This window comes from Myotis nattereri (assembly GCF_964212035.1).
Source record: "Myotis nattereri genome assembly, chromosome: 17".
In the NCBI taxonomy this organism is placed as follows: Eukaryota; Metazoa; Chordata; class Mammalia; order Chiroptera; family Vespertilionidae; genus Myotis; species Myotis nattereri.
The window spans coordinates 775176-841474 of record NC_138092.1 but is presented as its reverse complement, the minus strand read 5'-3'; the positions used below and the strand labels follow the sequence as shown (position 1 = coordinate 841474).

Below are 66299 nucleotides of genomic sequence, written 5' to 3'. Positions count from 1 at the left end.
ATTTTATTGATTTTTTACAGAGAGGAAGGGAGAGAGATAGAGAATTAGAAACATCGATGAGAGAGAAATATCGATCAGCTGCCTCCTGCACATCTCCTACTGGGGATGTGCCCGCAACCCAGGTACATGCCCTTGACCGGAATCGAACCTGGGACCTTTCAGTCCGCAGGCCGACGCTCTATCCACTGAGCCAAACCGGTTTCGGCTATCATTTGGTTTTTTATCCAATCCCAGAGGCCCCTCCCCCAGCCCCAGCCCCCACCCCCACCCCCGCCTTGCTTTCTCTCACCCCCTAATTTACTGCCAATGGGTTTTGGGTGACCCGCTTACGTCTTTTCCTTCGACTGTCACGTATAAAACAAGGTGAAATGCTGCCATTCTCCAGAGCATTACTCCAACCTGTTGAGACTCTGCTTCCCAGCAACTGTCGACAGTTTGGTTCAAATAAACTCACAAAAATCCTTCACAGGTTTGACGGTTCCGACTGAACACTAGCACCTGGGAATGGCAGCCTGCTGACCTTCCACACCGTCCCAGGCCTCTCCGCTGCCTGCGGCATCCCGCCCTGAACTCCTGGCTCCGCACTCCTCGGGGAAAGGGGCGCAGGGTCGCTCCGGTAGCGGCTTCCTGCTGAAGAGGGCCGGCGTTTCCCTGCAGAGTCAAGAGACCCGGGCTCTCTGTAGAGGCCTGGGCACAGAAGGAGCTGGGGATGGTGCCAGCACTGGCAAAGGGCCGTATTCCCTGAGTATGAGCAGGGCTTGTCACCTGGTGGCGACAAACGGTGTTGTTGGTGGGAGGAAGAATAGTTTTAGTTCTCAGTAATTTTCAAGTCAAAGGATGGGAGAAGATGAAACATTAGTGTGAAGAGTAGTAACCAAATACTGAAGGAAAACAGAAAAATTCAGGATCCAGGTCAGTTCATGGATGAAAAACAAAGCTTGGTAGACAAGTAACTGGACTAGGGTCTAATCTTCACAACTGTGTGTTCTAGATTCTGTTGGAACACAATCTCCCCTAAAATCACTCTCATTTTCATCAAAAAGCCACATTAAGAGCAATTTATTTACTGCCTTAAGTCCAGTTTCCATTTGGCCTGCTTATTTGCATAAATATAACAAGAATCATAATTGCTCATGTAGGCTTTCTTCGGTCTGCTTCTCTGGAATCCCTTCAAGAATGTCCAGGGGGGCCCAGCCGGCGGGGCTCAGGGGGTGAGCATCCACCTATGACCCAGGAGGTGACGCTTGGATTCCCAGTCAGGGCACGTGCCCCGGTTGTGGGCTCCTCAATCCCCAGTAGGGGGCGTGCAGGAGGCAGCCGATCCATGATTCTCTGTCATCGTGTTTCTAGCTCTCCCTCTCCTTTCTCTCTGAAATCAATAAAAATATATTTTAAAAACATCAGAGCCTGTTCCTTTCCAACTAGGCAATGTTATGATATATATATATATATATATATATATATATATATATATATATATAATTTTATTTTTTAATCCTCAGAAAGAGAGAGAGAGAGAGAAACATCGATCCATTGCCACCCGTGCTCACCTGACTGGAGATCGCACCCAGGACCGTTTTGGTGGACAGTACGACACTCAATCAACTGATCCACCCGCCAGGGCGACAACGTATATTTTTGCTCATCAAATCTGCCCCGATTCACCTAATAGGACGAGATTTTCTTGAAATCAGTGATGCCCACAATCTCTCTCTCCTCTCCCTTCCTCTCAGAAATCAATCAAAAGAAATTTGGTTTTGAGCGAAAGCAAAGTTTTCTTACAGAAAAGCTGTAAAACGGGGACTCACTGCAGTAGACCGTCACGCTGTGGGCCACGCAGACCTGGTCAGGGAGGAGCACATCCTGGTGACTGGGAAGCAGGGGCGGGGGGGGGAGCTCCACCCTCTGCAGGGCCCAGGGACCTTCCAACATCGAGGCGGCCAGCTGTGTGCCCTGCGGGGCTGGGGGCCTCGGGGCGCCTTCCGGGGCCTGGTGACAGTGCTCACCCAGGCTCTGCTCTCCTCCTGCCCGAGGGCCTCCCACCAGCCCTCCTGTGGGAAAATGGCCCCAAGCCCTCAGAAAGGAGGAAACGCTTCAAGACTCAGTGCCCCCATCGCCTCCTCCCCCTCCCTCCCTCCTCCTTCCTCTTTCTCCCTGCCCCCCTCCCGCTCCTGCCCTGGAGCGTGGCCCTCGCTGGGTTCCTGCTCTGGGTCAGGCTCACCAGTCTCTGCCACTGGACTCCCTGAGTGTCACCTCTGATGGTCCAACCGCCAGCTGTTCTCTGGCTCCGATGAGCCTCCTCCTCCTTGAAGCCCTCCACCTTCCTACCACCTGCACCTCCAGACCACTTCCCGCCACACCTGAGGAGGAAACCCGTCTCAGACACCCGTGGGCTCCTGTCCCCTGTCCCCACGGTGAGAACCAGGCTTCCCCCCCACCCCCCACCCCTGGTCTGTTACAGGAGGAGAAGGCGGCAGAGCTGATGCAAGGGCTGAGCGGGTCCAGGGGCGCTCTGGGGGAGACGCAGCCCCGGCCACACCTCTGCAGGTGCTGAGGGTGGAGGCTGTGGTCCCAGGGACCCGGGGACCCCCTGGTGCGGGAGCTGGGGAGCAGGGGCTGACGGGGGTGGGCTGGGAGGAGGGACAGCCAGCGATCGGCTCCAAGGAGGGGAGACCTAGGGGGTTGGGGCCTCGGGGTGAAGCCTCCTTCTCTGCTCCCCGCAGGCTGAGCCCTGTGCCGGAGCCATGGGGGCGCTGGTGCTGGCGCTGTGGGCCCTGCTGGCGGGCCCGGCCGTGGTCTCTGTCCTGCGTGGCCGCGGGGCTGCCCCGCTGGACTTCGCTGACCGCAGAGCACAGACAGGTGCGGGGGGCTGGGCGGGCGGGACGCACCGGGGGTGCTCAACGGGGCGCAGTCCTGCTCCAGCCGCTGCCCCGCAGGTAGGAACCTGACCTGCTTTGGCTGCTTCAAAGTCACGGAGATGGAGCTGTGCCAGCCCACGGCCTGCGCCCCGACCGACCGCGTCTGCGTGGGCCACACGGTGATGGTCCAGTACAGTGAGTCCCGGGCGCCGGAGACCGACAGGCACCGCCTCTCCTCCACCCGGGTCTGAACTGGGGCTACCTTACCTCCGCCCTTTTGATTTTCATTAATTAATTTATTTTATTTTTTAAAATCCTCACCCGAGGGTATTTTTCCATTGAGTTTTAGAGAGCGTGGAAGGGGAATGAGACAGAGAGAGAGACATGATGAGAGAGACACAGCCATTGGTTGCCTCCTGCCCGAGCCCTGACCAGGGACCCGGGGGAGGAGCCTGCAATCCCAGTCGTGTCCTCGATCAGGAATCGAACCCGGCACCCTTTGGGCTGCAGGACAACGCTCTATCCGCGAAGCAAAATCGTCTCGGGCTCCTCCTCCTTTTAATTTTTTATTTAATTTCTTATTTTTTTGTACGGCGAAGGTGGAAGTTTATTGAAGAACAAGAACAGACTCCCACATGGGGAGGGGGAAAGAGTCTCCCTCCTCCTTAAAAAAAAAAAAAAAAGTGTTTTATTGATGTCAGAGAGGGAGGGAGAGGGAGGGACACATCCATGATGAAAGCGAGCCATGGGTCGGCTGCCTCCTGCACGCCCCCCACTGGGGACCGAGCCCACAGCCCGGGCCTGTGCCCTGACGCAGCATGGAACCCCGACCTCCTGGGTCATAGGTCGAGGCTCAACCCCTGAGCCCCCGCTTGGCTCCTCCTCCTTCGGAGGTACCAGTTACTAAGCCCGCAGGACAGGGCGCTGGGGTACCTGACCTTTGGGAGAGCTGGGGCGGGGGCGGGGGGTGCTGGAGGCCTGGCTGTGGGAACAGGGGAGCCAGGGGGCTGCACCCAGCACCTGCGGGCCCACCAGCTGCCCACCTGGCTACTCCCCCATGGGCAGTGGGCTCACCTGGTGGGAGGCCCCTTCGCAAACAAGCCTGACAGGAGTTGCACACTCAGATGTGAACGCGTCCATGTGAGTGTCACTAGCGAGCAAATGGCCGGAGACAGCGGGAGGGGCGGGGGGGCGGCCATCTGTCCTCCGAGAAGCCCAGAGCTTGTGGGCGTGGTTTGCTGCGCTGGTTCTTGGGGACCTGCCAGCCGCTCCGGCTTCAAGTCCTAGGGGCCGGGCTGGGCGTGGTTATCTTTTTAAATATATTTTATTGATGTCAGAGAGGAAGAGAGAGGGAGAGAGAAACATCCATGATGGGTTCCTGGACCGGCTGCCTCCTGCACGCCCCACACTGGGGATGGAGCCCGCAACCCGGGCCTGTGCCCTGACCGGGCATCGAACCATGACCTCCTGGGTCATCGGTTGATGCTCCACCACTGAGCCACACCAGCCGGGCTCCACCACGTCCTTAAAGGGGCGGCGGGGAGGCCCGAGCCAGGGCTGAGCACACAGCTGGGCCTCCACCCTTCCTCTGCTCCGCTGCTCCCTCGAAGCTGGAGGGCCTCAGGGCAGAGCCACAGCAGGCCCGCAGTGAAGGTGATGGCCGTGGGCAGCCATGTCCCCGAGCTCTGCAGGGCGTGGCCCGTGGGAGCCCCAAGGGGAGCATCTGGGAGCGCGTGGGGCCACTGCCTGGCTCCCAGGGCCTGGCCGGACGGACAGCACCCCTGCCGGCCAGGGTCCTCCCTCTTGGGGGCAGCCGCCCGCTTTCCGCTTTCTCCCGCAGAATCCAAGGTGGGGGTTCTGCTCAGCAAGCGCTGCGCCCCCCGGTGCCCCAACACCAACATGGCGTACGCGTGGCTGTCGGAGCCCTGGTTCTTCAGGAGGATCGCCAGGCAGTGCTGCAACGTGAGCTTCTGCAACGCGGCGCCCCCCGCCCCCGGGCGGCCCTGGGCCCGGCCAGGCGGGCTGCTGCTCCCGCTGGGCCTCAGCCTCCTCGTGGCCTCGCAGTGAGCCCTTCCCGGCCGCCCGCAGGCCCGGTCCCCCACCCCAGCCGGCCCGGCCTCCTCTCCGGTCCGCCCACCCCCAGCCTCCTCTCCCAGAGCCTGGAGCAGGGGGCCCTGCCTCCTAGGGGGAGTGAAACACTGGGTGTGGGCAGCGGCTCCCTGGATGAGGTTCCTGGCCCGGAACAGACTGTCCAGGGCCGGGAGGGGCCAGGAGGGGCAGGGAGGGGCCGGCGATCTGGCTCCAACTTGCTCTGTCTCCTTGGCCAGCCCCACCCCCACTCCTCTGTCCAGGGGGCCCAGGCCGATCCGCACTGTGGGTGCCACCCGGGCTTTGGGGCCAGGACCTTCACTCCTTCCAAAGACAATAAACTTATTCTTCAACCACACCCTCCAGCTCCTTCCGCCTTTTCTCTTTCTGTGTTTTTAATAATTGATTTCAGAGAGGAAGGGAGAGGGAGGGAGAGATAGAAACTTCAATGATGGGAGAGAATCCTGGATCGGCTGCCTCCTGCACACCCCACACTGGGGATCGGATCGAGCCTGCAACCCGGGCATGTGCCCTGACCGGGCATCCAACCGTGACCCCCTGGTCCACATGGCGATGCTCAACCACTGAGCCACCGGGCTGGGCTCCTTCTGCCATTTCCGCCCGCCATGGTGGGGCACATCTCTGGCCCAGCTCTCAGCAGACCTCTGTGGTCACGTGTCGTCCATGCCTGGGTCTTGGTCACGTCTGGATGAGACATCCAGCTGGGCTGTGGGCCAGCCCCTGCGTTCTGGCCGCAGGCTGAGGGCCAGGTCCTCCGAGGGCCAGCTGGCCTCTGCGTGGGGAGGCGGGGAGGGGACTGGAGGGCCTGGGGCACATGCGGGGCTTAGTGGGGTGCATCTGGGGCAGTGGGGTGCAGAGGTGCTGGGAGGGGCCGGGGGGCCCACGGAACCCGTGTCTGGTGGGCATCAGGGTTGGATACAGCGAGGGCTGATGGAAGGGCTGAAGGTGCCCGGGATGGCCCCGTGCCAGGCCTGGGGGGACCACCCTGGTGAGGGACACAGGGGAGGACTCGGTTGGGACAGGTGACACCAAGGACCAGCTCAGGGCTGTCCAGGCTGAGCTGGGTCGCCCTTGGGACCCCCTGGTGGGCAGGGAGATGGAGGACAGGGGAGAGCAGGGCCTGGGCCTGGGGACCAGCGGAGGAGGCGGGGCGTCTGCGTCCCTGGAGGCACAGGGCACCCCTGTACACACCGCAAAGCTGCTCCAGGCCAAACACAGGCCCCGGGGTGGATTCCAACAGGATTTGCTGTCGGGTGGTAACTTCCGGGGGACGGAGCTGGAGCAGAAGGGACCCCGCCCTCTGCACAGGTGACCCCGGTACACAGCAGTGGATACACAAAGGCCTGGCAGGACCTGACCTGCCGGTGACGGGCAAGCAGAGGGCAGGGCGGGCCAGGAACGCACTGCGGATGAGGGTGTAGAACTGGCGCCAACACGGTCTGACCTTTGTCTCCATTGTTCTGCCTTTTGCGCCCTTCCCGACAGGAAGCTGCACGGCCTGCGGCTGGGCTCGCAGACCACAGCGAATCCCTAACTCCAGGCCTGGGTCTGCCGCCCAGGACCCTGAGCTCAGTCAGAGCTGAAGCTCGAGATGAGAGAGGGTGGGGGTGCCCAAAGTCTGTTCACATCAATATCTGGGTGAGGCCCGGCTGGCACAGCTCAGTGGTTGAGCATCAAACTATGAACCAGGAGGTCACGGTTCAGTTCCTGTCAAGGGCACAGGCCAGGGCTGCGGGCTCCATCCCCAGTGGGGGTTGGGGGATCCTGGAGGCAGCTGATCAATGAGTCTCTCTCATCATTGATGTTTCTCTCTCTCTCCCTCTCTCTCCCTCTCCTTTCTTCTCTGAAATCAATAAAAACATTTCTTTAAAAGAAGCCAAATGAATACCGGACAGGAAAATCCAAACAAACACACGCTCAGACATGTCATAATCCAACTGCTTCAATACAGTGATGTCACATGCCAGGGTTCTCCCTGGGGGAGAAAGGAGATGAGATGTGCGGAGGGGGAGGGGTTGTGGAATGTGTTAGCGATTGCAAAGCGGTATGAGTATGAATATGTATTCTCTGAAGGAAGCACCCGCCAGGAATAAGCACGCATTGGCCCAGATCGCGGTTTTTAAATACCATAAAATAACATTTCCTTCTCAAAGGAACCTGAACTTTAAAGGAAGCGAATCCCAGGGGATAGAGAGGAGAAATAGAGTGAAATGCATCAGAATGCCAACTCTTCGACGTAGAGACAAGGGTGGAAATACATAACCACCATTTGGCAAAAACCCACAGTCATAAGTCATTTCAGGAACGAACCATCATTGACGCTAACTCCGTGGGCAAGCGAATTATGTGTAATAGGACATTTACGTAATTTCAAAGTGCCTCTCACAAGACCCGAATTCAATGCAAGGGGTCAAATGGTAACTTTCTGGAGGAAAAATCTGGCAGGTGCCCCCTTAACCAGGGGCCGGAGTCACCACGGCCAGTGAGGACACAGGTAGTGTCACGTGTCCTGGTGTGACTAGTGCCGAGAACACCAGTCACCAATGCAGTTAGGTGATTTTTAAAAAACACATGTTTTTATTGATTTTTAGAGAGAGAGGAAAGGAGAGTCATAGAGAGATAGAAACATCCACAGGAGAGAAACATCATCCGTTGTCTGTCTCCTGCACCCTCCCCTCCCCCCTGCCCGGGGGATCCAGCCCACAACCTGGGCATGTGCTCTGACCAGGAATTGAACTGGTGACCGTTAGGTTTCTGGGTCGACGCTCAACCACTGAGCCACACCGGCCGGACTAGGTGATATTTTTTGCCAAAATGCTTAAGCTGAAGGGGCTCCTGAGTGAGCAGCAAGCCCAAACAATGAGACTTTCTACAAATAGCTGGCCATTTCTCTTCAACAGTGTCCAGGTCGTGAAAGAAATCAAGACGGACAGCCTGTTCCAGATGGAGGGGGCTGAGAGCGCGAGACACCCACGCGGTCTTGGACGGGAGGGCGGACGTGGACGGAGAAAGGCGCTGGGGCAGCTGGGGAAACGGGCATGGTCCGTAGACAACAGGGTGGGTCCATGTTAATTTGGTGACTTTGATGTTGTCCTGCAGTCATGGATGGGGCTCAGATTTGGGGAATCTGTGTAAACAAGTTACCTAGGGCGGTTCTTACACTTGTCGGCAACCTTTTTAGAGATTTGACGTGATTTCAAAGTGAGGTTTAGATTATGGACCTCCGAACAGGATGGTGTCTTTATTCTTCTTCTGCAAATGTTCAGAGGGAAGTATATTTTGTCCAAACGACTACCTGCCCTTCATCGATCCCAAACATGTCGAGAAGTGATGTTTTTATCCGTTCTAGGTATTTTTTAAAAAATATATTTTATTGACTTTTTACAGAGAGGAAGGGAGAGGGATAGTCAGAAACATCGATGATTCAGCTGCCTCCTGCAGGCTCCCCACTGGGGATGTGCCCGCAACCAAGGTACATGCCCTTGACCGGAACCGAACCCGAGACCCTTGAGTCCACAGGCCGATGCTCTATCCACTGAGCCAAACTGGTTAGGGCCGTTCTACGTATTTAAAAATATATATATATAAAGTCTAAAGACTGTGTGAATTCACAACGTGCTGCCTTTTCATTTTTACACGGGAAAACAACGTGTTCATCTGTCCTTTCATTGATTTCTGACTTAATTGTACTTAAGCCGGGGGAGGTGGCCCTGAGAGGTGAGATCCAGGCCTCTGGGAAGCGATACGATCTGAACGCGCTGAACACAGTCAGAGACCAGAAGGTCTTGTTCAGACTCGGTTGACGGTCGGAGCCCAGGGGCCTGGTGTTCAATCACTTCCAGCTGGAGCCCCGGGGCGCCTGGCTTCAGGGAACACGAACTGAACATGAAAGTCCTCCCATCGCTGCCCTTGGCCCCCACCGGGAGCTCAGGGGGTCGGGGCCTGTCCCTCAGCCATCGGTGGCCCCCACGAACCTGCCCCCCATGCTCCACGGTGTGGACGCCAGTGTCCTGCTCCTGGGCCTGTCACAGGCCGAAGGGGTGCATCGGAGCTGGGGGCTGGCCCGAAGTGGGGAGCCCAGGGCCCTGCCCCCGTCCTCCAACCCCACCCTCCTCCCTTAGGCCGGAAGCAACCCCTCCCCCACCCCACCCTCACCCCACGCCCGCTGCCCCGGCTGCTGACTTAAGGAGCCCAGGAAGCCAGGGCGGGCAGGGTTGACTGTCCTCCATGCCGAGCTCCGGCCGAGGGCAGGTGGAGACTGGGTGAGGGTGAGGGGCCCTGAGGTGCGGGACAAAGGCCCTGAGGGGCCAGGAGGGCCTATGCAAATGCCAACAGAGGGTGCAGGAGGGAGGGAGGCGGGGAGGGCGGGAGGTGGGTGCAGCGCCAGGGGTCCTGGGTAAGGAAGGCTCTTCCTCTGGGGTCCCCCTTCAGGCCCGACTGCCCCGCCATGAAAGGGTTCCTCCTGCTGCTGTGGGCGGCTCTGGTGGGCGCCACCAAAGGTGAGGCCCGCAGCCGAGGGGAGCTCCGCGGGGCCCTGGGCGCGAGGCGTGGCGGGGGCTTCCCCCGGGTGGGGAGACGGCGGCTTCAGGGGTGAATGCAGGCGCCTGGGAGTCGCTGGGCGGCGGGAGCTGGGTGCGCCCTGAGCCTGCCCCGGCCCCTCTCCCGCAGAGGGCCACCTGCAATGCTCCCACTGCCTGGCCACCAACAGCACCTCCGCCTGCAAGCCCGTCACGTGCACCCCGCCCAACATCCTGTGCTTCTCCCATGAGGTCATCTTCAAGTGGGGTGAGTCCCTGCGGGCGGCGGAGACGCTGGGGTGCGCCGGGGTGCATGTCCAGCTGGTGGCCGCCCCCCCCCCCCCCCCGTGAAGCTCAGAGGAGGAAGAGGGAGGGCCCTGCGTTTGCAGAGCCCCAGGCCCTCTCCTGTTTGCTGGGCTCAAATGGAGAGAATGTGCAAAGGTGCAGGGCTCTGAGGGGCCTCCCTCTCCTTAGCTCTCCTCCATCTCTGCTCCTTCCATCTGGGCTTGGATTTGGGGGGGGGGGGCAGGGCGCTGTCCTGGCTGAGGGCGGGCTCTCTCTGGAGCTTTGATCTCAGGTTGGACCCCTCCTCCCCAAGGACCTTCCTCCCGTCCTCCCTCACGGAGGATGTTTTTCCATTGAGTTTTAGAGAGTGGAAGGGATGGGGGCACCGATGTGAGGCACATTGATTGGTTGCCTCCCACACACCCCCAACCCAGGTACGTGGCCTTGACCTGAATGGAACCCCAGGACCCCTCATTCCAAAGGCTGACGCTCTGTCCACGGAGCCCCCCCACGGGGCCCCTTCTTGGACTTGGAGACTCCTGGCTCCTTCCCGTGTGGGTTGGGGGGTGGGGGCGGGTCCTGCAGACACATAGCACAGAGACCTCTGACCGCCTCCATCACGCCCCTGAGTGAGGAAGGGCCGAGCCTGGCCGGGCGCCTGCAGGTGCTGGGACTCGCCTGCTCCCCTACATCCTGCGCCCCCACTCGCACAGCACCCCTGGGAACCCGGGCTGAGGGCCCCCCACCCCCATAGGCTCACACCTGGTGACACCAGGAAAGCCCACCCTCCTGGCTGCCGGCCCCTCCTAAGCACCGCTGTCTCCCCCACCCCGCCCCAGGCTCTGAGCAACGCACCTGGGTCACCCGGGGCTGCACCAGCACCTGCGCCTTCAAGAGCCCCCCCGAGTGGGACCTGCTGACCCCCAACATGGTGGTGCTGGCCAAGGCCCTCTGCTGCTCTAAGAGCCTGTGCAACACGGGGGCCCCCGGGGGCCTCAGCGCCAGCACCTGGCACCGGGGGCTCCTGCTGGGCATGGGGCTCGGCCTGCACCATCTGCTGTGACGACCCCTCCCCTTCCTGCCCCCTAGCCCCCTGGGTGTGCACTGGGGGGCCGGCCTGTCCTCTCTGAGTGAGGTTCCCGGTGGGGGAGGCGCAGACTCACAGCCTCCTCTGGTGTGACGGCCCTGAGCCTGGCGGTCCCAGAAGTGGTCCTGCCCTGGCCTGTGTGGTTCAGTGGATAGAGCACCAGCCTTCAGACTGAAGGGTCCTGGGTTCGATTCCAGTCAAGGGCACATGCCTGGGTGTGGGCTCCATCCCCAGTAGGGGGCGTGCAGGAGGCAGCCCATCAATGACTCTCATCATTGAAGTTTCTATCTCTCCCTTCCTATCTGAAATCAATAAAAATATATTTTAAAAAAAGAGAAGTGGTCCCGTCCCACCTTCCTCCGTCCCCGTGCGTTCCTGTCGCCCGGCTCAGAGGGGGCTCGCCTGGCGCCAGCGGGCGGCTCGGTGTGTGAGCGTCGCCCTGGCCCCGGGGGCACCGGTCATGCTCGCCAGGGTTCAGGCCCGGGCTGCACGGCGGCTGGTCCCCAGCAGGGGGCGCGCAGGAGGCAGCGGATTGATGATGTTTCTCGTCGATGTTTCTATCTCTCCCTTCTCTCTCTCTAAAAAAATAAATCAAAAACGTATTTTTTAAAAATAAGAGGGGCCTCGCCCTGCCAAAGCGTCATCCCCGCCCCTTCTGCGCCAGCGAGGCGGGTGGTGGCATTGTTGCCGGCGGACCCTCTGTCCCCGTCTCCCGGGAGGCTCCGCACACGCAGGAAGAGAGGCGCGCGGGGGGCAGGCTGGAAGCGGGGGGCAGGCAGGGCTGGGGGGCGCGGACCAGGGAGGAAGGAGCCCCTGGGAGGTGGACGAGGCCTGAGTGACCAACGGAAGTGAGTGCCCCTCCCCGAAGAGGCGATGGGCGGCGGCGGGGTTCCCCTGCGCCAAGCCCCCCCTCCCCCCTCCCCACGCCCACGCTCTCTCCATCCCACCCTCCCCGGCCCCGTCTCCCTGGCACTCCGGGTGTCTCGCCAGCACCTCGGGGAGGGGACCCCGCAGCCTCGGGAGCGCCGGCCCCGAGCGCCTCCTGGCGACCCGGGCGCGTAAGTGAGCCGCGCCCTGGGCGCCCCGCTCGCCGCCAGCGGGCACGCCCGGCCCGGCCTCTGCCGTCATCAGGGCTGCAGGGCCGTGCGGGTGAAGCCGGGGCTGCCGTGGCGGCGGGGCTCGGCTCGGCTCCCGGTGGCGGGAACCTGCCCGGGGCGGCGGGGCCGGGCGGGCGGCCGCCGCCTCCAGGCGGGAGCTCGGCTGCTCCCCCGAGGACACAGGTGCGGCCGCGGGTGGGCCCCGCCTGCAGGTGCGCCCGGAGTTCAGGGCGTCTGACCCGCCGGGCGGGCCCCGCTCACGGACACGCGGCTGGGAGTGTCACCTCCCAGAGGGATGGGCCTGCGCGTGTCCGGCACAGCGTGTGCGCTTCCGGAGAGGATGCCACCCCTTCCCCCGAGTCCGAGGGGGTTTTGGGGTTGGTCTGGGGCCGAAGCGGGCGGAACAACGTCCCTAGGAGCCCGCTATCCCACGGACGGACGCCAGAGGGCGCCACCCCTCCGCCCGCCTCCCTCCGGGGAAATTCGCCGGGAGGCCCATCAAGGTGAACGGATCCAAAGGGGACCGCCCCGCCGCCAGGAGAGGGCACCCTCCCCCCGCCCGCCCCCCCCCCCCCCCCCCGCGACACCTGAGCCTACGGAGTGGTTCTCAACCTGTGGGTCGCGACCCCTTTGGCGGTGGAAGGACCCTTTCACAGGGGTCGCCTAAGATCATCCTGCATGTCAGATATTTACATGACGATTCATCACAGTAGCAACATTACAGTGATGAAGTAGCAACGAAAAGAATGTTATGGTTGGGTCACAACATGAGGAACTGTATTTAAAGGGCCAGAAGGTTGAGAACCACTGCAAGGTCAGTGGCCAGCCTGGGGGCGGGGCGGGACGATTGACTGGACACTTCGGGGAGACTGAGTCACAGAAGGAATCGCTGGGAAGTGTGGCCTCTGCCGTGGCTCGCTAATGACCAGAGAACCGCAGCATAAAAGGACATTGAGCGTCGGCCGGTGTTGCTCAGTGGCTAGAGCATCAGCCTGCGGACTGACGGGTCCTGGGTTGAATTCCAGTCAAGGGCACATGCCCAGGTTGTGGGCTCCATCCCCAGCAGGGGGCGTGCAGCAGGCAGCTGAGCAATGATTCTCTCAGCATTGATGATTATGTCTCTCCCTCTCCCTTCCTCTCTGAAGTTAATAAAAATATATATTTTTAAATCTGAGGAATGAGGGGGTGCAGAGGGGACAGGAGAGTGTGTCCAGGAGGTGGCAGTGAGGTGGGAGGGGCCTGGGAAGGGGGGCAGGAGGGTGCCCGTCGGGTAACTTAGCCAGGCCCTCATTCCGAGGGCTGTGTTCTGACCCTGAGGCCCCAGGCGCAGCCGCACACACAAGGGCTGTGGTGCGCGGGGCCCTCCGCCTGTGCCAGGTGGCGCTCGCCCTGTGCTGGGGGCGGTGAGACTCTGCTCCCTCAGGCACATGTCCCCTCACTCTCCAGACGGCTGGGAGCAGAGCCGCGCAGGCGGGGCTGGGTCCTGCGGGGGATGATGGACGGGGCGAGGGCCAGGGCTGGCTCTGGGAAGGGGGGGCAGGAGCTGATTGGAGAGCTGATGGGTCCCAGGTGCTGCCACGGACATGTAGGGTCATAGTGCAGAGGGCACTGGGGGCACACCCCCTCTGCACGGCCCTGAGCCCGCCTGCCCCCACTATCTCACACACACACACACACACACACACACACGCACACGCACACACACACGCACATGTGGCATTGGCCAGCCCAGAGGGGCGCCCACACCCTCCTTCCAGAGCCCTGTCCGCTGCCTCAGCTGCCTTCCTCCCACTCGCTCCTGGAGGGTCTGGCCCTTCCCCATCCCCTGCCGCCCCAGTTCTGTAGGCTCTGTAGGTTCTGTAGGTTCTGTAGGCTCTGTAGGTTCTGTAGGCTCTGTAGGCTGTGTAGGCTCTGTAGGTTCTGTAGGTTCTGTAGGCTCTGTAGGCTCTGTAGGCTCTGTAGGCTGTGTAGGCTCTGTAGGTTCTGTAGGCTCTAGGTTCTGTAGGCTCTGTAGGCTCTATAGGTTCTGTAGGTTCTGTAGGCTCTGTAGGCTCTGTAGGTTCTGTAACCTCTGTAGGTTCTGTAGGTTCTGTAGGTTCTGTAGGCTCTGTAGGCTCTGTAGGTTCTGTAGGCTCTAGGTTCTGTAGGCTCTGTAGGTTCTGTAGGTTCTGTAGGCTCTGTAGGCTCTGTAGGTTCTGTAACCTCTGTAGGTTCTGTAGGTTCTGTAGGCTCTGTAGGTTCTGTAGGCTCTGTAGGTTCTGTAGGCTCTGTAGGTTCTGTAGGCTCTAGGTTCTGTAGGCTCTGTAGGCTCTGTAGGTTCTGTAGGCTCTGTAGGCTCTGTAGGCTCTGTAGGCTCTGTAGGTTCTGTAGGCTCTGTAGGTTCTGTAGGTTCTGTAGGCTCTGTAGGTTCTGTAGCCTCTGTAGGTTCTGTAGGCTCTGTAGGCTCTGTAGGCTCTGTAGGTTCTGTAGGTTCTGTAGGCTCTGTAGGCTCTGTAGGCTCTGTAGGCTGTGTAAGCTCTGTAGGTTCTGTAGGCTCTAGGTTCTGTAGGCTCTGTAGGCTCTATAGGTTCTGTAGGTTCTGTAGGCTCTGTAGGCTCTGTAGGTTCTGTAACCTCTGTAGGTTCTGTAGGTTCTGTAGGTTCTGTAGGCTCTGTAGGCTCTGTAGGTTCTGTAGGCTCTAGGTTCTGTAGGCTCTGTAGGTTCTGTAGGTTCTGTAGGCTCTGTAGGCTCTGTAGGTTCTGTAACCTCTGTAGGTTCTGTAGGTTCTGTAGGCTCTGTAGGTTCTGTAACCTCTGTAGGTTCTGTAGGCTCTGTAGGTTCTGTAGGCTCTAGGTTCTGTAGGCTCTGTAGGCTCTGTAGGTTCTGTAGGCTCTGTAGGCTCTGTAGGCTCTGTAGGCTCTGTAGGCTCTGTAGGTTCTGTAGGCTCTGTAGGTTCTGTAGGTTCTGTAGGCTCTGTAGGTTCTGTAGCCTCTGTAGGTTCTGTAGGCTCTGTAGGCTCTGTAGGCTCTGTAGGCTCTGTAGGTTCTGTAACCTCTGTAGGCTCTGTAGGCTCTGTAGGCTCTGTAGGCTCTGTAGGCTCTGTAGGTTCTGTAGTGCCGGGAGCCGGTCCATCCTTGCTGTTTCAAGGGACCTGGCATATATGGCATACTGTTCTTAATATGCTTGCTCACCTTCTTGGCACTATGTGTTTTAACCAAGGTCACCTCTCTGAGAAAGGTTATTTCCCCAGGTTGGGATTTTCCCCTGAAGTTAGGGAGGGAATAAAACCCCTTAACTAAGTGCCAGGGGGGTAATTAATCACTTTAACTACGAACAATCATGCTTAAGCTACATAATCTTTACTCCCTGGAATGGAGATAAGAAACGCCCTAACCTTTGGAATAGAGATTGATAGGATTGGAATCAACTGGTATAAATACAGATGTAACAAGACAACAGGAGACAGAACCTACACAGAACCTAGACACAGAACCTACACAGAACCTAGAGACAGAAGAACTTCGCTGGAGAGAACATGGCAAAAGATCCTGGACAGAAACTGGAGACAGAACCTAGAGACAGAACCTAGTGAGAGAACCTGGCTGAAGAACCTAGAGACAGAACCTGGCTACAGAACCTGGATAGAACATGGCAAGAGAACCTGACTAGAACCTGGTGACTGAACCTGGCTGGAGAACCTGGACAGAATCAGTCTGGAGAACCTAGCGACAGAACCTGACAACAGAACCTGACTAGAGATCCTAGATAGAACCAGGAGAGAGAACCCAACCATGCTGGTCAACTGAACGCTGCCTCCGTGTCATTCCTTCTTCGCCAACTCTGTCCACACCTTTGGGGACCCCTGGACCTGCTGGGGTTGGACCCCAGCACTGTAGGTTCTGTAGGCTCTGTAGGCTCTGTAGGCTCTGTAGGCTCTGTAGGTTCTGTAGGCTCTGTAGGCTCTGTAGGCTCTGTAGGTTCTGTAGGCTCTAGGTTCTGTAGGCTCCGTAGGCTCTGTAGGCTGTGTAGGCTGTGTAGGCTCTGTAGGCTCTGTAGGTTCTGTAGGCCCTGTAGGCTCTGTAGGTTCTGTAGGCTCTGTAGGTTCTGTAGGCTCTGTAGGCTCTGTAGGCTCTGTAGGTTCTGTAGGCTGTGTAGGCTCTGTAGGTTCTGTAGGCTCTGTAGGCTGTGTAGGCTCTGTAGGCTCTGTAGGTTCTGTAGGCTCTGTAGGCTGTGTAGGCTCTGTAGGCTCTGTAGGTTCTGTAGGCTCTGTAGGCTCTGCAGGCTCTAGGTTCTGTAGGCTCTGCAGGTTCTGTAGGTTCTGTAGGCTCTGTAGGCTCTGTAGGTTCTGTAGGCTCTGTAGGTTCTGTAGGCTCTGTAGGCTCTGCAGGCTCTAGGTTCTGTAGGCTCTGCAGGCTCTGTAGGTTCTGTAGGCTCTGTAGGCTCTGTAGGTTCTGCAGGCTCTGTAGGTTCTGTAGGCTCTGTAGGCTCTGTAGGTTCTGTAGGCTCTGTAGGTTCTGTAGGTTCTGTAGGCTCTGTAGGTTCTGTAGGCTCTGTAGGCTCTGTAGGCTCTGTAGGCTCTGTAGGCTCTGTAGGTTCTGTAGGCTCTGTAGGCTCTGTAGGCTCTGTAGGTTCCGTAGGTTCTGTAGGTTCCGTAGGCTCTGTAGGTTCTGTAGGCTCTGTAGGTTCTGTAGGTTCTGTAGGTTCTGTAGGCTCTGTAGGTCACCTCTCAGAGGAACTGTCCGCAGATGAAAGCTGTGGGAGGTTCTGTGTCAGTGACGCTGTGAGCAGGCAGGGTTTTCTCAAAGCAGAGTTTCTGGGACGGTGGAGGTGGCCAGGATGAGGAGCAGATTTGGGGGAGCAGGGGGAGTTAGGGGGACATCCGCCCGCTCCCCCTCACAGCCTGCTGCAGGAACATGAGGAATACGCTCAGAGCACAAGGGAGAACGTGTGGCTCGAGGGTTTATATCCAGAGAAACTGACAAGCTGGCTTCAGCCCAGTGACCCGGGGATTTAGTTCTACGAGTGGTTCCCTCGGAATCGGAGGGAGGAAAGGCTGCGAGAACGGGGTGGGCGACAGGGCGCTGCGGGGGGACTGCTGTGGGTGTAGGTGTGGCTGTGGCTGTGGCTGTGGATGTGGCTGTGGCTGTGGGTGCGGCTGTGGGTGTGGCTGTGGGTGTGGCTGTGGGTGTGGGTGTGGGTGTGGGTGTGGGGGGCTGACACAATACACAGTGACTCTGCTTGGACAACATGGACCGGCACAGCCACAACAACGCAAAGAGAGGGCACAATGGACTGGAATGCGCTCAGGAGCTCGGGGTGGGCGATGGGCGGTGGCTTCGGGATTGCTATCCTGAGACTAGTGTGTCTATGGGCGGGGATGAAATAAGTGAGCAATCACGAGATCCCTAAATTCTAAAAATCCCTGACTTTTCTTCCTCCTGTGCCCCAGGATTCTCGGTGCGGGAGATGAAATACAGAAGCGCATGTGACCTCATTGAAATGGGGTCTTTGTGGGAGCAATTAAGGGGAGGGTTGAGGTTGAGACCATCTGGGATTAGATTCTAAATCCAATGAGAGTCCTTATAAGAGAGAGAAAAGGGCCGGGCCGAAACCGGTTTGGCTCAGTGGATAGAGCATCGGCCTGCAGACTGAAGGGTCCCAGGTTCGATTCCGGTCAAGGGCATGTACCTGGGTTGCGGGCACATCCCCAGTGGGGGATGTGCAGGAGGCGGCTGATCGATGTTTCTCTCTCATCGATGTTTCTGACTCTCTGTCTCTCTCCCTTCCTCTCTGTAAAAAAATCAATAAAATATATTTTAAAAAAACAAAGAGAGAGAGAGAGAAAAGGACCCACAGGCCTCGGGCACAGGCCTCGGGGGAAGATGAAGGCAGGGGTTGGAGGGATGGGGCTACAAGCCAAGCAATGCAGGAGCCCCCCCCAAAACTTGAGGGGAGGAGGAAGGATGCGCCCCTAGAGCCCACGGAGGGGTCTCAGCCCTGCCGGCACCTTGATTGCAGCTCCTGGCCTCCAGGACTGTGGGACATTCACTTCTGTTGTTCCCAGCCAGGCGTTTGGGGTCATTTGTCACCGAAGCTGGGGAAGCTGTACCACCAGCATCACTCTGACTGGACCTCACTGTCTCATGCCCATCACAGGGTGACTTGTCCTCAAACCTGTGGTCCCTGCTCCTCCCCAGGGCCATTCTCCACCACAAAATCCTGCTCTCCTCCTCCCTGGGATGATAGATAAATGGATGGAAGGATAGATAGATGGATAGATAGGTAGATAGATAGATAAAAGTAGATAGATAGACGATAGATAGATGGATAATAGATAGATAGATAGATAGATAGATAGATAGATAGATAGATGATGGGTAGATAATAGATGATAGGTAGATGGATAGATAGATAATAGATGAATAGATAGATGGATAAATAGGTAGATAGGTGGTAGATGATAGATAGATAGGTAGACAGGTAGATGACAGATAGATAGATGGATAGATAGATAGATAGTAAATAGATAGACAGGCAGATGATAGCTGGGTAGATGATAGATAGGTAGATAGGTAGATAGATAGATGATAGATAGGTAGATAGATGATGGATCGATAGATGGATGGACAGACAGACAGGGCAGGCAGATGACAGGCGCTCTGGAGCTCTAGTGTCTGTGCAGCTGTGTGTCTACGAGTCCCACGCAGCCTCAGAAGAAAGCCTGCCCGCACGGGACCAGCTGTCGGCGTCTGCTGGGCCTTGTCCTCCGTCTGCTGGGCCGTGTCCTCCCCGTCTGCTGGGCCTTGTCCTCCGTCTGCTGGGCCGTGTCCGCTCCGTCCGTGCTGCTGGCGCCTTCCCCACTCCTTTGTGTCTCTGGCTCGTGTGTTGCCGCTGCTCTCAGAAATGGAGGGCTGAGGCACGGTAACCATGGTGACTCTTGCGGGCCGGGGACAGTCGGAGAACGACTTGATTTGATCAGCCAGTCGCCAGTCTCCTTCCCAGCCCTGTCTCCTCGCACACACCAGCCGCCCCGCCCCTCGGAGGCGACTGCTGGTCTGTCTGTCCATCCTGGAGTCTGTCCACCTCATGATCCGGCTGGGGCAGACGTGTTCCTCGGGTCCCCACGTGTGGGGACAGGGCCCTGCGTTTCCCCTCAGGCCAGGGAGCTATGGGCGGCGGCAGCGGGAGGAAGGGGTGGACAGGAAGTGCTGACCTGGGGCTCCCGCCCCTCCCCCGGCGCCGCCACCTCTTTCCGGTCAGCACCCATCAGACAACCCTCCTCTCACTGACTCCGGGCTCACGACTTACCCAACTCCTTCTCTCCATTTCTATTCTGCACCTTCATTCAAAATACCCACTGCCTGCAGGGCTGGCCCGGGACCTGATCCTGGGTCTCGGTCCATGGCCGGGGCTGGTCTGCTCCCAAAAGGCAGTTCCCCCTGCAGCCCTCCTGGGGGAGTGGCAGAGGGGAGGGTCGGGGGGGGGGGGGGTGGCTGAAAGGTTGATGGTTCGGTTCCTCCTTGGGCTGCAGGCTCGATCCCTGGTAGGGGGTGTGCAGGAGACAGCCGACCAATGTTCCTCTCATTGATGTTCCTCTCTCTGTATCCTTCCTTTCTCTCTCTATAAATCAATTAAAAAATTTAAAAATTATGCCGAAACCGGTTTGGCTCATTGGATAGAGCGTCGGCCTGCGGACTGAAGGGTCCCAGGTTCGATTCCGGTCAAGGGCATGTACCTGGGTTGTGGGCACATCCCCAGTGGGAGATGTGCAGGAGGCAGCTGATCGATGTTTCTCTCTCATCGATGTTTCTAACTCTCTATCTCTCTCCCTTCCTCTCTGTAAAAAATCAATAAAATATATATTAAAAAAAAAATTTAAAAATTAGCCCGGCTGACATGGCTCAGTGGTTCAGCGTTGACCTATGAACCAGGAGGTCACAGTTCAATTCCTGATCAGAGCACATGCCTGGGTTGCGGGTTCGATCTCCAGTGCGGGGGGCACGGGAAGCAGCTGATCGATGATTCTCTCTCATCATGGATGTTTCTCTCTCTCTCTCCCCCTCTCCCTTCCTCTCTGAAATTAAAAAAAAAAAATGTATTTTTAAAAAATTAAACAAGCAACACAAATACTGAGCAAGGAGGGTCAGGATGCTTCCTTTGTGGTTATCAGGCCTCGTGCCTTGGAATCTAAGAGACCCGCTGATAGTGGCAGGAGGAGGAGATGGGCTGGACAGCACGGACCCCCGCTCTGGCTGCTGTGTGGTCTGCGGCTGCCCCCCCCCCCCGCCCCCTCTGCAGATCGGTGCTAGTCCCTGCGCTGTGCCCCTGCGATTCGGAAACTCCCTTCTGCAGCCTCCCACCCGCTCGGTACCTGGTTTCAGTTCTGCCAGGGAGACAGGTCCAGACGTCACCAATGAGAAGAGCTATGGGAGCACAGGCAGCGCCCAGCCCGCCAGCCCAGGCGCAGCCCCTCCCCGCATGAGCGCCCCTCTCAGGCGAACAGGTGACTCCATCCCTCTACGAGTGTTCTCTCCGGCCCCTCTGCCAGGCTGGTCGATGCGGAATCCATCTTCTCTCCCAGCGTCGTGTCCAATCGAGGGGCCACCCACAGCGTGCCGGCCCGAGCCCGTGTGTGGGCACCTGCCAGGGCCCCCTCGCCCATGACCGTGCTGAGGCCTTGCTCCTCAGGACCCACCCCCTCCCCTCTGCCCAGGGGGTCCCTCCCTCCCTCTTCTCCCTCCCCCTCCCTCCCTTTCTAAAAGTGTGTTGTTGGCTGTTTGTTTTTATTCATTTCAGAGAGAAAGGGAGAGGGAGAGAGAAACATCAATGATGAGAGAGAATCACTGATCAGCTGCCTCCTCGCCCCACACTGGGATGGAGCCCGCAACCCGGGCCTGTGCCCTGACCGGGAATCCAACTGTGACCTCCTGGCTCCTAGGTCGACGCTCAAGCCCAACCACGGAGCCCGCCGGCCGGGCTAGAGAGCAGGGCTTCTCCAGAGACTCGCTCCGTCTGTCTTGGCGTTTGTGTCCGAGATGCCCTGGCACAGTGGGCAGAGGCTCCAGCGAGCAAGGGCCCAGCCCACCCGTTGTCTGCCCTGCGAACCCCTCACCCCCTCCCTCGTCATCCTGCTTAAATGGTCCTCCTGTGTGTGTTGGGGGGCAGGGGGTAGGTACTGAGGGAAGGGGGCCATGAAGAAAATGAAAACACCGCTCACCACACCAGAAATCACAGCTCCCACGGAAAGGAAGGGGAGGGATCCCACTAATGACACCACACAGCGATGAGCTGCCAGCGACACACATGCCGTGAAGACACAGGACGTGTACCCGGCCCTGAGACCGTGCAGAGGGACTCTGAGGAGCCGGAGTGAGAGACACGCTGCGTCAAGGTCCTTCGGGGAGACGTCACACTTCCTTCCCCAACCCGTCCCCACAGGCGTGAAACCCCAGGAGAAGCTCAGAGCGCGTCCTTCTGGGGCTGGACAGAGGGGCTCCCCACTTCACCTGCAGGCCCGGCCCCGGCTCCGTGGTTGAAACAAGAGGTTCATGTTCGATTCTCTGTCGGGGCGCATGCCTGGGCTGCGGGCTGGGTCCCCAGTAGGGGGTGTGCAGGAGGCAGCTGACCCATGGCTCTCTCCCTCTCCCTCTCCCTTCCCCTCTGAAATCAATGAAGACATATCCTTTAAGAAAGAAAACTAGAGTCTTTCCATAGGTAAGGGCAGAGGTGTTAAGATCCGAAACCCAGAATCCGTAAAAGGACAATTAGATCCAACCACATGGGACCTGACAACATGCCTATAGACACAGTGATGACAAGTCAAAGACACGTGGAAATAGTTGCAAAACGCCTGATACACAACGCGGCCTGCGAACCAATCAGAAAAGACAGACACCACCGGAGGGGTGACCCCGGGCACAACCCCGGGCACGTCGGGCTGTTACGGAAGCAGCACCACGGCCGACACACACACAACACGGCCTCTCGCACTAATAACTTTTCAAACAGCAATTCGATGAGAGCCTGGTTTTTGTCCCCCAGCCGGTCAGACACTCCTCGAGTTGGATCACGTCCGTTGTTGGGGGGTGGGGGAGGGGCGGGGGGCGGGGAGGCAGAGGGGATGGGGGACTGGAACCTGACACAGCCTCTTTCGAGGCGTCTATTTATTTATTTTTAATCCTCAGCTGAGGATATTTTTCCATTGGTTTTTAGAGAGCGGAAGAGCCCAACCTGCGGGGCTCAGTGGTTGAGCGCTGCCGGTTCGATTCCCGGTCAGGGCACAGGCCCGGGTTGCGAGCTCCACCCCAGTGGGGGGCGTGCAGGAGGCAGCGATCGATGATGCTCATCCTTGATGTTCCTAACTCTTTATCCCTCTCCCTTCCTCTCTGACATCAAGAAAAATGTATTTTTAAAAGCTGGGAGCTTTTCCCTTTTCCTGTTGTAAATCCTTCCCTGAAATAGTAAGTGCAGCACAGAGACGGGCATCCCAGTTGGACTGCACGGTCCCAGGGTCAGGCCCGTGTCGGTTTTCCCGGGACCTCCTGGCGCCCCGCGCTCCTCACAGCTGCCAGCGTCTCTCCACACGCCCCTGGGCGAGCGGCCCTGGGCCCCGCCCGCCACACGCGGTGGGCAGCGCACTTGACTGAGGTTGGGGCGGGCGGGATGGGGTGCCTCGCAGAGCCGACTTGGAGCAGAGCGCAGGTGACCCGGCCATTGCCACTGGCCGGAGATCAACGCCAGTCTCCAGGGGCCGCGCTGTCCTCTACGCTCACTGCCCCTGGGCCCCTGCCCCTCTCCAGGGCTCATCAGCGGAGTGGGGGTGGGAGGCCAGGGCCGGCTCTTGGTGGAACCATTGTCCTTTCCACGGAGCCCAGGACCCCAAGGGACCAGGGCCTGGGGCAGCCACACAGGAAGGAGGAAGAACTGGACAAAGTCCTGACCCCAGAGGGAGCCTGGAGTGGCCGCCGAGCGTCCCCCAGCTAACAAGGTGAGCCACACGACCAGTGGGCGCGAGAGGCTGGGCTGGCCTCGATGCAGGGACGGGGCCCGGACCACGGCTGGAGCAGGAAGGGCCAGGCTACGCCGCACCTGACTGACCTCCAGGGTCCTCCCCACCCCCTCCCACCCAAATGCCCCAGTCCCTCCGTGCCACCCACAGGATCCCGTCCACAGCAGCGGCCCCTAGGGGGGCGGGCTGGGAATCTCTGGTTCAGAGGCGGAGTCGGGTGTGCGGGTGCGTGTGCAGGCCTCAGACATGCTGACGGGACCCCGGGGCGTGAGCGTGTGAATACGTGAGTATGGGTGTGGATCGGTGTCCACGCTGCAGGCGTGGCAGGCTGTGTGCGCCACTGTATCTGTGTGTGGGGCGTGAGTCTGCACACCTGTACGCAGCTGCTGCCCACGGTGTGCACACCTGTGACCTGGTTCATCTGGCTTTACCCTCCCCCACCCCTTGCTCCCAGCCTCACCAGGCCCAGCAGCACAGCACCATGGCCCCCAGAGCCCGCCCGCCCGGTGCCCGCCTGCCTGGCACCACCTGCTCTCCCTCAGCACCTCCCTCCCAACCCTGCCGGGAGCCCCACGGCCCAGGCTCAGACCCAGGTCTCCAGACTCAGAAGTGACTTTATTTCTGTAGAAGAGGCTCACAGCTGGGCTGCTGAGCGGGGCCTGGCTTGGCTCAGCTTCCCCTCAGAGACCTGGGAGCCCCAGCCCCCTGCCCTCACTCCCAGGCCCTTTGTCCACCCAACGGACGATGGACACGTGTCCTGGAGGTGACCAGCTGGCTGGGACTCAGAACTGGTGGAGACACAGAGAGGGGCAAGGGCCACGGACGTGGAGCCAGGCCCAGGCCAGGCGGCCCCAGCCCCAGCCGAGCCAGGCCGAGGCAGGGCAGCCAGGCCCAGGACAAGCTCAGAAGCCCTTGGGGAGGGGGGACCTCAGGGCCCAGCCCCGAGGAGGGTGGGCCCCAGGCTGAGCAGGAGCCCCCCGGCCAGGGCCCAGGCGCTGCCCCCCGGCCCGGGCCCCCCATTGCACAAATCCTTCTCGCAGCAGTCCACGTCTACTTTCAGGATCCCAGAGTTAATGAAGCCCATCAGGTAGTCTGAGAAAAAGTGCCGCTTGACGAAGTCGCAGGAGGCAGCACACATCCTGTTCACCGAGTGGTCCTTCCTGCCTGGGGAGGGGGGGGGGTGAAATGGCAGCCCTGCCTGGTCCTCTCAGCCCAGCAGACTGAGGCTCTCACCCACCCGTGCTGCCCATGGCATGGGAAGGGCCCGGAGGGGCCAGGGCCGGACAGGTGCCTCCTGCTGTCCCACCGCGGCCCTGTGGCACCTCCCGCGCTCCCCCGCCCACCCGCCGCCCCGGCTTACTGCTGCTGGGGTCGGTGATGCGGACGCTGGCGCACACTGTGTCTGAGGGCTGGCACTGCTTCGGGGTGCAATGGCTGGAGTTGGTGGTCAGTGTGCAGTCCTGGCACCACAGGCCGTGAGCTGGGCAGGCCCGAGGAGGAGGATGACCAGAGGGATTGGGGCTGGGCTGCCAGCCCCCTGCACCCCCACCTGCCTGCCGACATGTGGCTGTGGCAGCCGGGCACCCTCCGGCCAACAGGGCCAGGGCCAGACCAGCGCCTGGAGGGCAGGCCCTGGAGAAGCCGCCTGGCTTCCCGCTAGCTCCCCGGAGCCGCCTCCCTGCCCCCAGAGGTGCACCCACACCTGAGCTGCCCTCCTGCACCCCACACCCCGCCCCCTCCCAGAGCTCGGTGGGTTCTAAGCTTCCAAGGACCAAGCAGGACTTGCTGGGCGTGTGGATGGGCTCAGAGGGTGAGCGGGTACAGGACCTGCCCTGCACCAGGGGCATCCCTGCTGACCAGCCAGAGCGAGGCCCAGAGGAGGAGCGGCCCAAGGAGGGCGCGGGGCGAGGGTCTTGGGGTGAGGGGCGCGGGGCGAGGGCCGGGCTGGGGGCGAGGGGCCCAAGAGGGGGTTGGGTTTGATGGGGGGTCCACCCTGGCTCTCCCGGCGACCTGGCCCAGCGGGTGGGCTGCCCCCGGACTCACTGGGCGCAGAGCACAGCAGGGCGGCCAGCAGCACGAGGCCGAGGCCCTTCATGGCCGGGGGCAGCATGCTCCGGGCGGGCCTCGCGAAGGCGTGGGGACGGCGGGCGGGGTCCTCTGGGGCGCGGGCCTGGCGGGGAGAAGCCCGGTCAGCGGACGCAGCCCCTGGCCGGCAGACCCAAAGGACCCTCGCCGTTTCTGCCTCCAAACGCGACCTCCAGCCACGGATCCACCGGGGTCGCGGGGAGCGCGCACAGCCCCACCCCCGCCCATCCCCCAGGCGTCACCGCCACGGCGTCCCCTCGGCGAGCCCAGGGCTGCCGGCCGGGCACGGGGACAGCCGAGGTGCCCCCCAGCACCTGTGGGAGGGAGGCGGTGTCCGGCGCGTCCTCTCCTGGGGGGCGGGGGCGGTCGACGCGTCCCGGAGGGAAGGGCCGGGCCAGGTGCGAGCCGCGGCACCTGCCGGCGGGGGGAGGGGCGCACGCCACGTCCCCACCCCCACCCCTGGGCTGGGGGGCCGGGAACCCCGCGCAGAGACCCTCCCGCCCCCGCCCCCGCGCGCGCTTGGGCGCTCACCGCGGGTCGGAGCGTGGAGCGCAGGCCGCGGGTCGGGCGCACTCACATCCCCGGGGCGTCGGCGCTCCGAGGCTCCGGGCGGGCGGGCGCGCGGGCGCGGGGACCGTGTCCTTCGGTCTCCCTGCGGACCGGAGCCGGGCGCAGCCTCGTCTTTCGGGGGACGCAGCCGCAGACGCGGACCCCGGCGAGGGGCGGGGCGGGGCGGAGCTGGGCGGGGGCGCGCGGGACGCGAGCGGGGGCGGCGGGCGACGCGCGGCCGGGAGCTGGGGGCTCCGGGGTCCGAGCCTGGCCGCTGTTCGGGGCGTCCTGGGCCTGAGCCAGCGGCGCTGCCCGCCCTCCCGCCCGCTCCCTCCGCCGCCTCCGCGCCCCCCGCCCCGGAGCGGGAGCCCTCCCCACGCCGCTCCGCGCAGGTCCCCTCGGAATTTCTCGGAGGCACGTTTACTGCGAAAGGAAGCGAAACGCACAAAGACGCAGGGAGGAGGGAGGAGGGAGGGAGGGCGCGCAGGTGCGGGTGCAGGTCCCATTCGGGGCGCGCAGCCCTGGGCCCCACCCCTCCCCTCCCGCCCCCACCGGTTCCGGTAGTTCCGGGCCGGTTCCCTCTGAGCGCCCCTGACGACCCCCCCCCCCCCAAGCAGCCCAGGACTGCCCTCTCCAGCACACCCGCCCCCCAGGGGCCAGTCCGCCACCCCAGCGGGACATCGAGGCCCCCTGCCGCCCGCTGCGGGCTCAGCTTCGCCTCTCGCCCGCCGCCTCCGCACCTGGACCCTGGGCCTTAACCGCAGCCGCAGCAAACGTGGGTGGCCCCTTGCGTCCTGCCCCCATTTGTGCTCAGTTGTCCCCGCTGCTGGCCTAGCGCGTCCTGGGGCCCCGACAACACGATGGTACGTTAGACAGACGATTGTCGCCCATGTGTCTCCTGAGATGCGTTCATGGAGCACTTACTGTGTGCTCCAGAGTGGCCGGCAGGCTGGCCGGTGTGGCTCAGTGGCTGAGCATCCTATGAACCAGGAGGTCACGGTTTGATTCCCCGTCAGGGCACATGCCCGAGATGTGGGCTCGACCCCATCAATGATTCTCTTTCATCGTTGATGTTTCTCTCTCTCTCCCTCTCCCTTCCTCTCTGAAATCAATAAAAATGTTTTAAAAAAAACGAACCCTTGATACACATCTCATCACAGCCTCACAGCTTCCCTGCTCACCGGCTTGTCATCACTCCCGCCTTACAGAGGAGGAAACCCCGCAGCGAGAGGTCGGGCTCCGGCCCACGGTCACGGGGGACACAGTGACCAGTGGTGCCACGGGTGTTGGCCTCCGCGCTCCTGCTCCGGAGGAGTGGACAGCAACCCCGATCGGGGGCCGGGGCTCCTACAGACTGGACAGAACTCAAACGGGAGCTCAAGGTCAGAGACCCACAAATATAAGCCTCCGGATGCGATGCAGCCGAAACAGTGGCGAGTGACGTGGAAATCCCACCGACGTTCTAAGGGGAAGGCATCCGATCTGGGGAGAAAACCGGCCTGCTGGACGGGTTTGCCATCCATGATCGGGAGGAACACTATCAAGCTGACCCTGCTCCCCTGGGAAAAACGGAACCTCTAGCCGTGAAAAAACATCGCACTGAAATGCAAAGGTCAGCAGCAACCTTGGAAGAATTGTGCGAAATGGACACAGGAGGGTTGAGGTATTGTATGGGTTCCTTTACAGGAAATGTCCAGGGTAGAAAAACCCGGCAGAGACACGGAGGAGAGCAGTGCCTGCCTGGGAGAGAGAAAGCCGGGGTCGTGCCTGCGAATGATCAAGGGGGTTCTTTTCCAGAGATGAAAATGTCCTAAAAATACGGAGTGATGATGGCCGCACACGTCTGTGACTGTACTGACAACCACGGAATTGTATACTTTAAAAGGGTGAATTTTATAGGATGTGGGTGACATGTCAATAAACGGCTGTTGAACTCAGCAAATGAGATAGGCAGCAAATTAGACGCAGGTGAAGAGGGAATTTGTGAACTGGAATATAAATCGAAAGACATGACCAAGAATATAGCACAAGGGATAAGGAGGTGGAGAATAGAAGAGCAACGTTGGCCCTAGCTGGTTTGGCTCAGGGGATAGCGGTCCCCCTGCGGACTGAAGGGTCCCGGGTTCCATTCCGGTCAAGGGCATATGCTGGGGTTGCGGGCTCGATCCCCAGTAGGGGGCATGCAAGAGACAGCCGATCAATGAATCTTTCTCATCATTGATGTTTCTATCTCCCTCTCCCTTCCTCTCTGAAATCAATAAAAAAAAATATTTTTTAAAAAAGAAAGAAAGAAATGTTAATACACAAGAAATAGTGTGCCAAGAGCTAGTAATATCAGTCCCAAAGGACAGAGAGTCAATATTTGAAGACATTATGCCTGAGAATATTCCAGAACTGGTGACGGATCAGTATTTCCAGAGAAGCATAACAGATACTAAGCAGAATAAACAAATAAACAAACAATCCACACCCAGGTACGACATTGTGAAATTGCAAACCACCGAAGGCGAAAGGCCTTTAAACCAGCCCAAAGGGAGGGACCCTGGTCAACGTTAAAGGACTGGCAGCTGGACTGGCAGCAGCATTTCAACAGCAACCACAGCCCAAAGCCGGTGACATCGTGCCTTTAACGTGCTCGGGTGGAAGCAGCTGAGATTAGCATTGAGGGGAGCAGATGGCCTTCTGTGGTGTTGGTGGGCCTCACCCAATCAGGTGAAGGGCTGAAGGAACCGGAGACTGACGGCCCCTGGGCAAGAGGGAATGCTGCCAGCAGGCGGCCTTTGAACCTGAGCTGAAACTTTGGCTCTTCCTGACTCCCCTGGCTGCTGGCCACACGCCGACCTGCAGATGTGGGACGCGCCAGCCTGCATCGCGGCACCAGCCAGTTCCTGATCGCTGATCGCTGACCTTGAAGCCATTCCCAAGTTCTCTCTACTTTGTCCAAGACACTGCGGGCCATAAATGGTGCTGTTTTAAGCCCCTACCTTTTGGGGTTATCTGTTATTCGGCAAAAGAGGGGCGGGGCATGACAGGGGGCCTGGCTGGGCATGACAGGTGGAGGGGGGGGGCCCTATGGGGGCAGTAGGAGCAGAAGCCTGGTGTCCAAAGAGATGTAATGTCTCAGGAGGTGGGGCCGGCCCCTGGGGAATGCAGCTCTGGGCCCCAGAGAGTGGAGACCTGGGCTCTCCCACGCTGGGCTTGGTTGCCAAGGAAACAGAGATTCCTATCCCGTTTCCAAGCTACTCTGCCTCCCTCCCTCACACGTGGGTCAGCCTCAGCCTATCAGGGCTGTGCAAACAGGAATGACAATCTGTCACGATTAGCAACCGAAAGGGCTTTCTTTCAGGGGCGCAGAGCCCCTAAGTCCCTGTGTGGGCCTGGCCCCTGCAGGCGCACAGCTCCTCCGGCCTGACCTCCCTCTTCCCAGCCTGACCTGCCCAGGTGCCCAGATCCTGGCCAGGGCACCGGGATCTTGCCCTGACAGGTGCCGCTCTGGCAAGTTGCCGGAAGCCTGCGGCGCCTCTGGGGCCGTGGCCCACGTCTGATGCTGTGCTCAGGGTCCAGGACCAAGGGCGCGCGCGGCCCACAGCACAGCCTCTCCCAGGCGTCAGGACCAGGGACAGTGTCAGAGGCCACGGCTCTCCAGCCATTGGCCAGGCATCTGGGGCTCAGGAGCCCAGAGAACAGGCTTCTGGGCTGGGCCCTGGCAGGGAAAGGGCCGAGGCTGGCGTCCCGGGAGAGGTGCAGCTGAGCTCCCCACCCGGTATTTGTGGGGATGCCACCAGATTCCCCCCACTCCTCGGAGACTGGGGGTGTGGCTGGCGGCCGTGTGACGAAGGACTGCTTCCCAAAAGACCGACAGCGTGGCCTCACAGAGGGGCCAGCCAAGGGCCAGCAGGGACATCTGTCACCCGCACAGCACGTTTCCTGCCGGGCTGCCGGGCTCCCAGACGGAGACCATCCCTGGCCCCGGGGGGCCCTGGAATAGTGGGGGGTGGGGTGTGTGCTGGGCTGAATGCTGGCCCCAAAAGAGACCCAAATCCTCACCCCAGGCCTGGGATTGCGACCTTATTGAAAGGAGGGTTGCCGGCTGGCGGGGCTCAGTGGTTGAGCGTTGACCTATGAACCAGGAAGTCACAGGTTCGACTCCAGGCAGGGCACGTACCCAAGTTGCGGGCTCCATCCCCAGTGGGCGGAGTGCAGGAGGCAGCCGATCCATGGTTCTCTCTCATTGATGTTTTTGTCTCTCTCCCCCTGCCTCTCTGAAATCAATAAAAATATATTTTAAAAAGAAAGAAAAAAGGGTCTTTGCAGATGGGATTACATTACGGACCCGGAGATGAAGCCCTGGGGTCCCTCCCCATAAGGGAAAGGGGAGGGCGCCGCCTGCAGACGGAGGCGAGGACCTCCCCTCCCCATCCCTTCTCTGAATCATGCCCTCCCCCCGGCCCCCGGAGAGCACAGAAGCACCTTGCAAACCTGACGGTGGAGGGTGGAGCAGAGCTGTGGGGCCCACCAGTGCCGTGCTGATGTGGCCGCGGGAGGGGCTGGCGAGGTGAAGCAGAGGGAAGGGCATTGGCGGGGAGGAGGTCGCCGAGGGGCGCGGCCAGGACAGGTGGGGGTGACCTGCCACCGAGAGGACATAGAGGTGGGGCGTGGGGGGGGGGGTAGGGGCTGGGCAGGAATCACCCGGAGGGCACCTCGGAGCAAAGACGGGCCCTTCCAGCCGAAAGCACAGAACTCAGAGATTTTCACCACCTTCGTCACAATGTGCGACATGCGGAGGGGACAGGCTCCACCGGCAGGACACAGCGCCCCGGGGAGAACGCCGTGTCCGCTGGGGGCGGAGGAACGACTCGGATAAAGACGGCCCGCGGCCACGGCGACTCCATATGACTCCATTCTGTGCAGATGCTGCCCCCACGCACCCGCAGATCCCAGAAGACGCTGGAAATGCACGGCTACTGCACCTCACGTTCGCGAGAGCGATGGATGGAAAGAGGAGGCGCAGGAATCAGTGAAACAGAGCAGCCCAGCAGGGAGCGGTGGACGCCAGGCCCCGGGGAGGGAGCTGGAGGTCCGGGAGGCAGCACTCGGGGCATCTGTTTGGGCAGCTCTGCTTCCCTGGGGCGGGGGGATTCCTAAACCTCCTGGAAGCCTCCACCAGAGGGCTCTGGGCTCCCCGGTGCCCCGCTGCCCCCCGTGGTGTCTGGAGCCCTTGAACCTGTGGCTGAGGCGGAGCCCCCTCCCCAGAGCCGACACCCCCTGGGGCCGGGGCACCCAGAGGAGGCAGATGGGTGTTTGGGGGACAATCTGTGTTGACAGTTGCCCAAAGGAGATGAAAACCTTTGTCCACACAGAACCCGCACACAGACTTATGGCAGCTTTGCCCCTAAGCGTCACCACATGGAGCAGCCGCGATGGGTAAATAAACTGGGTCCATTGGGCAGTGGCCGGTGGTTCGGTGATTCCGGCTCAAAGGGCCTGAGCTGTCAATTCCCGCGACTTGGAGAGACGTACCGCCGGCTCCTGAGTGAAGACGCGGGTCTGAGAAGGGAACACAGGACATGGGTCCAACCGGGTGAGGCAGACCCAACACCAGCGCTGGGGGCACCGTGACAGGACCAGCAGCCGCCAGAGGAAGGGGGTGCAGCCGGCGAGGGTGGGGAGGAGGAGGAGGGGAGCACAGCGGGTTGGGGGGCTGGGAGAGCCCTCTGCATGGTGCTGTAATGGTGGATTCACGTCCTTAGACATTTGTCCAAACCCACCGAGCTGGGGCCAAGCGGAGGGACTGGATGTGAAGCAGGGACTCTGGTTACAATGTGTGGGAATGTCCTCCTTTTTTTAAAGTTTAAGAACTGGGTGAGGGCGGGATCACTGCTGGCCTGGGCACCTGGGGCTCGGCCGAGGGCTGCTCTGAGCTGGGCACTGGGTCTCCCTCCAGGAAAGGAGGGGCTGGGACCATGTTACCCGTGAGGCCCACCAGCCCTGCCTTCCTAGAACTTCAGACACACTTCCTGCCGCCCCCTCCAGCACCAGCACCAGCACCAGCACCAGCACCAGCACCAGCACCAGCACCAGCACCAGCACCAGCACCGCTGTTTCTATCTTGCTGACCCGCGGGCCTGGGTGCGGCCCCTGAGGCTGCGTTCCCTCCCGCACTTGCACGTTCCTCTGGAGTCAGACCCAGCGGCCAGTGGGGACACAGACACCCACAGGTCAGGCTGCCCTCCCCTCCGGGCGCTCCACCTGCCTGGAGAGAGGGCTCAGCAGTCCTCCCCAACTCTGTGGGGCCCCCCACGCTGAGGGTCGGGCACGAGGCACCGGAGGACCAGGCACCTGGGCTGCGCTGAAGAAAGAGGCAACCGTGGGCTCCCTGTCAGCAGGCGTGTGTGTCCAGCTCAGGGGACAGGACCTGCGGGACCGGAGGTGGAGGCTGCAGCCCTGGACCCAGGCCAAGACCCCAGCCCCTGGGTTGGGATTTGCATGGTGCTGCCCAGCGGCCGGCTCTCAGGCGGCCACCAGTGCTGCCTGCCCCACAGCTGAGGACAGGCCAGTGTGGCCCGGAGCACCCTATGCGGACAGGAGCAGGAGCCTGGGGGTAGCGGGGAAGCGGGGTCTGGTGGGCAGCCGGGATGCGGGGCCTGGCAGCCAGGAGGCGGGGCCTGGCAGTCAGGAGGCGGGGCCTGGGCAGCCAGGAGGCGGGGCCTGGGCAGTCAGGAGGCGGGGTCTGGGGCAGCCAGGAGGCGGGGCCTGGGCAGCCAGGAGGCGGGGTCTGGGCAGCCAGGAGGCGGGGCCTGGGCAGCCAGGAGGCGGGGCCTGGGTAGTCAGGACGAGGGGTCTGGAGCAGTCAGGAGGCGGGGCCTGGCAGCCAGGAGGCGGGGCCTGGGCAGTCAGGAGGCGGGGTCTGGAGCAGTCAGGAGGCGGGGCCTGGCAGCCAGGAGGCGGGGCCTGGCAGTCAGAAGGCGGGGCCTGGGGCAGTCAGTTGGCGGGGCCTGGGCAGCCAGGAGGCGGGGCCTGGGGCAGCAGACGGACCAAGCTCTGCACAGACCAAAGCCCGGGAGGCAGAGCTTCCCTTCCACACACAGGCAGTGCGTGCTCGCTCCCGCTTCATCCACGTCCTGTTCTCCTGGCTCAGGACCCGAGCTGCTTCCTTCCTCTCCGTGCGCAGGCCCCTGCAGCTGTTCTGAAGTTTGTGTTTTTCTTGTTAATCCTCACCCCAGATACTTTCCCCCTTGATTTTTAGAGAGAGCGGAAGGGATTGGGGGGCGGAGAGAGAAACATCGATGTGAGAGGGCCACACTGACGTGCTGCTGCCCACAGGCACCCTAACCAGGGCCAGGGATCGAACCTGCAACCCAGGTAGTGCTCTTGACCTGGAAGCTATGACCCTTTCATGCACAGGCTGACGCTCCAACCACTGAACCACACCAGCCAGAGCTCTTCTGGGGTTTTTTAAGGTCAGTTGAGGGAGATGGAGCTCCACTTCGATAAAGTAAAGGATGTGCGTGGCCGGCTGGCAGGCGGCGCTGCAGGCTGAGGCGTGGGGCAGCGGGTTAGGCTGGGGCAGGGCCGCACAGACCGTGGGCTCCCCAAGGCCAACCACACTGACTTCCCTTCCCTGGGTCCCTGAAGTCCGGGAGGGAAACCGTCCAATTGTTTGAGGCTGGAGCTGGGGAGGGGGGGCAGGGGCCTCCAGGAAGCCCCCCAGCAATGCTCTTTTTTTTTTTTTTTTCCAGCAATGCTCTTTATCACACTTCCCACGATCCCGGGCCCAGCAGGACAGAGCGCAGATACGCAGCCTGCACAGACCCACACGGACCACAGCCTGCAGACCACGGCCACAGGATGAAGGCGCTCACGGCTGTCCTGCTCGCCCTGCTGCTGTGCAAGCGGCCAGGTACTCGAGCAAGAGGGCCGATGCTGTAGCCAGGGGTTGCCACAGTCCCCGCCCATGGGGACCCGCAGCCTGGGGAGAAGACACGGCTTGGGAAGGAGGGCATGAGGCTAGTGTCTGAGGCCGGAGGGAGGTGGAGGGGGCTGCCCTGGGCCCCCACAGTCTCCAAACCTCCCCAGCCCTAGCCCCAGCCAGTCCTGGGGGACACGGGCTCCCCTCCCTTAAGCCCTAGACTTGGCCTCTCTGAAACACAGGCTTTGGGGTGTCCCCTCCAGCCTCAGTTTCCCCCTCTGTGCAATGGGCAGGTGGGCAGGCCATCCTGGGGTGGGGGGGCTGCTGTCCAGAGCCCGTCACAGCAGCTGGTGCTGTGAGGACGGTGCCTGGTCACACTCGGGGAGGTGAGCAGTCTGGGAGACGGGGCGGGGTGCGCACAGGGCCCACCCCCCACCCCCCAGCTGCGCCCTCTGCATCGACGAGCGGAGGCTCACGGGATCCCTGCGGCCAGGGAGAGGACAGACACAGGACGGGGCGGAGGACGAGGACCTGGAGCCGGAGAACTACGATGAGGACTACGAGGAGGACGAAGAGGCCGAGGGGGACGGCGGGGACAGAGGTACTGTCCACTGACCCCCGGCCACGGGCATGCGCTTCTCATGCTCAGCCCTTCCTGTGGGCAGAGTCCAGGCCAGGCATGGGCCTGAGTGATGGACAGACAGGCCTCCTGGGGACCTGCTTCCCAGCCTGGGGGTGCGGGGAAGGAGGGGAGCCCGACACTCAGCGCACCCTCACCGGCACCCTGACCGGGACCCTCGACTGCCCCCCAGAGTAGGAGCGCGGTGGAGCCACTAGGGGGAGGGCAATGGTGCTGGGGGGGCGGGGAGGTTGAGCAGGGGTTCACCAAGCAGAGGGGTGCAGCATGGCCCCAGGATGGAGAGGCCAGGGACACACAGACCCCCGGTTGAGTCCTGTCAAAAAAACAGGAGCAGCCCTGGCCGGTGTGGCTCAGTGGATAGAGCGTCAGCCTGTGGACCCAAGGGTCCTGGGTTCAATTCTGGTCGAGGGAACGTTCCTGGTTGCAGGCTCCTCCCTGGCCTGGGCCCTGGTCGGGGCTCATGCAGGAGGCAACCAATCGATGTTTCTCCTTGTCTTTCCCTCTCCCGTCCACGCTCCCTAACAGCCAATGGGAAAATATCCTGCGCTGAGGATGAACAACAACAAAACCCAGGAGAGCCTGGCCCGGGCGGGAGGGCAAGGTGGGGGGACCCGGCCAGGGCTCGGGTGGGCTCCTGCAGGGGGCAGGGAGCTGGAGGGGCTTAGAGCAGAGCACAGAGCACAGACAAGACCCACCCAACCCCTCACCCAGATGGCGGGGCCACCCCTCTGTCCCGCCCACAGGGATAAAGCCCAGGGCATCGCCAGCATCCAGCCCGTGTGGCCCCTACCCCCCAGCATGTCTTCCCCCCACAACACACACCCTCCCCGCATTCCCCGAGGCTCTAACACCCCAGGCCTCGGCCAGTGTGGGCTCTGTGGGCCAGCCATCAGGAGGGGGCGGGGCCTGGAGGGAAGAGGCTGCGGGAGAGCAGGACCGGAGCGGGAGGGGGTGTGGGTGGTGGCCGAGGCTGAGCCCCTGTCCCCAGGGCTGCGGTGCTACACCTGCTCGTCCCTGCACAAGGAGGAGGCCTGCCAGCAGACCCTCCCCTGCTCCCTCGGCCAGCGCTTCTGCAAGGCCCTCCTTTCTCGGTGGGACACTGGTGAGTGGCCCGGGCACCCCCAGGCACACAGCCCTCCGAGGGCCTCCTCCCTGACCCCCTCCAGCGTGATTCACCCTTTCTCCCCCTCTCCCCCCCAGAATCGGGGCCTCTGACCACCTACTCAGGGTGGTGCACAGAAGCCTGCAAGCCGGTGGCCAGGACGGTGGAGGGGATGGCGATGACCATGTCCTGCTGCCAGACCTCCCTGTGCAATGCCCCGCCCTGGCAGGGCGCCGGGCCGAGCGGCCCCCAGGGCAGCCCCGGAACCGTGGCCACCGCCCTCCTGCTCAGCCTGCTCCTGGGCCGTGGGGCCGTGGGATCCTGAGTGGAACGGCTGTCCCCTGCCTGGCTCATCCCTGGCGGCCAGCACCCGGCCCAGTATCGTCCTCTCCTGCCCAGTTTTGGAGAATAAACTTGGAGGCCAGCACTGGCTCCTCCCAGCCCACCTCCACTGCCTCAGTTTCCCTGTCTGCCCTCCTCTCCCTCTGCTGTACATGGAGGGCTGACCAGGCCTCAGCCACTGGCTATGTGCCTGGGGAAGTCCACCTCTCTCCCCCTGGCTTCCTGCCTCCATCCGCTCATCTGCCTCCCATTCCTCTGGGCGGGGGGGGAGAGGGGGGCTGCAGAGCCTGGTGGTGGGGGGGGAGCAAGAGTAATCGCAGGGCTGGAGAGGAGAAAAGGGGAGGCGGGGGTGAGCCAAGGCAGGACTTTCCCCACCCCCTCAGCCCAGTTGGTGCAGGTTGAGGGGAGTGGGAGGAGGTGGGAGGAGCTGGCAGAGAGGCCGGAGCAGGTCCGTGGCCTCCTGAGCAGAGGAGCGGGCAGGGGGAGGGCAGGGGGAGGGCAGGGGGAGGGCGTGGGGAGGAGCGCCCAGCCTGCCTGGGCCAAGGGTGGCCCTGTCCCTGGCCCTGTGGGCTCCCCGTGTCTGCACTGGCTGTGCTGAGCTGTGCTGGCTGCTGCACGCTTGGCTTTCTTTAAAAAAAATTTTTAAATTGATGTCAGAGAGGAAGGGAGCAGGAAGAGGGATAAAAACAGCAATGATGAGAGAATCATTGATCGGCTGCCTCCTGCACGCCCCCCACTGGGGATCGAGCCGGCAACCCGGGCCTGTGCCCTGACCGGGACTCGAACCCTGACCTCCTGGTTCACAGGTCGACGCTCAACCCCTGAGCCAGGCCTGCCGGGTGTGCTTGGCCTTCTTGACGGCACCAAACGCGGCTTTCTCCAGCCCTGGGTTGTGGGGGAGGAGGCCTGACCTGGGTCTCAGTTTCCCCATCAGAGCAGTTATGCAACAAGCGTAGAGGACCCCCAAACCCCCACCAGCTCAGCATCCCTGGGTTGGGAAGCCCAGAGTCCTCATGCCCCCTCGCTGGAAGGTGGCGGGCCCCTTCCCCTCCCCGCTCCTGCCGCAGGAGTGAGGGCTGGAGCTCAGCATCCACCTTGTGCCATGAGGCAGCTCTGACACTGACAGGGCCGCATGGAGGGAGCCCCATCGCTGACCACCGGGAGCTGGTGTACCAGCCCGGAGGGGGGGAGACTGGGTGCAGAAGCCAGTTATCTTGGGCTTCTCTCTCCCTTGCATGGTCACACTCGCACACACCCCCATAGGTGTGCACACACTTGTGGACTCTCACAGCCCCTGTTCAGGTGCAGCAGACGGGCTCGGCAGGGGTCACACTCCCTGGCTCAGATGTTAGGCCGCGCCCTCCAGCGCACACGCCAGGCGACCCTCTCCCCTCCCAGGCGGCTTCCCTGCCACCCGCCAGCACATGGACGGGGAGGGAGTCCCTTAGGATCAAAAACCTCATGAGCCCTGGCCGGTTTGGCTCAGCCGATAGAGCGTCGGCCTGCGGACAGAGGGGTCCTGGGTTCGAGTTTGGCACCTTCCGAAGCCGCCCCTCAGCTGGCCTGAAGGCGCTTGGCCCGGGGGGGGCTGATGCTGGAAGCTTCCGGAGCCGCGTGGCCATGGGTCAGGGCTCTGCCCGCAACTCCGATGCTGTTGGAGCTTCTCATTTTCCCTCAGTGACTCAGGGACCCAGGGGCCCTCGCGGCAATAAAGGGGCCTGTAGGGGCCCCGGACGGAGATGCGGACCGGCCTCATTTCCTGGCTGTGACCCTGGGGCTGGCGCCCGTGGGGCGTCCATTCTGTCCCTCTTCTCGGCACTGGGTCAGCCCGCTCGCCCTGCTCCCTTCAGCGATCCCTCCACTCGCCCCTACTGAGGAGGGCAGTGCCCGCTATCGACAGATCCTTTGGGCTGAAGCGCCCCTTCCCTGCCTCACTGCCCCCCCAAACCAGCCCCTGGAGCCACGGCAGGGTCCTGAGTCCCCCACCCAGCCCTGGCCTGGGAGCCAGCTCCGGGGGACACTGTGTTCCCTTCTTATCTGGGCCCGCACGCCCTGCAGATCCTCCTTAGAGACCCCTCCCATCCTCCCCAAAGACTCTGGGTCCCCTTCCTCCCCCCACTCCGATCCGTTTTGTCCTGTGGGGCACCTGCCATTTTCGCTGACCCACCCCACCCAGTCTTGGCTTCGGCCAGCACAGGACGCAGGTGGCCGCAGCGCATTTCCTGTCCTTGTTCTCGACCTTGAGAAGGGGGTGAGCAGGAGGCAGGGTCACCCAAAGCGGGACCTTCCCGAGGACGGAGACTGCCATCACTGCCCCCCCTCACCCCGCCAACCCCACCCCCGCGATCCGACAGCGGGGTCTGCAGGGACAGGACAGGTCGGCGCCCCACGGCCAGCAGGACTCCCCAGAGCAGAGGGGTGACCGCAGGCCTGTGCACATGGCAGGACCCCCGACTCAGGGCGGGTCCCACCGGGGGCGGCTCAGCACCCAGCTGACGCCGGGAGGCGCCGCCCGGAGGAGCGCGCCCCTGGACCAGGGCTGGGTCCCCGGCCTCGGAGAATGGGGGGTGGGGAGAGGCGGGCGGGGGCGGGGAAATGGGGAGAGGGTTGGATCAACGTGAGAAAAGGCTTCACGCGTGGTCCCCCCTCTTAATCACCGCCCATTCTTCCTGCCCGAGATGAGCGGGGTGCAGGGGCGAGTGATGGAGTGCGCGAGGGAATGAGGGGACACAGTGAAGGAGGGGGCGGGGGTGAGCGCGGGCGCTGCAGGGGTGCAAGCGCGGGGGGGGAGGGTGCTCGGGGGCGAGTGAGGGGCCAGCGGCCCCGACGGCAGTGGGAGGAGCCGGCGGGGGGGCGGTGTCCTCCGCGACGCACCACAGAGAGGCCGGGAGCCTCCCTCCTAGAGCGGCACCGGAAGGGGCGGGCCCGGCGGCGGGCGCTTCCGGCGGCGGCGGGGCTGGGCTGCCCGAGGGCTGGCTCTGGGCCGTGGGTCTGCGGCCGGGCTCGGCGAGGGGGCCCGCCTTCCCCGCCCCGCCTTCAGCCCGGGGCTCCCGGGTCCCTCCGAGGGGCTGTGGGCCCCGGACACGGGCCTCCCCGCCTGGGCTCCCGGCGCCGCGGGCGGAGGGCGACGCTGCGCGAGGACCAGCTCCGCGCGGATCCCTCCCGCGTCGGCCTCGGCACGGCCGCTGCAGCCGGGGCCCCGGGCGGGGCCCGTTCGCCCCGGGACCTCACAGCCGCTGGGACCCTGTCTCTCGCTGAGACCCCGGCCCCTGCAGCGGGGGCGGGGCTCCGAGGGGCGCGGTCCCGGGAGCAGCACGGCGACCCCGAAGCTGCACAGCGGGTGCCCGCGCCTCGCCCAACCGTCCCCCGGCGAACCCGTCTGCAGCCTGATCGTCTCCGCTTGGTGCGCCGCGCGTGGAGGAGCCGGGAGGAAGCCCATCTCTGCGTGGGGCGCCTGCCAGCCGGAGCCCGGAGCCGGGCGGGCGGTGTCCTGAGCACCGAGCAGCGCCCGCTCTAGACCGGGAACTCGGGGCTCGGGGAGGAGAAGGACACGACCCTGCCCGCCCCCCGCGCCCCACAGGGACACGGCCGCCTCAGTGTGCAGAGCGGCCAGAATCCCGCGGGGAGAGCCACGCTTGCAACGCACAGGAGCCCCGCGCAGGCCTCCGGCAGCAGGTGTGGGGGCTCCGGACCCGGAAGGACCGAGGGGCATGGACGGGAGCCGAGGTGAGTTTGCACCCGCCCTGGAGGCCGCCCAGGCCGATGGCGCTTTCCTGTTGGGTCTTGGTTTTCACCAAATCGAGGCCCCAGCCTTGAGCTGCAGCTGGTGGAGTGGGGCTGAGCTCCTCCTCCCTGCCCAGCGGAGACGCCCCCTTCTCTCTGCTCGCTCCCCGGAGCCCAGACCAGCGCCCTCCACCCCCAGCGCTGGCTCCCCCCTGGGCCCCCTGAGCGACCGGCCGGAGTTGGAGGCAGGTGTATCCACACTTCTCCTCTGGAAGAAGCCAGATGCTCAGGCCCGTGCCACGCTGGGAAAGCCATGTGGTCCCTGTACGCCCTGTGTCCGCGCTAGCGAAGGGGGAGGTCCAGGCATCCGCTTTTGACCTAACAGAGAATTCAAAGTACTTACACCTTCGAACATTTGCAACTTGGAATATTGTCTCCTAGACCACCGTTTGGGGTGAGACCGCTGCCAGGGTGATGGGCCCCTCGCAGGCAGGGTGACCCCACAGCCACCAGGCGCCCGCGGCGATGGATTGAGGACCGGAGCCAGAGGACAGTGCTGCCCCCAGGTCTTGGGTAGTTAACTCTCAGGAGCTCACGGAGCTGGGGTGTGTGAAGGCCCGATGCTGGGATCCGTCGGTGGGCACAGCGGGGCGATCGGGACAGACAGATGAGGGAGCTTTTTTCTTTTTTACGTTTTTTTTTTTAAGTTTTATTTTCAGAGAGGAAGGGAGAGGAAGAGAGATAGAAACATCAATGATGAGAGAGAATCATTGATCAGCTGCCTCCTGCATGCCCCCTACTGGGGATTGAACCTACAATCCAGGCATGTGCCCCCAGCTGGGAATGGAACCCAGACCTCCTGGTTCATAGTTCGATGCTCAACCACTGACCCACCAGGAGGGGGGTTGGGGGGGGGGGGGGACAACAAGCTCCTGGCCTGTCACTGGGACAGCCGGGTCCTGTTTGAACGTGTGGAACTGGGATGCTCTTAGATGGAATTAGGGAGCAGCAGTACTGGGTTTTCAGACGATGCAAGTGAGACCCTGGGCTGGCCTCCAGGGGTGAGTTAGCTCAGGTGACGTGCTGCCAGGAAGAGGAGCTGTGCAGGGAGCAGCGAGTGGGTGCAGGGACGCCTCTCTGAGAAGGGCCCTCCAGCCCACCAGTGCCCGCTCTCAGGGCCTGTTTCCGGAAGCTGCCAGGCACCGGGACAGGAAGGACTGGGCATGTTTGGGGACCTAAAGGAGGCTGGATGGATGGAGGGAGTGAGGGGTCGGCCATGAGGTGGGCCAGGGCCAGAGCGGGCAGGAGTGGGGTGTGAGTGAGGGAAGCCCGGGGGGTTGGGCGCTGGCTGCTGTGTGGCATGGATCTCGAGGGAGGGGAGGGCTGGGGCAGGCCTGGGGCAGGGGCAGCCACCAGGGAGGCCACCCTAGGTCCACGCAGCTGAGAATCCAGGCTGAGGGGGTGGGCGGTGCCTTCCGGGAGGGGCTTCTGGCTCCTTCCCCCTGTGGCTCCAAAGGCACGTCCTCTGGTCCTGAATACAGGAAGCGGAGAGGACCCAGGAACTCCAGCGTGGGGTCCGCAGAGTAGGCGTGGCCCATGGTGCCCGGCTGGGCCCCTGACAGGTGTGGGACCCGCCTCCTGCAGAAGGTTCCTTGGTTAGCAGCTGAGCAGACGCCCTGCCGTCTAGAGCGATGAGGGAACCGGCCAGGGTGAGTGCAGGGCTCTGGGTCCAGCGTCTGGTCGTGTCCCCTTGAGATGCTGTTAGGTGGTCAGGTGGCTGTTAGGTGGCTGTGCATGAGCAGGGGCGGGAAGGGGCGTCCCCAGGGCCCTCGCCCTCAGCCCTGGGTGCGGGGAGAGCTGCGTCTTCATGGTGCCCAGCCCCGGCGGTGCCCGTCCTTGTTGCAGGACTGCGGCTGGAGCTCTCATTGCCCGTCGGGAAGAGGGCAGCGTGTGCCTAAGGCAGGGCCCGCGGAGGAAGGTTCCAGAGAAAGGCCTTGGTGAGCTGGAGGGCTGCGCCCGCCTCACCGGCGCTTCCGCGGTCCCTCCGCCCCGGGAGCAAGAGATGGAGAAGCCCGTGGGCGGGACGAGGAAGACCCGGAGCGGGGCGCCGCCAAGGACGAGCCGGCGTCCGCGGGGCGGGGCCCCCCAGGAGAGCCGATCTGAGAAGCACAGGCGGGAGCCCGGCCGGAGCCCCGAGGACGAGGCCCGCATCTTTGACGCCTTCGATGCTTCCTTTAAAGATGACGTCGCGGGGGTTCCCATGTTCGTCCCTTTTCAGAGGAAGAAGCCCTGCGAGTGCGGCCAGTGCGGGAAGGCCTTCAACTGCGGCTCGAATCTCCTAAAACATCAGAAAACTCACACTGGAGAGAAGCCCTGCGAGTGCAAGGAGTGCGGGAAAACCTTCGCCTACAGCTCCTGCCTCATCCGCCACCGGAAGCGGCACCCCAGGAAGAAGCACTGGGCGGAGCTGTCCGCTCAGCACCTCCCGCCGCCGCCCCGCTGTGGTGTCCACTCTGGCTGTGGCCGCGCACCTGCTCCTTCGAGGTCGTTGGTCTGCAGGCTCTTGGCCGGTGGGTCCTGAGCCCGTGCCCACGCAGCCGCAGGAGGCCGGTGGGCCCGAGCCTGAGAGCAGTGCCTCGGTTGGCTGCGGTGACCGTCCTCTGGCTACCAGCCCTTACACTCAGCCCCTGTCCCCGGGAACTGGCCCCCCTGTGTGTCCTCCCGGCCGGCCATCGTCCCAGATAAGCTTCCCGGCTTACCCAGACGGGCCACGTGGGGCACAGCTCCTCGGGCCTGAGTTGCCACATGGGTGCTTCCTGCCGGGCTCCGGGCTGGGGTCCCGGATGCGGACGGCATCTGTGGTCCAGCTGCACCTGCCACACGGGCCCCAGCCACCTGCTGGGTGAACTGCAGGGTGGCCTTTGACCAGGGTCCCATCGGGATCCAGGTTGGCCAGGGGGCGGGGCTGGTGCGGCTGCCCAAACTCCCCTGCGGACCCTGCGGACCTGGTTTCCGAGGCCTGAAGTCACTGTCCCTCCGGGCAAGCACCCAGGGTGCCTCAGCTCCAGTGCAGGCCTGGGTCTTGGCACTGGGGGTGCCTGTGTGGGTTCCACGCGCGCCTCCACGCGTGCCCGGTGTCCCTGCAGCCTTACCCACACGCCATCCTGGTTCTCTGTTCCCTGTGTCTGTGCCTCTTGGTGTCCGTTTCCTCGTCGGCTTGCGCACTCGGTGCATTGGCCTCTCCTTCCGTCCCCTGGGGAGAGGTCTGTGCCCATGGACCCAGGGCTCAGTGGCCATGGCCGTCAGCGCTCACACACTGGTGGCCTTGGGCTGTGGTGGTGCGGACACCAGTCTGGTGCTTCCCACTGTTGACTTAGTAACTCGTCAGAGTGGTCCCTTCACACCCTCAGAGGGCGTTCTCTGCTTCCCATGGTCGCCTGGCCTAGCGCCCACCTGGTCTCCCAGCAGACGGTGCCACACTGGCTCCTGGTTACTCCACTGACCTGCACTCGGCCCGATGCCTCCTGTCCTGGGCTGTTGGCGCCTGTTTTCTCCCGAAATAAACATCTGTCTTGACCCCTTCCCTGTGTCTGTTGACCTCAGCAGCTTGGGGGTGTAGCTGGGATTTCCCAGGGAGGCGCCACTGCCTCCCCCAGAGAAGCTGGCCTGGGCCAGCACGGCCAGAGGCCCATCTGGTTGCTGCCTTCTGTGGGTGTCTTGGGGGGCAGCCTCACGTTAACCAAACCCCTAAGAGAGCACATAAATCGGAACAGGAATTTGCTAACTGTGGAGTGACCCCTGCAGTGACAAGATACCGAGTTCCTCTGCAGGCACCACCTTTGTGGCCCTCCCACCTGGGAAACGTGCAGTCATCACCCATGGGGGTGTCTGGGAGGCACCAGGCCAGCCTCCCAGGACCTGGGGCTCCCTGCTTCAGGTCACACCCTTCCTCACTCTGCCTGCCTGAGAGCAGGAGAGGCGAGTCTGCCTCCCAGAAGGGATCGGACAATGTCTAGGAATGTTTGCTGTTGTCACACTGAAGGGTGGGGGCAGGGAAGCTGCTGGGATCCCACAGGGCAACCCCGGAGGAGGTCAGGGGAGCTGTCGGCAGAAACCTGAGCGCTTGTTTGATGAGATGTCATTCAGGCGGAGAAGCCTGGCAGAGTCCAAGGACAGGGCGACCCCGAACATGGGGCGGGGGGAGGGGGGAACCCTGCGATTGGCTAAGTCTCCGCAAGGAGTAACCAGAACCCCCAGGTCCTGTCCCCCCCAGGGCGACAGGGTGGCCGGGCAAGGAGAGGAGGGATAGGCAGAGAAGGGAAACTGGTGAGGGTCAGGCCCGCCGCCCTTGTCCACTCTCAGGAACAACACAGTCCGAAACAAGTCACGTGTGAGCTTCCATCACAAGCCTTGGGGCCATGGGGCCACCGAGGCGGCAGTCCTCCAGGCGCCCAGAGCGGCCGGAAGTGCGGGGGGGCGGGATCACTTCCGGTCTGCTCTGGCGCGGCGGCCGCCTCCGGCTGGAAGGTGAGTGGGCACCTGAGGGGAGCGGGGACCGGTGGACGCGGACGCCAACGCCGCGTGACCTTGACCCCAGCCTCGGGGGGCGCGGCTGGTCGCCCCAGAGCGGAGAGGAGGCCTCCGCCGGGTGGCGGCGCACTGGCCCCTGGCGACCGCCGTGTCTGTCTGCGGGCGCCGCCCCACGCGCCCGGACCCCGAAGGACGGGAACCGTCAGGCCCACTTTGCAGACGGTAAACTGAGGCTGAGAAGTCCCCGGTCCGAGGTCCGCGGCCAGCGAGTGCGAGGACCTGACCCGGCTGGGCAGGCTGCTCTGCAGGCAACGCCCCCCAGTCCCCCCAGCACAGGCTCCGCGCTGGGAAGAGGGGGCGCAGGAAGGTGGCTCCTGGGCCGGCGGCGGGGACCCTGCGCTCACTGCCCGTGTCCCCGCGCGTCCCGCGTGGCAGCCAGGCGTGGGCTGAGCCTGCTCCTCCCCAGAGGAGCCGCAGGACCTACGGGCACTTCAGGGACCCGGGGGTTGAGGACCTGCACCCCGATCTCGTGGCTGCAGCCCCCCTTGTGTCCACCCACCTGGCTGCCCGCGACCCTCCCCGTGGTCAGGGATGAGGCTGCCGGAGGCTGACCCCGAAGGTGGGGCCTCCCGCCTTCCGCCTCCCGGGGCCGCCGCTGGCGGAGCGCGCAGACTGCCCTCCCGTCCGCCTCCCGTGAGGACCCCCCTCCATCGCCGGGCCTTGCTCGCCAGGTGACACACAGTGTCTGTGGCCCGCGAAGAGGCCGAGCGCCCGGGCAGGGCGGGCAGGACCGCCTGCAGCCTCCGGGCCCGCGGTCGGAGGGGGCTTTGGGGGGAAAGTCTCAGATGCCGCCTAGAGCGTTCAGGCTCCAGGAGACAGGCTGTTTGCCCCCCTCCCCTCCCCAGCGCCCCCGAGGCGGTGCGGGAGGCTTCTCTGCTGGGGGGGGGACCCCCGGCCGTTTTGGGGACAGCTTTTCGGTTCGGCGTCTGCAGGTCGGCTGTGCTGAGGACGTGGGGCAGCCAGGCCCCACGCACTGGCTCTGGCCGCCCGGTCTCCCTCCCAGCTCCCCTGTGGCCGATGGGCGGCTGGTGTCCCCCCCGCCCCCCCAGTGCATCCCCGCGCCCCTCACCCTGCCATGCTCTTCATTCCCCAGGTCCAGGCGTCACACCTCCATCTGCCGGGACATGGCAGCCCCGGGGGACAGGCAGGACCCCCCTCGAATCCCGCCCCCTGTCACTCTCAGGCCACCGGGGACGCCTGGAACCCACCACCAGGAGGCGCCGCCTCACTTCCACAGCCACCAGCACGGTACTCCCCCGGCACTGCCACCCTGACCCTGCGGGCACTGCCACCCCGCGGGCACTGCCACCCCGCGGGCGCTGCCACCCTGACCCTGCGGGCGCTGCCACCCTGACCCTGCGGGCACTGCCACCCCGCGGGCACTGCCACCCGCGGGCACTGCGACCCTGACCCTGCGGGCGCTGCCACCCTGACCCTGCGGGCACTGCCACCCCGCAGGCACTGCCACCCCGCGGGCGCTGCCACCCTGACCCTGCGGGCGCTGCCACCCTGACCCTGCGGGCACTGCCACCCTGACCCTGCGGGCACAGCGACCCCGCGGGCGGGACCCAGGCAGCCTTCTGTGTGCGGGGCTCCTGCACCCTCAGGCAGCGTTGGTTGGGGGGGGGGGGGCCCACGTCGTGAGCAGTGGTTCCTGGGGACAGTGTCCTGGGACTGTTTCTTTGGGGAGGGGTGTCAGGGGCAAAAAGAACAGCAACCTCAATGCCTGGGTCTCAGATGGAAGCGAGTCACCGCATCTCCCTCCCCAGCCTTTGAAAATGGTGTCCAGAATTCTGGCCGCTGGTGTGGGCGGGGCCCAGGGGCCTAGCCCCGCCCCCCGCCCCCCCCCGCCCCCCCGCAGGGTCTGAGTTGTCCGGGTGTGGAGGTCGGGTGTGGAGGTCGCCGGGAAGGACGTCCAAGCCCCGTGCACATGGTGCCCTGGGCCCGGCTCCTGCTCAGAGGCCCGCCCACGCCCCACGTCCCCAGGAGGCCTGGCCTCGCCCAGGACACAGATAAGCTGAGGTCCGGGGAGCAGCGGCTGTGCTGAGCGCCAGGCTCCGGGCGGGTCAGAAGCCCGGGGCAGGCCTCTCGGGGCACGAACACAGGAGGAAGGTTGGGGCCTGAGGGCACCCAGGGTCAATGCAGGACGGGAACCTGAGTTCCCAGCAACACCCTGGGCTGGGCTGGCAGGAGCCTCCGGGCCCCCCACGCCCTGGGCAGGTCCTGGAGGGGTGCTGTGTGTTGGGGGTCATGACCTAGGAGCCGGTGGCATCCTGTAGGCTGCTGAGAGAGCCCTGGACTGCAGAGGCGGGGAGATGAGCCCAGCCCCCCTGTCCCCCCAGAGCCTGAGGTGCTCTCGCAGCCCCCGTGGGAGAAGGATCTGGTGGACCTGCATGTCCAAGACGTGGAGGAGGTCCAGGTGGGCAGGGACGCCTGCTGGCCAGGTGAGTGAGCGGAAGCTGCCCGCCAGCCGCGTGCAGGCTCCGCAGGCTCCGCAGCCTCAGCTCCAGGCACCCCCGCTGCCCCCCTCCCCCCCGCCGTCCCTCTCCCCAGGCTTCCCAGCCCGGAGTCAGCCCGAGCCCGAGCCACCTGCCTGTGGGACTGGGGCTCCTCAGCACCACCGCCCCAGGCTGGCAACTAGGGAGGCCCTGGCCCCCTCTCCCCGCCTTGTCCCCAGAATCAAGCCGGTTCCCAGCCCTTCTCCCCGCACCTGGCTGGGCTGCGCCGATCTGGGCCCTCAGCTCCCAGTCCCCGCACCTCTGCCCCTGAGAAGCCACCCCCGGCGCCCCGCCCCGCCCCCTCCCAGGTCCTGCTGGTGTCAGGGCTGAGGTCCGGTTCGGGAAGGAGAGCGGTGAGGGGGAGGGGCTGGGCCCTGGAGGAGCCGTGGCGCCGGCTCAGACTCAGGACAGGCACTTCCTTCCGTGGAGGGGGCGCCGCGTCCTCCTCCCGCGGGTCCGGGCAGCGCCCTCGGGAGCAGCGCCCCTGTCAGCTGGGTCCCCCAGCCGCAAAGTCGGCCCAGGGGGGTGGGCTGGTGGGTGCGTGGACGGGCGCCATCCACCCCTCGGGTCCTCATTTCAGATTCGGAGTCGGAGCCGGAGCAGGCGCTAAGGTCTCCCCTGCGGACGGGGTCTCCCCTGCCGGACCCTGCAGACGGGGCGGACCAGGGCGGGGCGCTGAGGGCCCTGTTGAGGGGCCTCCCCCGCAGACCCGCGGGTGCGGACAGCTTTGCGCAGGCGCCGGGCCTGGAGCAGCCGGCGGGCCAGCCGCCCGGGCCCAGGTCCTGCCCCCAGAAGAGGGGCACCGGCCGCAGGACGCTCGTGCCGCCGGGCGCCGTGGGCACCGAGGGTGGCCCGGAGCTGGGGGACTCGGGCCGCGGGGGGCGGCACCGGTGCGAGGCCTGCGGCAAGAGCTTCAGGTACCAGTCGCTGCTGCTGAAGCACCAGCGCATCCACACGGGCGAGCGGCCCTACGCCTGCCCCGAGTGCGGCAAGCGCTTCCGCGGCTGGTCCGGCTTCATCCAGCACCGCCGCCTGCACACGGGCGAGCGGCCCTACGAGTGCGGCCAGTGCGGCCGCGCCTTCAGCCACAGCTCGCACTTCACGCAGCACCTGCGCGTGCACAACGGCGAGAAGCCCTACGAGTGCGGCGAGTGCGGCCAGGCCTTCAGCCAGAGCTCCAACCTGGCGCGGCACCGGCGGCTGCACACGGGCGAGCGGCCCTACGCCTGCGGCCAGTGCGGCAAGGCCTTCGTCTGGAGCTCCGTGCTGGTCGAGCACCAGCGCATCCACACGGGCGAGAAGCCCTACGAGTGCGGCGCCTGCGGCAAGGCCTTCCGCGGCCGCTCGCACTTCTTCCGGCACCTGCGGACGCACACGGGCGAGCGGCCCTTCGCCTGCGGCGCCTGCGGCAAGGCCTTCGGCCAGAGCTCGCAGCTCATCCAGCACCAGCGCGTGCACTCGCGCGAGTAGCGCCCGGCTGGGCCTCGAGCGGGAGGGGGCAGGGGCTGCAGCCTTCGCCCCCGTCCCAGCTGGCACCGCACGGAGCGCCCCGAATAAATGCCTTTTCATTGGGAAATCAGAGCTGCTCCTGGGCGAGGCCGTGGGGCTGCTTCCTGTGCCCAAAGGGCCTGTCTCGGGAGGAGTGACTGGGGCCCTAACAGTGCGGTTAGTCTCCTGGGCTCCGGGGGTCTGAGCTCACCCGGGACCAAGGCCTGGAGGGGTCATGACTTACCCGGAGCCACCCCAGCGGTGGTCAGGCACCTCAGGGCGTGTTCGCAGGTGCAGACACCGCGGGATGCGGGGAGGGCGGCCGGGAAGCTCCCCCACCCCCATCCTGGGTGACGCAGTCCCCTTCCCCCCAGGAAGGGGCCCAGGTGCTCCCTGTGAGCAGGGGTCGCTATGTCCGCCTTGTAGCCACGAGCCTTCCAGTTCTGGGTGGGATGGTGTGTCCACAGCACGCGCCCACTCCTGCCCTGCCGCTTCCCCCTGGAGAGGGCGGCACCCCCACCCCCACCCCCACCCGTGGCGTTCAGGAGGGCCTGGCTCTCCCACAACTGCAACTCCCAGCGGAGCCTCCTGCTGGGACCCAGTCCATGGGGCCCCTCCCCAGGCCGCACGGGGCATCGTGTGCTTTGGGCTTCCCCACCTGCACCCCGTGAGGCCGCCCAGGGGAGAGGCCTGGAGGCCAGGCTCTCTGACATCAGCTTCAGGGACCAGAGCACCCCCTCACCTCCGCGCGGATGCTGGGCCCTCAGCGCCCCGCCCTGGTCCGTCCTGTCTGTAGGACCTGGAGTTCAGCCCCTTTGGCCTGGAGAGGGGACTGTGACTGCCCGCCTTCCCCCCACTCCCTCGCCCAGTGCAGCCTGGCCTCCCCACGGGCAGCGGTGGTCAGTGTGTGACGGGGGGCGGGGGGGTCACCCTGCAGCCTCAGCACCCGGGCCGGGCTCCATGTCCGCACCACGGCCGGTCTGGCGGCCCTTCTCTCCCGCTCACACCAGTCAGCCAGGGGACCCCCAAGTGAGCGGGGCAGGAGGCCCCCAGCACATCCGACAGCGCCAGGCGCACGTCCGGCCGCCCTGAGGCTCTCCCGGCCGGATCCGTCCCGAGCCGCTGCCTGGCTGGTTCTCCATCGGCTCCTGCGGCAGGCTGAGCCCAGCAGGGCGCCTTCCCGGTTGCTGGGCGGGAGAAGAGCCGGCCTGGCCGGGTGTGGAGGACGCAGCCGGGAAGCGGGCGGACGCCGAGTGCGGGTTGAGTGCCTGTGGGCCGGGCCACTGGGGAGACCACAGGTCCCCACGGGGGGGTGCGGGGGAACCAATTTCTGCTCTTAGATCGCCCTTGTTAAATGTCTGCATGTTTTGTGTGACTTGTTACAAACAAGAAGGTGCGGTGGGTGTGGAGGAGTCTGCCCTCCTCTCCGGGGTCCCCCCTCCACTAGCGCCGCGTCCTTCATGTGCTCACTGCGCCGTCGGCTCCTCTTTCACCCCCGGCCCTGGCCGGACGGGGAGCCCAGGAGGGAGGCGGAGGGCTGCCTCGGGAAGGGCTGGGTGCGGAGGCCCGCGGTGGCGGGAGGGCCGGCGGGGTTGCTATGAAGGTGGTTGGGCAACAGCTACGGAGGGGCCTTGCACTCAAGCTAGGGAACCGCCTTTAAGACTCAAAGGGAGGCCGGCGGGCCGTGTGGCTCAGTCTGAGCACCGACCCATGAACCAAGAGGTCGCTGGTTCCATTCCCGGTCAGAGCACATGCCCGGGTTGCCTTTCCCCAGTAGGGGGCCTGCAGGAGGTAGCCAATCAATGGTACTTCTGTCTCTCTAGCCTCCCTTCGTCTCTCTCTAAAATCAATAAGAACATTTTTTTAAAAAACTGAAAGGGAGGCCAGCCCAGCAGCCTCCCAGATAACTGAGCGCAGACTTCTCTGGCGGCCAGGAGCGTCGCCGGAAGTTCCCGCGCCACGGCCTCTACGGCAGCTAAATGCACAGTTCTCCGTAAGCCTAGAGCGTCGACGGAAGTGTCGCGCTGCCGCCTCCAGGGCAGCCGAGCGCGGCCTCTGGCGGCCTAGAACGTCCCCGGAAGTGTCTGGGCTTCAGCTTCCAGGGCAGCTGAGCGCAGTCATCTGGCGGCCTAGAGAGTCGCCGCAAGTACCAGCGCCGTAGCCTCCAGAGCCGGGGAAAGCACAATTCTTTGGCGTCCTAGAGCGTTGCCGGAAGTGCTCGCGCCGCGGACTCCATGGCAGCTGAGTTTTTTTGTTTTTGTTTTTTTTCCTTCCCGCGGCCTAGAGCGTCGCAGGAAGTGCCTGCGTGCGGCCTCCCGGGCAGCCGAGTGCACAGTCCTCCCGCAGCCTAGAGAGTTGCCAAAGAGTCTGCATCGCGGGTGAAGGGGCTGAGGCGCTTCGGGCTGGCAGCGGGGACTGCAGGTGAGTGGCGACGGGCGGGGACGGGGACGGCTGACGCGAGGCCGGGGCGCAGGACCGCGTGTCCGTCCTGGGTTCTCGCGGGGAAAGAGCCGCACGTCCGCTGCGAAGAGGGGAAGCGGGAGGCGGCGCTGCGGCCGCGGCCCCCGGAGTGACGGCCGCCAGAGGTCGCTGCGCCCCGGGGCTCCGCGGTGCCTTCCGTTCTTCCTGTGAAATGGCTGCAGCGCGAGGTCCGTGCTGACGCTGGAGGCGCCGTTCCCTCTGGATGGACCAGGGCTCCGGTGCCGGGAGTGGCGGTGGCCTCGAGGCCTTGGCGGGTCGGCGAGTGGCGGGGACCGGGGGCCCCTCGCTCCGCCGTCACTTTCTCCCCTTCCTCGGCCCGAGCAGGTGTCCCCGTTCCCGGGTGTCTGCGGGCGGGGAGCCGGGCCTGGGCTCCAGGACGCGGGAGGCCGCCTGATGGACACGCGCGCAGGTGAGGGGCAGCCGGCCCGGAGGAGTGGGGGGCTTGCCTGGACGGGGGGGCATCTCAGGAGCCAGGGCCCCCGAGCCCGACCGCGGGGCCTGGGTAACTAGCCATGGGCACCTCGTTAACTAGCCACGGGGCCTCACTAACTAGCCACGGGCACCGCATTGACTGGCCCTGGGGACTGTGGCCGGACAGCGGCTCCCTAGCCCCGCAGGCTGCTGCTCGCTGGTGCTGGTGCTGACGCGGGAGCAGGCCAGGGCGGTGAGGGGCGGTGCTCTCTCCGAGTCCCGGGTCACAGTGATGAGTGGGACCAGCACAGGGGCTGTCAGGCCGGGTCCCGCGCCTCCCAGCACCTCTGCCCGGCGTGTCCGGCCGATGGCGAAGCGGGCACAGCGGCGCCGGGCCTGTCCCCTCGGCTCCTGGAGTCACGGGGAAGGAGCCCGACTCGCACCCCCAGTCCCTCCTCCATCCCTGGGAACCAGACGGGAGGGGGAGCTGGCGGGAGCCACGCAGGGCGGCGGCGGGGACCCTCTGACTGTCCTGTTGCTCCTGGCGTTGCCGGAGCTCGGAGGTAAGTAGTTAACTGGCTGTTTCTCAGTCTGAAGTGGTGCCTCCTGCCCCTCTCTTCCAGCTCCCCCCCCACCGGCGTCAGGTGGTGGCCAGGCTGCTGAGCAGGCAGCTTCGGGAGAAGGGGAGCACCGCGGAGAGAGGGCGCCCGGCCTGTGCCTGGGGCCTCCCCGGGCCTGGGACCTCCCGGGCCGCTGTGGGGATGCGGACACTGGAGAGGGGCCCAGGGAGGCCCCGCGGGGACCAGCTGTTTCTGAGAAAACTGGAGGGCAGGGCGGCCAGGAGGACGGTGTGTCCGGGTCAGGTGGTGCCCTGAACTCGGGCTCGGGGACCAGGCGGCCTTACCCCTGCAGCGCCTGTGAGCGGAGCTTCCGGTGCTACTCAGACGCTGCCAAACACCAGAGCATCCACTGCGGGGAGAAGCCCTACGCGTGTGGCGACTGCGGGAAGGCCTTCATCCACAGCTCGCACGTGGTCCGGCACCAGCGGGTCCACAGCGGGGAGCGGCCCTATGTGTGCCAGGAGTGCGGCAAGGCCTTCAGCCAGAGCTTCAACCTCATCCGGCACCAGCGAGTTCACACCGGAGAGAGGCCCTACCAGTGCGCGGAGTGCGGCCGGACCTTCAGCCAGAGGTCGGACGCCGAGAAGCACCGGAGAGTCCACACGGGGGAGCGGCTGTACGAGTGCGGGGCCTGCGGGAAGGCCTTCGTCCACGGTTCCAACGCCGCCCGGCACCGGCGGACTCACCACGGGGAGAGCCCCTACGCCTGCAGGGAGTGCGGCCAGGCCTTCAGCCAGAGCTCCAACCTCATCCAGCACCAGCGCGTGCACACGGGCGAGAAGCCCTTCGCCTGCCAGGAGTGCGGGCGCGCCTTCAGCCGCAGCGCCTTCCTCCGCGAGCACCGGCGCATCCACACCGGGGAGAAGCCCTACGCCTGCGGCGAGTGCGGCCGCGCCTTCCGGGCCCTGTCGGGCTTCTTCCGGCACCAGCGGGTGCACACGGGCGAGAAGCCGTTCTGTTGCGCAGAGTGCGGGCGCGCCTTCCGCCTGAGCTTCCATCTCCTCCAGCACCAGCGGGTCCACAGCCGGGAGTGACGGCCACGTGGGCGGGACCGGGAGTGACGGGCGCCGCTCCCCCAGGGCAGACGGGGACTTGTCTTCGCAGCCCAGGTGCCGCCTGAGGGGACTTTCACGCAGTGAAGCTGATCGGCTCTGTGACCGCCCATACCCGCCCCCCGCAGCCGTGAGCTCCCCGCGGTCACGTGTCCCTGCTGGTTCTGGGATTTACACTCAGCCCGGCGGCGCTTGTGCTATTTAAGTATGTATGACGTCAGAGAGGAAGGGAGAGGGCGGGACATCAAGATGAGAGGGAATCAGGGATTGGCTGCCTCCTGATCGCCCCGCACGGGGTGCAGCCCACAACCCGGGCCTGTGCCCCGAGCGGGAATCGCACCCGGACCTCCTGGCGCACAGGTCGGGGCTCTGCTTGTTTTGAGTTGGTCCGTGGGCGCAGCGTCTGCACTCGGGACTGGACTGGTCAGAGGTGGGAGGACGCGCAGGCGCCGTAACGCCCAGAAGGTCCCAGAAGGTCCCCGAAGGTCGGCAGCGCCGCCGGCAGCCAGGAGCACAGGTCGCGGGGCTGGGCCCCCGGAGGAGCCGGAGCGGCAGAGGGACGCGCGGAGCGAAGACGGGGCGCCCCGCTAGACAGGCGCTCACGGGCTGCAGGGCGTGGCTGGGCCTCCGTGGCCGTGGCCCGGTCCCGCCGAGCCCCGGCGGCCTATCTGGGGTCCTGCTCGCGGTCTCTCTCCAGGAGGCCCCTCAGCCAAGGCCGTCGAGTGGGCGAGGGCAGGGAGGGGCGCCCACTGTGCCCGGGGAGAGGCTGCGGAGACGCGACCGGCTTTGTTGATCGTCACCCGAGGATGCGTCACGCGTGGCAGAGAGCGGGAAGGGAGGAGGGGCGAGCCCAGGACCCGGGTGTGTGCCCCGACCGGGGATGGACCCAAGACCCTTTGATTCGAGGGCCGACGCTCCAACCACTGACCACAGGCCAGCGCATGAGCAGTTTTCATGTTTTGTTATTTTATGGGCTTGAGAGAAACATCGATTTGCTGTTCTACTTATTTCCTTGGTTGGCTCTGGCGTGTGCCGAGCGGACCGGACCGAACCTGCAGCTTGGTGTGCGGGGCGGCGCCCTGTGACCGGTGGTAACGCCCCCGTCCTCCCGGAGCCGCCGCTGCCCCTCCCGCCCAGGCCCCCGGTCCGTGGCCGCGCGCTCGGCTTTCGCGGTCAGACCCATGAACTGGAAGGAGACACTGTCCCCAGCAGGACTGTCGGGCGCCTCCCCCGGCCCCGCAGCTCCAGGGCCCCGGCCACAGAGGGGACGGTCCCGGGCCTCCCGTGGCCCCACCTGCGTGTCGTAGCCATCGGGCGTTGCCGCCCAGCCGGGCTTTTCCCGGGGACCGTCCACCTCCGGCTCCGTGCCGGCCCCATCCCGGGAGGGCCTCGCCGGCACTCAGGGTGCCCCTCCCGCCCCAGGAACACGAGGAGGGACGCCTGGCTGTGGGCACTGAGCCTCCCCGGGAACCGGCTCGGGCAGCCTCCCCTCTGCTCCGGGAGGCGCAGTGTCCGAGGGGCTCCCGCCCAGCGTGGGGACGGGGCAGGCGGCTCACAGGCCTGGGCACAGTCAGCCCCTTCCCTGCGTTGCCTGACCCGCCCCCTGGGCGTCCTCCACAGGCCAAGCCCTCAGCGGGCTCTACAGGCGCAGCCCGCCCTCCGCAGACCCTGAGCGGCAGCTGGAGGCACCTGCTGGGGGGACGGGGACCTTCAGTGTGACAGCCAGCGCCTCGCCCGGCCACCGTGGACCTCTGAACCGGGAGGTCCCGGTTCCATTCCCGTCAGGGCACAGGCCTGGGTTGTGGGCTCCATCCCCAATGGGGGGCGCGCAGGAGGCAGCCGATCAGTGATTCTCTCATCGTGGATGTTTCTCCCTCTCCCTTCCTCTCTGAAACCAATAAAAACATGTTTAAGGAAAACACACGACATTTCACCCTAGAAATTCCCGTTTTGCTTGAACAGTGAGCCGCAGTCAGGGCGGCGAGGCAGGGCAAGCCCACTCAGCACTCAGTCCTCGCAGCTGTCGAGCCCAGCGAACTCCTCCCTCTGCCTCTTGCCCTCCGAGTCCCCGACGCCTGCGGGGAGCCGGGACGGGCAGTGCACGGGCGGGGAGGGCTGCGCCCCAGGCAGCGGCTCTGAGTGGGAGGCCCAGGAGGCACACGGGTCCGTGGGCCCCGCCACAGGAAGGACCCGGCTGACCACAGCACGGACGGAGCTGGGTCACACGGACGACGCTGGTCCGGGTCCAGGTAGTTGGGCCTGGAGGTGCCCAGGGCCACTCTCTTGCTCTCCACCCGGGCGGTGGCCTGGGTGCTCAGCGCCCGCTTCTGCAGGGAGATGGGGACAGGGTGTGGGTCCCCACGCACGGCCGGCTCCCACAGGGCGTCTCCCGAGAGCGGGGAAGGCCTCGCAGGCCGGAGCCCGGGCAGGGGGCCCTCTGGACACTCACCTTTCGGACCTGCTGTCCCCCCTGGACTCGGGGTCCACCCTCCCCTCCTCAGCTCCTCCTGGGCCTCCGCCACCTGCTGCTGCTCTGCCTGGATCTGCAGAGGCAGAGGGGCCTGTCGGGCGACGCCTGTCCCCACGGCTCCGCCCAGGACCTCCCTCCACAGGCCACTGAGCTCAGTGCCCTGGGGAGGCCGAGGCCCCCAATGTACCAGCTGCTCACAGCCTCCGTCCCGGACCAGAGCCCTGTCTGCACCCACAGCCCCCCCCCCCCACCCGGCCCCGCCCTGGCCCTGGTGCTGGTTCCCAGGGGCGCCCAGAGGCCAGAGCTGCATCCAGCCCACCTTTGCCTGGAGGCTCCGCATGGGCCTCTTGAAGGTCGTGGGGGTCGCTGGGTGGTTGCAGAGAACGGCCAGGGCCCGGCTGCAGGACGAGGCCTGAGATGTGGGAGTGGCCACAGCCCACACGGGTGACCGCCCCTCCCGCCAGCACCTCCCGGGCAGCCTGGCGCTCGGGAGACCAGGGCCACAGAAGACCACCACCCCCAGGCTCAGACGCCTGGGGCCTCTGGGGCCTCCGCCCAGGCCCAAAGGGGTGGGCTGGGCAGCGGGCAGGTAGAGACGGGGCAGGGGCCTGAGGGGCTGGGCAGAGCGGCCCCGAGGGCAGGCCCACAGATGCCAGGGTCCTGAGGGCACCCCTGACCCTACTTGGCCCCGAGCTGGACAGCCCCTCAGGCCAGGCGCTGCCCTCCCCCCTGGCACGGCCCACGGTGCCCCAACGCCACGGCGGTCACCTCGGGTCAGGGCCACAGTTGCTGCTGAGGGTGGCGCTGGCCCTGTGGGTGGGACGCCTTGGGTCAGGCCGCCCATCAGCTCCTGCAGGTGCCTGTTCAGGCTGCTGGTCTTGGGGCGGGGGGGGGGGGGGGCAGGTCTAGAATCATTCCCTCCGGATGTTCCCTAAAACCTCCCCAGCCTCCCGCCCTGAGCGTCCAGGCAGGCGGGGCGGGATTTAGCCACGCCAGTCACATGAGTCACGGCTGGTTTTTGGTTTTCGTGGCACCAAGTTTTTCAAGAGCAAAGCCTGCCAGCTTTCCCCTCAGGTCTTTGTTCTTGGGCACAAAGGAGGCCATTTACACCGTCACCCAGGCCGAGGCCGCACGGAGGCCAGCTCTGTGCGCCTGATGCCTTTTCAACGATTTTTGGTTCTGTTCCTTGAAAAAGAGGAGGTTGCCTTGATCATTAGGTTTATGAAGGTTCCGGACAAGATCACTTGTTTAAAACAAAACAAAACCACAGAGGGAGGGGGCGGGGGGCGGGGGGCGGGGAACAGTCCTCAGACACTGGCCTCCCATCGCGGGCGGCCGCTCGTCACCTGCGACCCTGCAGTCCCGCGGGCTCTCGCCTCCGCACAGGCCGGCAGGTCCCGATTCCACCGCGAAGGCCAGACCCCGAAAGACGGAGGGTCGGCCAGGAGCCATGCCGGCCGGGCTCCGTTGCCTTTTGGAGGTGAGGGGCTCACTGGTTAGGGCGCAGGGAGGCCGAGGGCGCTCCGGGCCTCTGTCCAGGGGGGATGGCAGCCGGGTGGCGGCAGCGGATGGAGGGGCAGGAACAGAGCCTGGCCAGGTGGGCGGGGCTGCCCTCTGACCCTGAACCCTTCCCCGGACAGGAAACCGCCTGCGGGTCCGTCGGGGACACGGGCTGTTCCATTCCTGCCCTGACTTCACAGCGTGGTGGTGCGTGCGTCCCGGCCTTTGTGTGAGGTTATTAAAGACGCACTTTCCTGCCTCTGAACAAATGGGGGGGGGGGGCTGCGAGGGTGAGCGATGGCCGCAGCCTGTCAGGTGGCGGCACCTCATCCACAACGGCGCCCGGATTCACGGCCGAGGAGGCCGAACCCATTTATTCAGAGCAGCACGGGGACAGCCGCCCAGGGGGACGCCGCGGCAGCATCCATCACACGCTTCTCGGAAAGCCCACGTCAGCACAGCGACAGCGGCATTACCGCCGTCACCGAGATTAAAGATTAGTCACACGTGGAAGACGGAGCGGCCGCCCCCGAGTGAGGCCCCTCTCGCCCGGGGAGTAAACGCTGCACGTCTCCTGATGAGCTTTTCGGGGCGCTATCCCCGTGGCCCCCCCGCGGGCGAGGCCGCTATCCCCGTGGCCCCCCCGCGGGAGAGAGCCCTGCTGCCTGGACTGGCTGGGCAGGTGTCAGAGCCATCCTGTCAATCACATCCACCGGCCGCGGGGGCCAGCAGTGTCGCAGCGTCACCCCTCACATCGATGAGACTCAGAGCCGCCTTCCTGGCTCGGGCCACAGTGAGGAGCCCCCGGAACAGAGCCTCCCCTTGGACGTGCCACAGGCCACCATGCGGGATGCTCACCCCAGGCCCCTCTCCCCCTGCAAACCCTGCTCAAACCCAGCCCCCGGCCTTCTGAGCAGCCACACACCCCTGCCCAGCAGGAAGCCCCACCCCAAGCCTTGGTCCCTCCTCCTCCCTGCTCCTGGGCCTCTAACCTCCCTCCTGGGCCTCTGGCCTCCCTCCTGGGCCTCTGGCCTCCCTCCTGGGCCTCTAACCTCCCTCCTGGGCCTCTGGCCTCCCTCCTGGGCCTCTCTCAGTGGGGGCCTCCCTCCTGGGCCTCTAATGTCCCTCCTGGGCCTCTAATGTCCCTCCTGGGCCTCTGGCCTCCCTCCTGGGCCTCTCTCAGTGGGGGCCTCCCTCCTGGGTTGCCAACACCCAGGAGGAATCCACAGGAGCGTGTGCACCCTCCCATACCATGTGCCCACCGTGTCCCACTCCTCGGCCTTCTGTTCCTGCGGCCAGACTGGAGCTGTTAAAGGCCAGCGACCCACCCCACCCCTGGCCTTTCTCTGGCCCCACAACCAGGTGTTCCCTAGAGCAGAGCTCCCAGATGTGGGCGGCCTCACCTGTGATCCTGAAGCAGCCCTTTGTCCGCACTCCCCACCCCCAGCCAGGCTCTGTCTGTAGCCTCACCCCAGCTCGGCCCCTGCTCCCTGGGAGCCCTGCCTCCCCAGCCCCTTGGGGTGCACAGAGGGTGGGAGGCCCGTGGTCAGACCAGTCGCAGCGCCTCAGGGTCTGGGAGGGTGCGGGGGGGGGGGGGGGGGAGGGGCAGGGGCTGCCCGGTCGATGGAGCGCTGAGCACACAGGCTCCCCCAACCCCTCCTGCAGGTCCCCGGGCAGGGCGCCCGGACGGTTAAGGCAGTCTCTTCACTTGCAAGTAGCTTTTAATTTTTAATTTTTATTTTTGGTTAATCCTCACCCGAAGGTATTTTTCCATTGACTTTGGAAGGGAGAGGGAGAGACAGAGAGAAACATCCATGTGAGAGGAACATCGATTGGTTGTCTCCAGCACACGCCCCAACCAGGGCCGGGGATCTGCAACCGAGGTGCGTGCCCTCGACCGGAATCGAACCCAGGACCCTTCAGTCCACAGGCGGACGCTCTAACCACTGAGCCACACCAGCGGGGCCATTTCCGAGTAGGTTTTGTGTTGTGCCCACGGCAAGCCCGGCTCCGGTGGCACCCCCCCACCAACTTGCCCTCAAATAGGAAGGAGTCTGCGCTCTGTTCTCTGGCCGAGGCCGCGCCGGACCTGGGATTGATGGCCCGTCTCCGGCAGCGGGCCCATCTGTTTCCCAAGGTGGTTTCCAGGTGACGGTGGCTTCCTCACCGACACAAAATTGTTGACTGTTTCCAAACAATTCGTGGGTCCGTCCTGCTGACCCCCCGCCCTGCTGACGCGCGGCGACGACCACCATCGGTTAAGGCTCCCGGCGCCCATCGGTCACCGCCCGGCTGGCCTGCGCTCCCCTGGTGCAGGGCCTTCCAGAGCCCCGGATCCCTGTGGCCCTCGCGTGAGCACAGTGCGGGGTGAGAGTCTGGCTCCCCGTCTGCACCTCGTTTTGAAAAACGTGAGCGGGAGCAGTGGGCACCGAGGCCCCTGGGATGGCGCCCACCGCTGCCCGGCCGGGCGGACATTGGGCTCCAAGTACCAGGAGCCCAGCCCCAAGGTCTGCGCGAAGGGAGGTTTGCTCTCTCGCCAGTCAAAGGAGGAGCAGGGCCAGGCCTCTCTGCCCTCGGCAGGCGCCCCCCTCACCCTCACCCCCACCCCCACCCCCACCCCCTAGTCACAGGCAAGACGGCAGCCCAGGCCTCGGGGTCTCACCCGCCACGGCAGCGTGTGGGGCTGGGGGGCTGGTCTCCCCTGTGGGGCTCCCCCAGGAGCCCCCTGGACTCCCCTCCTGGCCACTGGCCTAAGCCGCATCCCAGCACCCCCCTCGCCCCCTAGACTCATACTGCAATTGTGCGGCGGCGCCGGGCCACCTGGACACGTTACTGTGGCGATGAGAACCGCGCAGCCGGCAGTACCCTAGGGCTCCTCTTCCCTCCCGCACAGCCGCTCCCGTCCCCTATGTGTCGTGGCCAGGCAGGCAGAGGCGCCGCGCTCGGGATCCAGCGCTGGGGAGGGAGGCAGATCGGGTGTGCAGGGCCCGGCGGGGGCGGGGGGGCGGGGCGCCGGGCTGGAGTGCAGAGGGAACCTGATAGACTGAGGATTAGCTTCTGCGCCGGCTCCGGTGCTCCTGCCCCTACAAAGGGTGTGCTCCGCGGTGAGGCTCCAGCGCCACCGGAACTCGGGGGAGTTAGGAGGGACCCGGTGGAGGCACAGTGATGGGGCAGCCCGCAGGGGCGCAGGTTCTGGGGAGTTCCATCCTGGAAATGGGCCAGTCCGGCTATCAGCTCGGAAGTAGGCTGTGGACTTGTAATGGTTCTGGAGCAGGTTCCGGAGGCAGGTTCTGGGGGGCGTTCGGGGCGCAGGACGCCGGACCTGCAGACACCCGCCCCGGAGCGGGGAGGAGCATTGTTTACGACCTCGCTCCAGCGCTCGCACCGTTACACACGCCACGTGCACATTTGTGGACAAGCCCCTCGGAGGGTCCCTGTGGCCGGCGGGCGGCATGAACCCGCGCGGGGCCAACGTGGGGGCTGCAGGGGAAGGGAGCGGCCGGGACGGGAGCGGTTAGCGAGTTCCACGTTCCGCGTTATTTTTTCCTTTTCCCCTAACTTCTCGGCGCACTCCGCGGCCGCTCGCGCACGCGCACTGCGCGCCCCGCGGCCCAGCCGGGTGTCGGGCCCGGCGGTTGCCAGGGGCGACCGCATTCCCCCAGGACTCCGCGGGTGGGTGGGCGGGGCCTGGGCGCCCGGAGCCATCTCCTTCGCTCTCTGGTTGGTCGAGGCTGCTGTCCGTCGGAACCGCCGCCGTCGCCGATTGGGCAGCGGAAAGTTTCGCACGCTCGGCGCGGGCCGCCACACCCCTCCCGACCGCCGGGCCCGCCACCCGGGGAGACGACAGTGCGGGACCCGACGCGGCGCCCGGGAGGGACCTACGCGGGCCTCGGCTTCCAGGCGGCGCGGACCGAGCGGCGGGCGGCGATGATCCCGGAGGAGAGGCGAGACGGCCCGGGCGCCGGCGACGAGAGCCCCGGGCTGCAGGCGGCCGACAGCGTCCGCAAGGTGGGCGCCCGGGGCGTGGGGGCGCCGGGAGGAGGGCGCCCGGAACGGGCGGGCGCGGCGCTGGGTCTCTGGCGGCGTTGCTCCCTTGTCCGAGCGCAATGCAAGGGAGACTCCCGCCATCCACACCTCGCTCGCCCCAAAAGGCAAGCTGGGCGCACTGGTGGGGAAACTGAGGCCCGGAGGGCAAACCCCGCGATAACTGCCTGCGCTGGTTGCGCTCTCGCCGCGTCGGGATCCAGTGCTGGGGAGGCGGCAGGAGGCCCCTCCCGTGCGGCTCGGGGACGGGGAGAGCGCCGTTCCAGCTCGCCGCTTCCCGGGCGCCCTGTCGGGCCGGGGCTGGGCTCCGGTCGGTGACAGCCCGCGCCTGCGTCTCGCGCCGGCCATTGCGCCTTTCCTAACGCCCCTGTCCCCGGGCCGCCGGCCTCGCGCTGGGCACCGGCGCGGTGTTTGCTGACACTCGGAGCTGCTGGTGGCTGAAGCCTCGCAGGTACAGGAAACGGCCGGAGTCACAGGCGGGAGCGCGTCCTTCCGTCCTTTCCCTGCGCACCCGCCCCGTGGAGGCCTGGGCGCTGGACTGTGGACCGGTTCCAGGAGCGCCGGGAGGCCCGGGAAGGGCGTGGGGCGGGGACCTGCCCGATGGGCCTGGGAACGGGCTGCTCTGGCGGCCTCGCTCTCAAGCCCAGACGCCAGTGTCGCCTGCAGAGGTGCTCGCCTCCCTCTCCCAGGTCGGGCTGCGCGGAGGACCCGGCTGCTCCGCTCAGCTTGGTGTGCTGGGGCCGGGCCTTCCAGGGGCGAAGGGGGTGTCTGGTGGGACCTGGGGCCCAGGTTGGCAGCCACGTGATGCCGACCAGACCCCGCAGGGCCAGGCCCTCCTCACCCCCAGGAGATGCCAGGTGCGTGGCAGCCACGTGTGGGGAGCACACTGGGCCCTGGTCCCAAGCGTGGGCACTGCCCTTGGTGACCCCACTTCCCGCCGCCCCGGCACGTGTTGTCGGACGGAATGTTGGGGAGGTTGCTCACACACGTGTTCCAGAAGGCTCTCTGCCCCAGGGCACCCTGGGAAGGCGCGGAAACTTCCCGGCGGCCGACTGTGCGGGGCGGAGGAGCTGGGCCGGGAGGAGGCCGGGCCGGGAGCTGGGCCGGGAGGAGGCGCCGGGCCGGGAGCTGGGCCGGGAGGAGGCGCCGGGCCGGGAGCTGGGCCGGGAGCTGGGCCGGGAGCTGGGCCGGGCGGAGGCCGGGCCTCCCACACTCTCCTGTCCTGTTGCTCTGGCGGCTCCCGCTCCCTGGAAGGTCTGACCGGACCCCTGCGGCCGGGGAGGAGGGGGCTGGTCCCGGTTTGGTCACAGGCTCGGAGTCAGGACAGGGCCGCTGGCCAGGCCCAAAGCCACGCAGGAGCAGTGAGGGTGGCGCCAGCGGCTCCCCGCCCGGTGTCCAGTGGGGACTCCCCAACGCCAGCCAGGGGCCCAGTTAGCAGCGGCTCTGGGAGTGGGGCGTCTGAAGGCACCAGGGGCCCCCAGTGCCCCAGTGAGCCTCAGAGAGGGCGGGGGTGTCACCCCGCTGGCCGCAGGGGCCTGGTCTGTGGTCCATCTGGCATGTGTGTGGTTGCAGCCACCGTGTCCTGGCAGCCGTGTGGGGGGTGGGCGCTGGGCCCACTCCTTGGGGTGTCCAGATCCTCTCTGTTCAGGTGAGACCGAGGGAGGGAGGGGGGCCCTGAGGGGGGGGTGGGGGCCTCTCCCTGGGAACCCGCGGAGCCGGGAGCCTGGGCAGGGCGGGGCCCTGCTGTTTGTTCCAGCGGCCTGTGCTGGCGTAACTGTCCTCCAACTGCCCCCCCCGCCCCCCGCAGGCTGTTTCCTCCTGGGCTGCTGGGGCCGCAGGCCCAGGGCTTCCGGGCAGCCAGAGCCGCCAGCCGGGTGGTCTCAGGGCCACGGCAGTGGGTGTGAGGGGTCTCTTCCCCATTCTCCACCCTCTGCACCCGCTGGGCTCCGGCTGGGGGATGCTGGTCACCTGGCGCCTGCCCCCCTTCCGCAGCAGACCCCTCCCCCCGGGGCCAGCTCCACCCGGCGAGGGCAACAGGCCTGAGCAGGCTTTCCATCCGTCCGTCCGTCCGTCCGTCCGTCCAGCAGCGGAGGTCAGGTGGTTGCTCCATCCCACGCCGCCCCCCGCTCCCCGGGCTCCAGCCACTGGCTTGGCGGGAGCGTTAGGGTCCAGGTCGTGAGGGGTGCCCCCGAGCTCAGAGTGGGCCCGGCTCGTCTCTCTGGGAGCCCCGGACACAGAGACTGCAGGACCGTGTTGGTGAGGACAGCCCTGCTGATCCGCGGCCTCTGCCCAGCACAGGACCCCCACCCGGGCAGACGGCCATGGCCGCTCACCCCGAGGGCGGGGCGCCTGCTGGGGGCTCGCAGTCGGAGCTTCAGGAGGAGCGGGCTGCAGCCTGGGCTCTGCCCCCGCCCCAGGCCTCCTGCATGGAGGGGGCGCGGTGGGCGGTGTGGGGCGGAGAAGAGGCGGCGGTCAGCAGGAAGGCGGTCAGCAGGAAGGCACTCAGCCGGCAGAGCGAGGGAGGAGAGCGTCTTGTTCCTCCTGTGTCATCCTGAGACCAGCCGCTCCGTCTACAGATGTGGCCCCGGGACCCGCCATGGGGAGTCCCCTGCCACCTCTGCTCTTTCTCCCCGAGTTCAGGGAGGGACACACCCCCTCTCCCCAGCCTCCTGTCCTTCATGTCTCAGAAGAGTGCCTCCTCCTACAAGAAGTCTTCCCTGATTGACCTGTTGAGAACGCTGGAGTCTGGAAACATTGGGCGTAAGCCCAGGTGGCTGTGCGCTGGCAGCCTTTGCCATGGGAGGGGAGAGGGCGTGCTCCTGTGCTGAGCCAGCTGGAGCCCGGAAGGCCTGACACTGCCTGTGCGGGGGGCGTGCCAAGCATAGGCCGCGTCCTGGGGTAATGGGAGACAGCAGACACAGCAGGCGGCCGAGGCCGGGCTGCAGGAGGAAACCCTCCCTCTGTCCGCGCCCCTGGGGCAGCGTCTTCGTTCCCACGCTGGTCAGAGGTGGCGTGAGCGCCCATGTGGGCGTCGGCCGGGGAAGGTGGTTCTGAGTCCTTCCTGATCCCTGGCTGCAGACCGACCCCACGGGAGGTCCCTGCGTGGCCAGGAGGAGGCGCGGTGGCCGCCCGTCCCTGCTGTAAGCTGCCCCGGCTCTTCACTGCGGCCCCAGACGCGGGCAGGCTGGCACCATTGCCCGTAGCGTGAGGAGCCGCGGCCGAGGCGGGCAGCGGGCAGTCAGGAGGCCTGGCTTGCTGCCTGGGAGCGAGCGACCCTGGGCCTGTGGTTGGGGCGCTCGCCAAGGGGTCCCCACGAGTCATCAGCTGGAACAGAGCCAGCCTCCAGGCCTCGGTCACTGACCCCGGCCCCTCCCGGCCTGACGGCGCTAGAGCAGGCGTGTGAGGGGCTGCGGGACGAACGTCCAGGAGGATGCGTGGTGAGCTGTGGCTGCCTCCTGCCCGGGGCCCCGTCACGTGACGGCCGCGCCCACCATCAGCCCAGCTGTGTCCCACCCCCACCGAGTCCCTCCGGCCCTCAGCCCTTCCTCCCGGCATCACCCTCTGAGCCCAGGCTCCACGCCAGGTGGGCCGGCTCACCCCCTGCCCCACGAGTGGGGGACCCCTGGCCCGGCCTCAGGGTGCTGAGCCTGTGACCCGTGGCCTCCGTGCAGGGCGGCGACCCCCTGGCGCAGACGCAGCGAGGCCGCCTGCAGAGCCGCAGGGCCCGCGTCCACCAGCAGATCAGCAAGGAGCTCCGGATGCGGGCGGGCGCCGAGAACCTGTACAGGTGCGCACGGCCCGCGGGCAGAGGGCAGAGGGCAGGGCGGGCCCCATTCCTGCCCTGAGCCTGGCCTTCCAGGGTCCCCGGCCCCTCTGGGGGCTCCCAGATGCAGCACAGAGGTCTGACCCGCTCGCCCTGGGAAGTGGGTTCGGAGTGTCTGCCGCGGGCATGGCCTGCGCCTGGGGGAGGCAGGGGGCGGCCGTGCCCTGGGGGCCCGGGGACAGCCAGGACACGCTCGCGAGGGCAGGAGTGTGCACAAGCCGCCGGCGACTCGGGAAAGGGGGCCTGGACCCGCTGCTGCCCCAGGAGTGGGCTCTGGAGCGGGGACTGGCGAGGCTGCAGTGTGGTCAGGCCTGCGGCCCACCCACAGGCCTGGCCTTGACCTCAGCCCCCCTTCCCAGAGCCACCAGCAACACCCGAGTCAGGGAGACCGTGGCCCTGGAGCTGAGCTACGTCAACTCCAGCCTGCAGCTGCTGAAGGAGGAGCTGGAGGAGCTGGACTGCGGCAGCGACGCGGACGGGCCCGGGAGGTGCGAGTGCGCGTGGGGTGTGGACACGGGTGTGCGTGTGCGTGTGATGTGGGAGGTCCGTGACCCGGGCAGCCTGCGGCGTGTGTGGGTGTGCGGGGACGCCTCTCAGAGTCGGGGAGGGGGGGCTGTGGGTGTGCCGCGGCCGCCGGGCCAGCCCCAGGGTCGGCACTCGCTGCTTCTGGTTCCAGTGGAGGCATCACTGTCCCCCTGATTCCCCTGGGGCTGAAGGAGACGCAGGAGCTGGACTGGTCCGCAGCCCTGAGGGTGAGTGCGGCCTGGGGGCCGAGGGGGCGGGTCATGGAGGCTTCCTGGTCCAGCGTCTCGTTGGACAGACAGGGAAACTGAGGTCCGAGGCGGGAAGGCCTGGCCTGGGGGTGCCCACCTCCCCCGCTCAGGGGCTTCGGACTGCGAGGCTTTGGAGAAGAGCCGCCTGGGCGGGCGCCGCAGAGCTGGTCCTCCTGCCCGGAGCCCCAAGATGGCCCCAGGGTCCCCATCTCTCGCTCTGAGGGTCCCACAGCCAGAGCCTGTGGTGAGAACCGATTGGTCCCCCATCTTGTGGGGGCTCAGGCGCCGGGCTGTCCTGTCCTGTGCAAAAGCGCCTCCATGTCCCCTGTGGCCTGTGGCCCTGCCCCCCAGGGTCAGCACAGGAATTCAAGCAGAAACAGCCCGGAGCCTCTGGGCCCATGTCTGCGGTGAGGGGTGGCCCTTCTCTGGGGCTGGTGCCTCTCCCCCCCCCCCACCGTCTGGGCCTCCCCACCCCCAGTCTGGGTCTCCCCCACATGGGGCCGGGAGACTCCAGGCAAGGCCAGTGCCCCCCCCCACCCCCCCCAGGAGCTGATCTCTGAGCACTTTGGAGAGGATGGCGCCACCTACGAGGCGGAAATCAGGGAGCTGGCCAACCTGCGGCAGGTAGGGGGCCCCGCCCGCCCCACAGGGAGACCGGCCACACCCAGTGACCCCAGAGGCTCAGTCCCAACAGCAAAATGGAGCTCACTGTGGACTCCCACGCCTGCCAGCGCCCTGCACCGGGCACTCGGCCCTTAGGGCAGGGCTGTTCCATGCCTGTCCCTCCCGTGCCCTTCGGTCTCCTGGGGCGAATGTGAGGCCTACGACAGCCCAGGAAGGACAGACGCCCAGTGTGGCCCCGTCCGCTCCGGCCCCGGCTGCCCCTGGGCTGTGATGTCCGAGGAGGCTCTCAGGGTGGGGTGCACGCGGGCTGCCCGGAGGGTGGGGTCAGCTGCTCCCTCCCGCAGGCCATGCGGACGCCCAGTCGGAGCCAGGCCGGCCTGGAGCTGCTCATGTCCTACTACAACCAGCTCTGCCTCCTGGACGCTCGCTTCGTGAGCCCCACCCGGGGCCTGGGGCTGCTCTTCCACTGGTAGGGCCGCCCGCCTGCGCCCATCTCTCAACTTCTGGGTTGTTGCCTCGGGCTCCACCCAGCCTGACCCCACCCTGCAGGTACGACTCGCTCACGGGGGTCCCGGCCCAGCAGCAGGCGCTGGCGTTCGAGAAGGGCAGCGTGCTCTTCAACATTGGGGCGCTGC

The 66299-nt window shown here is 64.9% G+C and overlaps 6 protein-coding genes across 7 annotated transcripts in view; 5 read left to right on the top strand and 1 right to left on the bottom strand.

Moving 5' to 3' along the window:
• Positions 1–9414: 9414 nt before the first annotated feature.
• On the top strand, positions 9415–10832 carry LOC308533239 (lymphocyte antigen 6L-like; the record flags this gene model as incomplete). Its single annotated transcript, XM_081111081.1, has 3 exons — positions 9415–9466; positions 9636–9752; positions 10609–10832. 3 exons carry the CDS (start codon positions 9415–9417, stop codon positions 10830–10832), a joined length of 393 nt encoding a protein of 130 aa, XP_080967207.1.
• Positions 10833–23536: 12704 nt separating this feature from the next.
• LY6H (lymphocyte antigen 6 family member H) lies at positions 23537–25920 on the bottom strand. Its single transcript, XM_081111615.1, has 4 exons — positions 25557–25920; positions 24984–25110; positions 24301–24420; positions 23537–24104 (listed from the first exon to the last, which is right to left on the bottom strand). The coding sequence occupies exons 2-4, from the start codon at positions 25048–25050 to the stop codon at positions 23869–23871; spliced, it is 423 nt and encodes a 140-aa protein (XP_080967741.1). The 5' UTR covers positions 25051–25110; positions 25557–25920; the 3' UTR covers positions 23537–23868.
• Positions 25921–30510: 4590 nt separating this feature from the next.
• Positions 30511–35671, top strand: GPIHBP1 (glycosylphosphatidylinositol anchored high density lipoprotein binding protein 1). 2 transcript variants are annotated; one of them, XM_081111542.1, is made up of 10 exons: positions 30511–30651; positions 30935–30998; positions 31608–31792; positions 32663–32765; positions 32979–33034; positions 33314–33474; positions 33977–34084; positions 34649–34724; positions 35147–35225; positions 35324–35671. In XM_081111542.1, the coding sequence occupies exons 2-10, from the start codon at positions 30981–30983 to the stop codon at positions 35336–35338; spliced, it is 801 nt and encodes a 266-aa protein (XP_080967668.1). In that variant the 5' UTR covers positions 30511–30651; positions 30935–30980; the 3' UTR covers positions 35339–35671. The 2 variants fall into 2 exon arrangements, with proteins under 2 accessions (XP_080967668.1, XP_080967667.1); XM_081111541.1 differs by lacking the exon at positions 34649–34724 and having other exon boundaries at positions 35112–35225.
• Positions 35672–41157: 5486 nt separating this feature from the next.
• GLI4 (GLI family zinc finger 4) lies at positions 41158–47943 on the top strand (the record flags this gene model as incomplete). The annotated part of the gene is made up of 7 exons (XM_081111080.1): positions 41158–41864; positions 42204–42258; positions 43653–43817; positions 43888–44042; positions 44974–45128; positions 46223–46324; positions 46959–47943. 7 exons carry the CDS (start codon positions 41158–41160, stop codon positions 47846–47848), a joined length of 2229 nt encoding a protein of 742 aa, XP_080967206.1. The 3' UTR covers positions 47849–47943.
• A 2563-nt stretch (positions 47944–50506) lies between these two features.
• On the top strand, positions 50507–52548 carry ZNF696 (zinc finger protein 696). Its single transcript, XM_081111709.1, has 2 exons — positions 50507–50756; positions 51382–52548. The coding sequence occupies exons 1-2, from the start codon at positions 50741–50743 to the stop codon at positions 52410–52412; spliced, it is 1047 nt and encodes a 348-aa protein (XP_080967835.1). The 5' UTR covers positions 50507–50740; the 3' UTR covers positions 52413–52548.
• Positions 52549–60323: 7775 nt separating this feature from the next.
• Positions 60324–66299, top strand: part of RHPN1 (rhophilin Rho GTPase binding protein 1) — a 9044-nt gene continuing 3068 nt past the window's right edge. Inside the window, exons 1-6 of the mRNA XM_081111700.1 lie at positions 60324–60408; positions 64116–64231; positions 64627–64755; positions 64944–65019; positions 66009–66133; positions 66214–66299. The exon at positions 66214–66299 is cut by the window's right edge and continues 81 nt beyond it. Of these exons, the coding sequence (XP_080967826.1) occupies positions 60328–60408; positions 64116–64231; positions 64627–64755; positions 64944–65019; positions 66009–66133; positions 66214–66299 (613 nt within the window). The 5' untranslated portion in view covers positions 60324–60327. The remainder of the gene's footprint in view (positions 60409–64115; positions 64232–64626; positions 64756–64943; positions 65020–66008; positions 66134–66213) is intronic.

Excerpts from the sequence above, each read along its gene's own strand:
- GPIHBP1 (XM_081111541.1), top strand. Across the intron at positions 32,766-32,978 it reads GCCCCTGCAGCTGTTCTGAA|GCTGACGCTCCAACCACTGA; the intron begins GTTTGTGTTTTT and ends TTTCATGCACAG. Across the intron at positions 35,226-35,323 it reads CCTTTCTCGGTGGGACACTG|AATCGGGGCCTCTGACCACC; the intron begins GTGAGTGGCCCG and ends TCTCCCCCCCAG.
- LY6H (XM_081111615.1), bottom strand. The coding sequence starts at position 25,050 with ATGCTGCCCCCGGCCATGAAGGGCCTCGGCCTCGTGCTGCTGGCCGCC. Across the intron at positions 24,421-24,983 it reads CCTGCTGTGCTCTGCGCCCA|CTCACGGCCTGTGGTGCCAG; the intron begins GTGAGTCCGGGG and ends GGGCCTGCCCAG. Across the intron at positions 24,105-24,300 it reads CATCACCGACCCCAGCAGCA|GCAGGAAGGACCACTCGGTG; the intron begins GTAAGCCGGGGC and ends CCCCCTCCCCAG.